General features: G+C 43.5%; 4 protein-coding genes and 1 long non-coding RNA gene across 7 annotated transcripts; 2 read left to right on the forward strand and 3 right to left on the reverse strand.

Annotated features, from left to right (window-relative positions):
- The first annotated feature begins 6698 nt into the window (after positions 1-6698).
- On the forward strand, positions 6699-7931 carry LOC4327172 (acidic endochitinase). Its single transcript, XM_015767190.3, has one exon. The coding sequence runs from the start codon at positions 6777-6779 to the stop codon at positions 7680-7682; it is 906 nt and encodes a 301-aa protein (XP_015622676.1). The 5' UTR covers positions 6699-6776; the 3' UTR covers positions 7683-7931.
- Positions 7932-9638: 1707 nt separating this feature from the next.
- On the reverse strand, positions 9639-16948 carry LOC4327173 (plastidial pyruvate kinase 2). The gene is made up of 12 exons (XM_015766856.3): positions 16569-16948; positions 14900-15187; positions 14372-14537; positions 13567-13701; positions 13385-13495; positions 13215-13303; positions 12961-13023; positions 12592-12767; positions 11898-12000; positions 11669-11817; positions 10773-10881; positions 9639-10085 (listed from the first exon to the last, which is right to left on the reverse strand). Exons 1-12 carry the CDS (start codon positions 16821-16823, stop codon positions 9978-9980), a joined length of 1752 nt encoding a protein of 583 aa, XP_015622342.1. The 5' UTR covers positions 16824-16948; the 3' UTR covers positions 9639-9977.
- A 16864-nt stretch (positions 16949-33812) lies between these two features.
- LOC107277940 (3'-5' exonuclease) lies at positions 33813-34484 on the reverse strand. Its single transcript, XM_015765816.2, has one exon. It carries the CDS (start codon positions 34482-34484, stop codon positions 33813-33815), a length of 672 nt encoding a protein of 223 aa, XP_015621302.2.
- Positions 34485-34599: 115 nt separating this feature from the next.
- Positions 34600-40858, forward strand: LOC136357218 (uncharacterized). 3 transcript variants are annotated; one of them, XR_010742410.1, is made up of 5 exons: positions 34600-35048; positions 35180-35301; positions 39802-39895; positions 39971-40044; positions 40120-40858. It is a non-coding gene; the product is annotated as an uncharacterized lncRNA (long non-coding RNA). The 3 variants fall into 3 exon arrangements; XR_010742412.1 differs by lacking the exon at positions 40120-40858 and having other exon boundaries at positions 39964-40086; XR_010742413.1 differs by lacking the exons at positions 34600-35048; positions 35180-35301 and having other exon boundaries at positions 37051-39895; positions 39964-40044.
- Positions 40859-44190: 3332 nt separating this feature from the next.
- On the reverse strand, positions 44191-45702 carry LOC4327175 (uncharacterized). The gene has a single exon (XM_015780401.3). It carries the CDS (start codon positions 45675-45677, stop codon positions 44448-44450), a length of 1230 nt encoding a protein of 409 aa, XP_015635887.1. The 5' UTR covers positions 45678-45702; the 3' UTR covers positions 44191-44447.
- Positions 45703-59213: the final 13511 nt, after the last annotated feature.

Genomic DNA, 59213 nt, shown 5'->3' on the forward strand with positions numbered 1-59213 from the left:
AAAAATGAATTCTGACGTATGATCAGTGTTCATTGGACCACTTAGAGCTCATTCAGAGTTTCAGGCTAATAATAAAACTAAGACTAACCGCTCCCCGCGTCGCTCTTGCACAGATTTCTCGGGGGCGAAACCCTAGCCGCCTGCGTCGCCACCTTCCATCCACCCTCAACGCCTCGCCGTCGCCGGAGCTCGCTGCTGCAAAGGCGAGCGGCCAACTGGGAAGGCGGTGGTGAGGACATCGTGAGTCGTGACCCAGCGAAGCTCGCCCTTGGCACGAGAGGACGGAGCGGCGCATGGCGTTGCAGGTCCACAGCGGCTAGAGTCGATCGGCAAGGGCGCAATGGATCCGACGCTCTCGGAAGTGGATTTGGCATTCCCAATGCAGGGGCGCAGACGGCGGTGGAGGTTGGCAGCTGGAGAGAAGGTGGTGGCGGCAGTGGCGGTGGTGCCGGATCTAGAGCTCCCAGATCCAGTTCGACAGTGGCGCTGTGACAGGAGGAAGCGCACGGCGCCGGCCGACACGACGACGTGTGGCCGGCGAAGCGCGTGGAGAGTGCGACACCTGTTGTGGGGCTCCAGAGGGAAGACCATGATGATGGCCCTGGCATGAAGGAGCACGATTAGTGGAACATGGCCGGCGTGGTGGCGAGCCTGCTATGGTGGAGCACGGCAAGGTGAGGTGGTGCGGTGACGAGACTGTCACAGTGGGAGGACGGAGGCGAAGGTGATGCGACCAGGCGGCCCGTAGGAGACACGGGCAGCCTGGTCGAGATGGCGGCAACAACGGTAGCATCATAAGAGGGGCGTTGAGGACTGCGACAAGCTCCTCTCTAGGTGTTGGTCCTCTTGCGGCGGCGATTTGCCATCGCAAGATGGCCACACTGGATGGACTAGTGCGGGGAGAGGGGATTCATCTTCTCTCTGACCCTCTTCCTCTCCAGCCCACCCATGTGGATGAATCTGGAGCACGCCAGAGGTCGAGATGCTTCTTCGATGGCCGGCCGGTGGTGAGGCGTCGACACGGTGGCTGCGTGTTGAAGAGGATTAGCTAGTAGTGTCTGTTGAACTTGACATGCACACATTGACATGAGAAAGTAGGAAACTACAGGCGAAAGCCTAGCCTTCGGGCCGATAACGGCGACGCCTGCGTCACCGCATTCCTCTCGGGACGTTGTTACATTTCTCCTATTCTAATGGTTTCTTTAAGTATTAACCATGTCCTGGTTCTTTAGGACGGGCGGCGGCGGCGCTCTTAGCGTTGTTCCCTTATTTTTAGACGTTGTTCAGAAGAACTATTCCTCTGGCGTGTCGTGTGCTTGTTTTGTTTTCAGTAGCAGGATTAGACGTTGATGCGTGGTGTGGCTATTTTTTTCTTTTTTTTTCTAGTCTTCTAGAACTACAGACTTATTCTTTTTTCCTGATATATCAACGCATTACCTTGTGCGGGTTGTTTCGGAAAAAAATAAAACTAAGAGCAGAGTATCACCAGTTGGAGACTGGCCAGTCAGTTTCTACTTAAGTAGACTCTCCAATCTCCATCATGTGACTATGTCTGGATCACTACAACTTCTTCGACGTATGGTTTGCTCCATGGCCTGAACAAGTTGACTGGGACGTGACCTACGTGTCCCGCCTAACATTTCTTAAGTTCAGACCAAGCATTTGCCTCGTACATACGTAATTACGTATTCCATAAAAAACTTCACCGCGTCCAAAGCAGATGCAGCCGCGTTGCTACTTAATTATCAACTGACATGAGCCAATGATACATTGATTCTATAGCTGAAAGCTAATGAAATCACTGATCAATGGATCATGTCAAAGTCATCCCTGATTAGCGGGTTGCGATTAACTGGTGGAGGAAAGTTTCTATCCACAAATTAGAAGTCGACATCTCTGCAGAACTGGACCTAATGGTCTACTTACACGTGAATTCTCGCATGCAGTTCGTGATGGTACAAGTTGTGGCCACACAAAAGGCTGGACCTGTTCTGTTCATCTCTTGCAGAGGATTTTCACCCGTTTTGTCTTGTGTGAAAATTGACATTGCGTAGTAGTAACCGGTAAGCCAGCGATGGAACTTCAGTCAACAGGTTGTTCTCATGGAGGGATTACTTAGCAGTGTAGGCAACAATGTATTGAGGCCGTGTTTTCTCCTTCGGAGAAAATGACGAATATGGCTTCTGTTCTTAATTAGAACTGTCCTTGTTGCTCATACATGGATTACTTAACTGAGTAGACAAGTTAATAAGAGATCATATAGAGGGATAGTGCACAGCTAGGAGCTTAGGACGTTCGAAAATAACTTCCAATCCAATCGATTGCTTGCAAAGATAAGACGATGAAACTAACACAATACGGACTTCGATGAGAAAAGGGAAAAGGGGCGAAAGTCATCGCTATCCAAAATTCTACAAAGTTCCTTTGAATTGGCTTAGGACATACTCCCTCTCTTTAATATTATACTCCGTAAGTCGTTTAACTTTTTTAGTCAAAGTTTTTAGGTTTGATCAAGTTTATAGGAAAAAATTAGCAATATTTATAACACCAAACTAGTTCATTAAATATACTATTGAATATATTTTAATAATATGTTTGTTTTATATTGAAAATATTATTATATTTTTCTATAAATTTATTTAAACTTAAAAGAAGCTTTACTCTAAAAAAAATCAAACGACTTATAATATAAAACGGAGAGAGAAGGAATTTCGGATGAATTTTAACATGAGATCTAGTCTCGTAAAAAATCATTTATCGATATATCTTCTTATTCATGTGTTCCTTATGTGCTTCCCTCAAACGGTCATTTCTACATCATTTCTGCCTTTTTTTTTTAATCCATGGAAGCCCTTTTACGTGGTGATCATCAGAATTTCGTATGCAAATAATCTTGATGATCTTTGTAAACATTTAGATGGTATGGTTTTACTTCCTTGAAGATGAGCTTCTGATTATATAGTGTAATAACATAAGACACTTATTATTTACATTGGATAAGTAAACTTCAAAAGTGTAAAATTTTGCCAAAATTGAAGTAACATAAATCATAAAAGCATAACTTTGTTAGATATTTTTGATAATATTAATTATATGTCAAAGTTACATTTAAATGATTGTGTTAATATGTCTGAAACACCAAATATGAGTAAGGAGGTTTACTTAAGAGTAAATTGTAATTTGAGCCATCTTTTATTGTCAAAATGTTACTTTACACACCCTTAAATCAACTTTTCTTTTTTCTACTTTGTACTAGGTAATTTTTGCTATTTTTTAAATATGGATCACCCAAATATTTTTTCTAACTATGTCTAGCCTCCACTCTAGCAAATATATAGACTGCACATAGATGGAGGAGTTCGGCGGTGTGCTGGAGCCGATTTGTTTGAGGTTGTTGATATATATACATAGAAAAGTTTATTTATGATGATCCAAACTACAATAATAAGGATGTGTTTAGTTCACACTAAAATTGGAAGTTTGGTTGAAATTGGAACAATGTGATGGAAAAGTTGGAAGTTTGTGTGTGTGGGAAAGTTTTGATGTGATGGAAAAGTTGGAAGTTTGAAGAATTATTTTGTAACTAAACACGGAGTAATATTATTATTCGATCCAAATAAAAAACAAATAGTTTAAATATAATTCAAAGCAAAACTTTAACGATAAAATAGGACTCAAATTACAACTCACTTTCTTAATCTATTAAATTATTAAAACAGCTTTGAAAGGAGGCACCACGTCCTACATTAATCGGAGAAAAAGTAAAAAAAAAGAAAGAAAAGGAGAGTCCAAGTAGAAGTACAATCTTAAAATAGCTGAAATTCGGAATTAAAAATAAGCAATATTGAAAGAAGTTTCCATATAAGAACCCAATACGAGATTAATTAAAATTCAAAATAAAAATAAAATAAAATCCAAAATTAGAAAAGGAAAGGAGAATCTAAGTAGAAATATAATTTAAAAATAGCTGAAATTCGGAATTAAAAATAAGCAATAGTGAAAAAAGTTTCCATATAAGAACCCAATACGAGATTAATCAAAATTTGAAATAAAAATAAACTAAAATCTAAAATTAGAAAAGAAAAGGATAGTCCTAGTAGGAATACAATTTTAAAATAGCTGAAATTCAGAATTAAAAATAAGAAATATTGAAAGAAGAATCCATATAACAACCCAATACGTGATTAATTAAAATTCAGAATAAAAAATAAAATAATATCCAAAATTAGAAAAATTAAAAGAGAGTTCAAGTAGGAATACAATTTTGAAACAACTGAAATCTGTACTATTATATAAATTGAATATGTTTTTACCGGTATTTTGTTACGTCATCCGTGTATAAGTTGGTTTTTAAGTTCTTTTGTTTTTGAAAAGACATATCCGTCATCCGGTGAAAAAAAAGTGAGAAAAAATTAAAAAAATAGAAAATAAAACTTCTATTGTAAAAAAAACGTCCGACTCCGACTCCTCCGGTGGAAAAAAAAAAGAGAGACGACGGGAAAAAAATCAAGAAAAAACAAAGAAAGGAGAAAAAACAACTTCTACCCAAAAAAAAAAACGACTGACTCCTCCGGTGGAAAAAAAACAGAAAAAAATAAGAGAAAAAAAAACTTCTACGTAAAAAAAACGTCCGACTCCATAAAAAAAGTCCGACTATCTGCGGAGAAAAAAAGGCAAGAAAAAATAAAAAAAGAGAAAAAAAACTTCTACCGTATAAAAAAAAATAAAAACGTCCAATTCCTTAAAAAAGTACGATTCCCTCAAAAAAAGGACTTTTTGTCCGTAATCTTCTCTTCTACTTCTACTATTTTTTTAAAAAAAATCTCTACTATTATAAAAAATTTAAGATATTTTTGCCGGTACGTCATCCGTGTATGAGTCGGTTTATAAATTTGTTCGCTTTTGAAAAAATATATATCCTTTGAGTTGGTTTTAAGTTCGTCCGCTTTTGGAAATATAGGAGTCGTATAAGAAAATTCGCATGCTAACTTTAGACGAACAGACTCCTAACCACAGCTTATGATTTTCTAGAAATATATAGATCCAAGCAAATTCTCACAGTGATGAATCATCATAACTAAGCCATATAACAATAATAAGACTAAAATAGTTGTCACCCGTTGTAGCGCATGGGCTTTTCTCTTGAAAATAAAAAATAAAAATATTAAAAGAACACAATACGATATTAATTAAAATTGAAAAAAAAATTCTGAAATTACAAAACGAAAAATAAGATTTCAATTTGGAATACAATTTATAAATAACTAAAATTTATGATAAAAATAAAGACTATTGAACGAAAAGACCATTTAAAACATATGACGAGATAAATTAAGTAACATGCCTATAATGGAGTAGAGTGGTGGCGGTTGATACGACATATAAAAACTGTTAATAAAACACAAAATAGAATCCTAATAACGATTAAAAGGAGAGACGATAGGAAGGCCGTGAAGCAAATGAACAAGACGATTGCCGGGACTTCTAAAAAGTAAAAAAAAATCCAATGATAATTATATTCGATTTTTAAAATCTCAATGACAATAAAAAGGAAAAGCAGCGGGCGGGGTGTATAGGAGTATAGTTGCAGAGCCGCCGACGGTTGACGGGACTTCTAGGAAATAAAAAAATGAATTCCAACGATAGTTATGTTCGATTTTTAGAACCACAATGACAATAAAAAGTAGGCGGCGTACGGGCCGTAGAGAAGCATAGTGGCATCGTTTGACAAGACTTCTAAAAATTATAAAAAATAAAACCCAACAAGACAATCAACTCTAAAAACTACAAGGTTCAATTTTTAAAGGTTCGGAATTTCTAAAAAGTAAAAGAAAATAATGATAATCATGTTCGATTTTAAAATCTCAATGACAATAAAGAAGGGAGGCAGCGGGCGAGGCGTAGAGAAGTACAATGGCAAAGCCGCTGACGGTTTGGCGGGACTTCTAGAAAGTAAAAATGAACCCAAACGATAATTATGTTCGATTTTTAAAATCTCAATGACAATAAAGAGAAGAGATAGTGGACGGACTATAGAGGAGTATAATGGCAATGTTTGACGGGACGCCTAGAAATTATAAAAACGAAACCCAACGTGACAAAAAAAACTCTAAAAACTATAAGATCCAATTTTTAAAGTTTCTAAGGAGAATGAATAAAAATAGTGGTAGATCGAGCAAGCAAATAAAGAAGGAGATGACATAAGGGGTAGCAACTGGTGTGACTTTTAAAAAACTATATAATTAAAAACACGGGGATGATAAGGTTTGGTCTTTCAAACTCTTAAGACAATGAGATAGCTATTTAATAAATTTTAAGTAAAATCATACTAAAAATATATGATTTTATTTAGGTGCTAGCCGGGAGCTAGTTATTACTATTGCGCACAAGTCTGAAACAACCACCCGGCCGTGTTTTAGAACCAAAGACAGAGAGAGAGGTAGTACAAAGTATATAAAGACTAAAGGAAATTAGAGTCCACTTCGAATAATTAATGCATGGTTTCTGCAAGCACAATTGAAATAGACAAGTCAATGCATGGTTTCAAGTCTTCGTTGTACTGTGCGCCAAACTTTCCTGGCTAGAAAGTACACTGCAAAAATTGCCATCTAGTTTTTCAAAGTTGGAACGGTTCAATTCAACCATGCATATATGCATCCACCCCCTATAAAATGGCCACCCCGCAAGCCACAAACTCCACCACCAAGCAAATCACGTAGTCCCTCCACACACCTCGTACCTCGATCTCGAAGCTTAATTACTAGTTAACATTAACAATGGCTGCTAATAAGCTCAAGTTCTCCCCTCTCCTTGCCCTCTTCCTCCTCGCCGGCATAGCCGTCACCTCCCGTGCCGGCGACATCGCCGTGTACTGGGGCCAGAACGGCGACGAGGGCAGCCTGGCCGACGCCTGCAACTCCGGCCTATACGCGTACGTCATGGTCGCCTTCCTCAGCACCTTCGGCAACGGCCAGACCCCTGTCCTCAACCTCGCCGGGCACTGCGAACCAAGCTCCGGCGGCTGCACCGGCCAGAGCTCGGACATCCAGACGTGCCAGTCGCTGGGCGTCAAGGTCATCCTGTCCATCGGCGGCGGCGCCGGCAGCTACGGGCTGTCGTCCACCCAGGACGCCCAGGACGTGGCCGACTACCTGTGGAACAACTTCCTCGGCGGCAGCTCGGGCTCCCGGCCGCTCGGCGACGCCGTGCTGGACGGCGTCGACTTCGACATCGAGACCGGCAACCCGGCGCACTACGACGAGCTCGCCACGTTCCTGTCGCGGTACAGCGCGCAGGGGGGCGGCAAGAAGGTGATCCTGACGGCGGCGCCGCAGTGCCCCTACCCGGACGCGTCGCTGGGGCCGGCGCTGCAGACGGGGCTGTTCGACAGCGTGTGGGTGCAATTCTACAACAACCCGCCGTGCCAGTACGCCAACGGCGACGCCAGCAACCTGGTGAGCGCGTGGAACACGTGGACCGGCGGCGTCAGCGCCGGGAGCTTCTACGTCGGCGTGCCGGCGGCGGAGGCCGCGGCGGGGAGCGGGTACGTGGCACCCGGCGACCTGACGTCGGCGGTGCTCCCCGCCGTGCAGGGCAACGCCAAGTACGGCGGCATCATGGTGTGGAACCGGTTCTACGACGTGCAGAACAACTTCAGCAACCAGGTGAAGAGCAGCGTCTGAGCTATAGCCTCAACCTCAAGCCCCCAAGCCTGAGTAATTAACTTACGTGACACGTATACTTATTACTTGCACAGTGGTTGAGTTGGACTATAAATAAGAGGAGATCCGTTCATACGCATCTGTAATATAGTAGTAGTAATAAGCAGTTATGTATGCACAACCCACATGGTGTACTTTGTGTAACTCTGTGTTTGATCATGGGAGTGTATTTGCCGATATAAATTAAATAAGGAGAATGATTTGCATTAAGCCAGTATGTTCGAGTTTGGAGAGCTGATCGGCTCTGATCCACGGGATAGCCCCAGTGAACCACCTCTTCGTCTTCGGTGTTAGGTCGCGTGACCTATCGCGACCAAAAATAAAAGAATTCTTGTACGAAGGACCGGACGCAAGATAGATGTCGTTAGGTGTTTTTTTTTTTTCAAATGAAACTCGTGATCAGAAAGTCACCAACGGAGCCATAAACGTATACGCGCAGGGCGTATCCAGTTGTACTATACGCCGGTGCCTAGCGTTAACTGATGATCGTGTACTACGTGCATGCATGGTGGAATAAGCGTAAAAGTTGACTAATCCAACAAAACTCAATCGGTCAATTCGCGAAGCGGCAGCTGTCTTTCTCCCCGTCAGCCCGCAGAGCACGCCCACCGGCGCACCGCGCACGCATGTGACGTGTGGTTCCGCTGGGGAAGGAGAAACGAGGGCACGCGAGCTCCGCGACTCCGGTCTCCGGCGCTCCTATGGCTAAGAATTGAAAGGCAAAAGCTACTCTCATGGTCATGGCGAAGCTTCCGCCCGTTGCCTGAGCAGATTGGACCTGTTTAAAAGATTTGTTACTTCACTGGGGAATACTAGGGATCAGTTGACCGATTCAGGAAATGAAAATCGGACGTACACGCGCATGAAGGAGACTCCACCCTAGTTTCTTCTCCCTCTCTCCTCTTTAAATATTTTTCCTACTGAATTACTTATCTAATCTAAGTATAATTTGATTATATTGTTATATTCGTTATTCGTTGTAATTAAATCTTTACAGCAAGATATCATATGATTATATTCTGATAAAAGAAAAACATATATTTCAAATCATTAAAACTCAATGTTCCATACGTGATAGCAACATGTTTTAACACGTGTCTTCTTTGTGTTTCATAAGCTACCTGTCCCTCTTTTTTCTCCACTTCATGCATGCATTTAGTGATATTCGGAATGATTTTTCTCCTAACTACATATCCGATCTATGATCCAATCACTACCATTCTATTCATTGTAATTAAATCTTTACAATAAAATATCACATGATTATATTATGATAAAAGAAAAACATATGTTTAAATCCATTAACACTCGATGTTTCATACATGATAGCGAGTTTCAACCTGTCTTTATTGTGTTTCACAAAACTTTTAAATGTTTAATGGCTGATTTTTTTCACCATATATAAATTAAAGTTTCATCTGCGGTCAATTGAAACATTTGACTGTCCGTTTTTTTACATGACATTGGACGTTGTCCTTTTTTTACATGACATCCGACGTTCGATCTAGAGCTCCCCCCTATTTCACCTACAACAAAATTTTTATTCAACTTGCAGTTGTACTTTTTAAGCACTATTTTACTTTTTCATCAGTAGGAAGTTACATCAAGATTCATGTTCTTTTATTTTTATATTCAGCTGGCAGTTAGCAGTTACACTCAGTTATATAGCACTTGTATTCAGCTACAATGCACTTACACTTGGTTATAGCGCACCAAAATTAGATTTTACTATAGTTTTTTCTTCTAGATTTATGATTTTTGACCTTTTTTTATTTCATTGAAAACAGACTACATCCATTGATTGAAAATTCTGCAAGATTCAAAACTAAAATCTATTGAAAGATTAATAAGTAGTAAAAAGAAAAGGTTGTGTTGCAAGTTCCACAACTTCAAACACAATTATTTGCCTCATGCAGATATCTATCAAGCCTTACAGTAATTCATATAATAAAATTGTTTCTGTTCATACAATCTCTGACAAGGAAACATATAGGCAGTAATACAAATCAAAGAACCCTGCGATACTCATGCTACGGATTGGGAACGATCGCTCACACCATTTTACATGCAAGGTAACATATTTAGCAACGAATATAGAATCACAACAATGGCTCTCTCATGTCTTGCACACAACTCACTAAGCTCACAGTTAAATGATGCCAGTAATGCCAGCGTGGTATTATCATCAGGCCTAAGGTTTTGCTGGAAGACCGTCAATTCATTCATGGGTTAATATCTGTGCCCGCAGTCTTCACATCAAACCTTCCTGACCTGAATATTATGGGTGGACTGCGACCGCCAGATAGGTTGCCTGCCACTTTGAACAAGTGCAACCTCCTCGCCTTCCTTCACCATACCATGTTTCTGTGGAATATATATAGCATCATATCAAATGGTGAGTATCGTATGTGGAATAGTGGATATTTGGGGCATGGCTATTTTATCAGTCTATTTTCAGCAACAATTGCTTTCAGTGGCTACAGCGCAAATAACAATTTTCTGCATTCTGCTAACCCCAAAAGTTCTGAAAATAAAACATTCTATTATTCTAAAGGCGAATAAGTCAGCTGCTTGTTTTTAATCCAATTTATGTTTTACAACAAAATAAATGGTATGAATATGCCATTCACAGCAAGACCATTATTTTGGTCATTTCAATGCCTTTTCTAGTTCTATACTTATTTGTACTGGAAAATAACTGTGCCTGTTGGTTCGTTGGCTCAAACATTAAGACTTGCCTCAATTACGGCGTAAATTTTTTTTACATCTTTTTCACACTTGAACAGCAAAGCCCCTAATGGTGCAAAATTATCTCACTAGAGAGAAGGCATAATACTACAATATTATTTGGCCTTTAATGATAATTGATCATGCCTTAAAATATCAAGATGCTTTTCAACATCGATTTTATTTCCCAGTTTACAGGCAAGCTGTAATAAATTTCAATTCTGAGGTCAGGTGTCAGGACATTCTCCTGATAAATGAGTTTAACTAATGCCTATTAAAGTGACGCAGAGAAAATCAGAAGGGGTAGAATATATTAGAAATTACCAGCAAGTATGACAAAGCGTCACCAAATGTCTTCTCAGCATCATCAGAAAATTCCATCTGGACTGGACATACACCTTGGTACAAAGCCAATCGTTGTCTAACTCTCTCCCTACAAACATACCATCAACACTAATTAGGTGCTTGAAGATACCATATTATAAAGGAAAAATGAACAAGAGAAACATCATACTTTTAGAGAGCCAAACATTTCAGATCAATTGTCTGTTATAACGTCAGAAGTACATACTGTAATTATATTATCTAAACTCAGTTGTCATTGATCACAATCTCATAGGAAATACTATCAGCTGATATTTAACCAATTACTAATAATGTATCAGGACATTTCCAAATAGAGCCAATGGCTGGTAAATTAAAAGGGCCTTCCATCTTGAGTTCATTTTGCTCCTAGACTAAAGCAAACCAATGCTAACTAAAACCATGAGATATCCATGTAACCATGTAGCATAACAGTTTTTTTCTTTACTAGGATGCAGGCCACAAAATACATATATCATTTGATACAAATGGATAGCTCATGTAATGAACACAATTGAGCATAATTTCTTTCTTGGTTCACAGAGGTTATCAACTAAGAGGCTTGGTTGGCCAAGGCAGCTCCTGCCAAAGTAGTACCGCTAGTCATTAGTATATGATGTTTTGGACAAGTAAATGAACTATCATTTGCCTAAAGTTGTTTGTTGTAACGACAAATATTATAGACCAGAGGAAGTAGTACAGATGGATTGGAAATTTGGATGTGCTAAATGGAAAACCATAACATAATCAGACAAAAAAAGTTAACATAATGTGTATTTTACTGTTAATTCAAGATTATACAACTAGAAAGAAATTGGGGTTTATCAAGCATCAGAACGAAAAAAATAGAATCTTACTGGTCCGTAAAGGCAAAAATGGTGCCAGAAGGGCGGTAATGACTAAGTAGGATAGCCATAAATCCTGTCCTGGTGAAAACCACAATTGATGTTCCAAGAGTGTTGGACATCATTGTTGAATGGTATGCAAACATTTCACTCATGTGATTCTACAGAAAGAAATGTAATTAGAAAAGGGAATTGAATGAGGAAAAGGCACAGGGGTATCATGGCAGTTCAGAGTTCAGACCTTGAACACCTGACCAAGGTTAGCCGGTGTTTCCCCACCAGACATAGTGGCTTCAGTTCTCAGGGCAACAGTATGCATGACCTTAACAGCTTTCAAAGGAAACCTGCCAGGAATCAAGCCATAAGCTTGGCAATGTATCTCTAAGTTGAATACATAACAGAATATTTGCAAGCATATGCTACAGAAACAAGTGCACCATACTTTGCAAGTAATAATACCAATGAAAAATTTTATCAATTCATGTAATGAATTTCACAGAGTTGGCAAACAATGATATAAAGTCCCATAATAATTTATTTATATAAATAATTTATATGGCATCAAACCAGGCGTTACTAGTAACTTCAATACCATGAGTCCATGACACATTTCCAAAGAGCAAACTTAGATGGAACTATGGAAGCCAAATCAACAGGAAACTAAGAACTCAATGCTGAAAAATTATAAATATTTACTTTCATGACAAATATAAGTAAATCAAAAGGCACCAGAATTTCATGACGTACAGGTCTTCTACTGGACATACCATATGTTCTAGCAATTCCAATAACTTCCAAGAGAACGCAATTGCAAAAACATGATATTGTATGGCAAAGTATGACTGAATAAAAAATAAAAAAAATCAGCCTACTTTAGTTATTAAATTTTGATCATGTGAGTGATCATCTATGCATAAGAAAAGGATATCACATACTTTCCGTGTGCAGTTTCCCCAGAAAGCATAATGCCATCAGAACCTTCTCGAACAGCTATAGCAATGTCTGAAACTTCTGCTCGGGTTGGAGTTGGATGAACAATCATACTTTCTAGCATATTAGTGGCAACAATAACAGCTTTTCCCATGCTCCTGCACATTCTAATAATTTCTTCCTGCATGAAGACACAGAAAATTCTAAGACTGCTGTTTGTATGTTAATGCATTCCAGCATGAAGACTATTTCCTGGACAAATTATAGATCTAGAAAGTACGGAAACAACCAAAGTAATGGCTTTTTCAAGCCTCAGGTTGTAATGGACATGTTAGCACAATGGAGTACGAGCAATATGATCGATTGCATCATACCTGCAGCAGCGGTACCTCCTCAATAGGGAGTTCAGCTCCCAAGTCACCTCTGGCAACCATAGCCTACATCATTCAACATTACATATGTCAGAGTTCACATATTGAAATAAAAAAAGTTTGTATACAAAATCAGAACAAGTAAAAAAGGAAGCCTTATTCAAGATTTTACATACAGCTCAACACAATCTAAAGCTAAGATGATGGGTTTAACGCGTCCTGCTAAACTGAAGTATAAGAAAATTCTGTCTCTTTACCCCATCCGATGCTGTGATGATTGAGTGTAGGTTTGGAATGGAATCTGCACTTTCAATCTTTACAATTACATGTATATCGGCATTGGAGCCTGAGAATCAAAACAAAACACACTATTAAGACAGTTGAATAAGTGCTGGATAATTTTCATAATGTAGGGGATAATTATTACTTCTGAGATAATCCTTCAATTCATGCACAACTTGAGCATCTTTGACAAAAGAAACGGCATAGTAGTCAACTTGATTCTCCACACCAAACTTAATATCATCCCAATCCTTGTCTGCAAGTTCAGAAAATGAGAATGAAACAAGAGTGTTTATAATATTCAGTGAAATGAATGTTGACTATTACCAGTTATTGATGGCAAGGTTGCGCTCTTTCCACGAACATTCAGGTGACGCCTGGATTTCAGTTCACCTCCATCAATAACTTCACATTTTACCGAATCTTCAGTTTTGGACTTGACCAACAACGACATCATTCCACCTAAATGGTATCAACATATCGATCAATAAAAGCACATCATGAAACCGTATAGAATCGAAGTTATATCAGAATACACAATCATCTCAAAGCAGAAAAGAAGATTTCTACAAATATCTGGTGGTCTAGAAGAAGTGTTAATCAGTTGTGCATGACTGAGCAATGTTAACAGCAAATCAAGACTAGCAGACTTCATCTAGGAAATGATGTCTAAAAAAAATGTCAGGTAACAGTGTTCTTAGAACTTGCCAGTTGCAGATAATTATGTTGTATACTGTGCCCACATACGCATACTCATACGACACATAATTCATGTGAATTGGCACTTCACAGTAGTCGCAAGAATGAGCTCTAGGGAAGCAGCAAAAGAATGGAAAAAAAGGAAATGTTAAATTCCATTAACTCTGGGCAGAAGGAAATGCATATACGATATTTGAAGAGCTTAGTAATTTAACCAAGAGCAGATCACTCATGGATCTATCTACTGCTCTACGTATGAGCACGTGCCATATATGAAATAAATAATTAATTCTAACCCTACAGCAAAATTTTAACACTTAACTGTTTTCGATAGAGTGAGTTGTTTTGCTTACAGTGAATACAATCATATGTGTGTCTATGCAAAGGAGACAAAAGTAAGTTAAAGATTAGAGGGGAAGGAATATCCACATACCATCTACGAGGAGCATGTCACCCACTTCTACATCATTAACAAAGTCATCATAGTTAACGCTAACACATGTCTCAGTCCCAACTCCTCTCTTAATTGTGAAAGTGAACTCCTGGCCAGTTTCCAACATTATTGGTTGAGGCAAATCTCCACTCCTAACTTCTGGTCCCTGATATGTAAAACACCATTATGATCCGAGAAACCCTCTATAGCATAAGAAAATGAAAAGGGCAGAGTCAGCCGCCAGCAAGTTTTTTTCCTGGTACTTGGTAAGTATTGAAAGGTATAGGTACCTCATAGTGTTAAGCAGGAGGTATATAGCTCTCAGTAGATGTATTATACCTCCTGATTAACACTAGAAATGCCTCTACCTCACAATACCTCCAGAGGAGGCGTAGACCGCAAAAAAACACTCTAGCATGAGCACATCATACTCTGTGTAAGACTAACACAAATATAGCAGGTTCTTAGGATGATTACTGTGAACCGCCCATACATTAGAGTACAAAAACTCAAAGAAATAATACTGACCTTCGTGTCAAGCATAATAGCAATCACGTTATCCTTTGTTTGAGCATTATATTCCTTTACTAAGTCAATAACTTTCTGGTGTGATGCATGGTCTCCATGTGACATATTAAGCCGAGCCACATTCATGCCAGCCTCAGCAAGTTTCCATATCATCTCCTTTGTGTTAGTTGAAGGACCAATGGTGCACACGATCTTTGTCTTGCGTCTCACATTTGGTTTAGACCACACACCATTGGCTGATGTTGCAAGTTGCTGAATGGCCTTGAGATGCTGGAAGTTTTCTTCTTCCTGTAAAAGAGATATTATTGCCAAAAAGTTTAACAAACTTTCAAGTCATAAGAGTATGTTTTAAAAGATTACAGCATTACATTCTACGTTACTGAAACTTTCAATGCACAGTAACTAACTACGGTGACAATCTGTGCATAATACTCCCTCCGTCCCATTTTACAAGGCGTAACTTTTTTTCGACGGAGTCCCAAATTACAGGGCGTATCATGTATTAAGTAGCTTTCTTCCCCATGATGCCCTTCTGCTTTGCATGCATCTAACGCTTGGATATCCGCATGCAACTAACCCGACAATTAATCGGCTTGTCAAGCCATACCCTTTGCGGGAGAGGGCAGACGTATCGGGCAGGGACATTTGGATCTAATCTACATGCATGCGTGAGTTATGGGAAGAGGAGCGATGGGAGTGATCTGCATGCTAGATTAATTAGTGTTTAATTAGGGGCACATGCAGAAGAAATCGTGACCTATTTTCACGTCTTGGTCTTTGCAAAAAAAAAGGTGCGCCATAAAAAATGGGACGGAGGGAGTATTCACCTCAAACCAAACCAGAACAAAAGGAATTGAGTCTTCTTGATGGTTGGGAGTTTTCATAGCTTAATGTGGCTTGAGAAATGACAACGTTCTTGAATGGTTTTAACCAAACTAATCACAGAAGTAGCACATTCTTGTTCGAAGTAGCCTACCCATGACGAGATAGTTTCATTATGCTCAAGTAGTTTAATATTTCACAGTGGCGGGAAATAAGATTAGCACATTTCAGACTCTGCAGAGAAATATTTCCAAAAGCACCTTTTTAGAAGACTGTTACAAGATAAGGAATTGCAAGTATGAAGTTTTTCCTTCCTTACAAGATAAGGTCCCTAACTAACTCAGAATTGTGCCAATGTCATTTTCCAAAATAGTACATCAACCCAGATCCACACAACCAGAAACTAAAAAACCAAATGAATCATGAGCTGAAAGAGAAGAGGGGAATGGCCACTTTTACTAAGGAAAAAAATATTTTCCAATGATCTATTCAATAAAACTACTGATTAACAGGTTAGCTACCAGCCTACGAGCTCCTAAGGATGCATGAAACGTATCAAAACCGAAAGTACACGAGAACGTATTCATGGAGAAAAGTGAAGAAAATGACATTTACAGCAACTCCGCCCTCTAAATTTCACCGCCACAGGCACGAAAACGATACCCCCAAATGTGACAAACTCGGTTTCACCGTCACAGGGTGCCAATTTCACGCCCTTTTCATCCCGAAAGCAACCGGACACCTCAAACACTCCATCCCATCCCAAATCCACCCGGGGGGATAAACCCAGCTAGCGACCTGCGAGATACCAGTCAAAAGAGTACGAGGAGAGAGAGATAGAGAGAACCTTCACGTCCGCGTCGTCGTCGGCCGACACCGGCAGCACCTCGGCGTCGAGACGCGGGGCGCGGCTAATCACGGACGTGACGGCGGACTCGCGGCGCGCCCTTGCTGCCCCCGCGCTCCCACCGCACCAGCGCGGCGCGAACGACAGCCTCGCCGCCGGGCGGAGCGCGTCGGCCCCAGATCCGCCGCCACCCAGCGGCCTCCCCACCGCCGCCACCGCCGCCGCCGTCCCTGCCGCAGCCACCACCTGCGCCATCCCGATGCGGAGGAGATTTGGGAATGGAGAGCGAGAGAGAGAGGGACAGAGGAAGAGGAGGAGGTTGGCGAGGAAGAGAAGAGAATAGGAGGTGAGGTGCGCGTGCGACGTGACCCGCGTGCAGCGGGAGGAGGAGATGGATGGGTTTGGGTTTAAGGAGAGGAAGAAAGCTTGGGCCGCTGCTGATGCGGAGCGGCGGCTTCGTTTGTATCGAAGGGGGCCCCCTCTGCCGAGCTGGCCTTGCAGAGCCCGCGTCGTGACGCTCTCCGCTCTCGCCTCGCGCCCCGCGGCCTCGGAGAATCCGTCGTTGAGTGGGACGCGAATATGCGGCTGGGGTTAGGCCTCCACGTTTGTTGGGGGGATCCGTGAATCCGTGATACGGGTGGCAAATGACACGATGAAACCCCTGTAAAATACTCCCTCCGTCTAAAAAAAGAAAAACTCTGATTTCCATATCTAACATTTGACCGTCTGTCTTATTTAAAAAAATTATGAAAAAAATTAAAAAGGCAAGTCACACATAAAATATTAATCATGTTTTATCATCTAACAACAATAAAAATACGAATTATAAAAAAATTTCATATAAGACGGACAGTTAAAGTTAGACACGGAAACCCAGGATTTGCCTTTTTTTTTAACGGAGGGAGTATGTGTTTTGAGCCTTGTCAATGAGATATGCGAGTGAAATATTTAACTGCTAATGATTATACTTCCTCTATCTCATAATATAGCAATCTAGTACCCGATGAGACTTTTCATAGTACAACGAATCTGAATAGAAGAGTGTATAGATTCATTGTAATATGAAATATCTCATCCGGTACTACATTGCTATATTATGAGACGGAGGAAGTAACTACTAGTAATTCTACTGCCGAATGGGGGCGTGAATCTCCTGTATTCTGTGATGGTGACGGCACCAGTAGATGGACTTTTGTTACGCTTCAAAACTCAAAAGTCCGGGGTAGGAAAACCATGCGGTGGACTTGGGATTGGATAGCCCGGCGCAGGCAGACGGTCGTGCCAAACGCAAGAACATGTGGAACGACCTCTCCCTCCGTCTTTTAACATGTGTGTTTACAGGGCGTGGAGTTGAGATAAAATCCAACCACCGGTTGTCGCTGTTAGTAATCCTGCGACAGTACATTCGTGGAATATGGTGGTATATACTCTCTCCGTCCTAAAATAAATGTAGTTTTGCACTATTCACGTTCAACGTTTAACCATTCGTCTTATTTGAAAATTTTTTATGATTAATGTTTTTATTGCTATTAGATGATAAAATATGAATAGTACTTTATGTGTTATTAAATATTTTCATTTTTTCATAAATTTTTCAAATAAGACAAGGTACACTTATTTTGGGACAGAGGTAGTCCTACTATGTACTCCGTATACGGTAGTACTCCGTAGTACGGTACCGTGCACCGGTGCGCGTGATTCTGGTCGGCGATGGAATTATACGAGATTACGTGGTGTTCTGCACGCCACGCGCCGAGCAGTGGACGGGGAGTCGGGGACAGCTTGGGCAGTTGGGCGCCGCGCTAGCTGATAGTGGATTCGTGGGAGCGGCCGCAGGCGCGGGCGCGCGGCTGAACCGCTGAAGCGACCCAGCAGTGGCCAGCACCAGCAGATGATCGCGTCGACGGGATGGCCAATTTATTTTGGCTAATGGCTACTGGTTCGATAGCGTGGGACGAGTCGACGGTCTGAGCGCGCAGGTGCAGACACAGGCCTCCTGTTTAGTTCTCATAAAGTTTTTTCTAGAAACATCACATTAAATCTTTGAACACATACATGAAACATTAAATATAGATTTTTTATAAAACTAATTATAAAATTAGGGAGGAAATCGCAAGACGAATCTTTTGAGTCTAATTAATCTATGATTAGCATAAGTACTATAGTAACTCACGTATACTAATGATAGATTAATTAGGCTCAAAAGATTTGTCTCGCGGTTTATAGGCGAGTTATGAAATTAGTTTTTTTATTCATATCTAAAAACTTCTTCCGACATCTGGTCAAAAACATCCGATGTGACACCCAGAAATTTTCTTTTCGTGAACTAAACAAGCCCACAGTCGTAATGAGTGTCGCGTGTGCACCAAGGCCGAGTTTAGTCCCAAACTTTTTCGGAGCGGTCGACCGATCTAAGTTGAAAAAAAATCGGACGCTGCTATTCTACATGTGCTCTATTTTTCTTGCAGCATAGTATGTGTCTCTATATGTACTCTTTCATTGCTATTTAAAGGATAAAGTTTTATTAGCAAGTTTTGAATACTTTTTTCTTTTAAATTACTCATCTGTTATTGAATCTAATTACACCATCGTACTCATTGCAATTAAATCTTCATAATAAGATCTCACATGATTATATTTTGATCAAAATAATATATATGTTTCAACCATTCAAATTTGATGTTTCACGTGTGAAAAGAAATTGTTTCAGTTGGAATCCAAATATGTTGCACGTTTTAAGTTTTCATGCTATAATCAATTTTTATTTAATGTTTGTACGTGGCGTTATGTGGATGTGACTTATTCTGATGTTTCGTTGATTCATTTGTAAATGTTGCACATTGTATTATTTGGATGTTTCAGTAGATATTATGTGATGTTTCAATCGTTGCACCCCGATGTTTCATGTAGTATATAAAAATGTTTCAGTAAATATTATGTAATATTTCAATCGTTACACCCCGATGCTTCATGTATTATATAAAAAATTATATAAATGTTTCAGTAGTATTATGTCATGTTTCAATCATTACACCTCGATGTTTCATATAGTATATAAAAATGTTTCAATAAAAAATATTATCAATTTTCTCATGATATGGTCATGCCGAATCTTATTATAAAGGTTTAATTAAAATAAATACAATGGTATAATCACATCATAAATTGGATCAATAGTTTAGAAGAAAAATCATTTAGAAAATTGATTAGAAAAAGTAGTATAGATGTGAGGTACACCAACCCATGAGAGAGAAGAAAGAAGAGAAAAGTACAAGGAGTACATGCATGCAGAGATTCCCACATCACATAGAGAAGATCAGAATATGGTGCGACAAATATACGGGCGTCCAATTTTTTTCAGTTTAATCGGACGTCCGATAGTAAAGCCAAAGACCCCCAAGACAAGGTACAATTGTTGGGAAGGGCCGTAGTTATCTCCAACTTTTTCTTCGAACTTCTAACTTTTCCATCACATCAAAACTTTTCTACACACACAAACTTTTAACTTTTCTGTCACATCATTTTAATTTCAACCAAACTTCTATTTTTATCGTGAACTAAACACATCCTAAGCTAACAATAGTTATGGCTTTGTTTAGATCCACCCCTTTAGATGTAGGGGTAAAATTTTTTACCGTGTCACATCGGATATATGGACACACATTTGAAGTATAAAACGTAGGCTAATAACAAAACAAATTAAAGAATCTGTCAGTAAACCGCGAGAATAATTTATTAAGCCTAATTAATTTATCATTAGCAAATATTTGCTGTAGAACCATATTGTTAAATCATGGAGCAATTAGGCTTAAAAGATTCGTCTTGTAAATTAGTTGCAATCTACGTAATTAGTTATTTTTTAGTATATAGTTAATACTTGATGCAGGTGTTCAAACATTGACATGGTGAAAAATTTTAGGGTGAGATTTAAACAGGACCTATAGTACAAAGCTTTAACACCTCTCCTTTCACATGTTCAGGTAGCTAGCGATGATAGTCCTACGTTATAACGGGCAGCATGTTGATACTGAAACCCGTACGCTCCGTTATACAATAAATCGTGTCCACCAGATACCGCATGACAAGATTTTTTTTACCACCTCACCTGAAAAGATATATTCACTCTGTTTTTTAATATATAACATCGTTAACTTTTTAAGATACGTTTGATTATTATCTTTTTTTTAATTATTACTCTCTCCGTCCCAAAATGTAAGTATTTTTTAATTATTTTGCGTGTCTAAATTCATAGCTAAAAATTGTAACACTCTGCTTTTCGTGAGACGTTAAAAACTAATTCGGCAAAAATCCTAATTGCGAAAATTTTTGTTCTTTGTGTGCGAGTCTAAGTTGTGCCAAGGATCCCAATTTAATCCCGTTGTTCCCTCTCATCGAAATCAAAATCCTCCACCTCGAAAATTCCTCTTCCGATTCGAGTCTCTGAAATCAAATTCCGAAAGTCAATCCCTTCCCTTGAATCCTCGCCAAATACATTTCCGAATCCCAAAAATATCCAAACTCCCGTTTTGTTTCCTTCTTAGACTCCTTGAACCCTTGTGTACAAAGTATCAAATTTAGATTCAAAACCCAAACTCCAAATCTCTCCAAATCAAAATCATTCAGAAAAAGTCTATTTTACCTCCCTCTGGCTCGGTGGGCCGACTCTTCTTCCCCGGCCCATCTCCTCTCAGCCCGCTTCTCCACCTCCCCGCACGTGCGCTGCATGTGCCGAGAGAGAGAGGCATCGCCTCTCTTCTTCCTCTCTCTTTCCTCGCTCTCTCTCTCTGCTTCCTTTCTCCCTCTCCTCGGCGCCGATTTCCCCGCCGCCGCCGTTCGAAATCCGGCCGCACCCCCGCGTCGCGCGCGCTCGCTCGCGAGGAGGTCGACCGGCCGGTCGCTGCCGCTGTCAGCCCTGCCGCGCCTGCGCCGCGCAGCCGCCCGGCCCCGCTGCCCTGCCGCGCTGCACCACACAGCTGCACGGCCCCGCGCGCGTGCCTGAGCCGCTCCACGCGCGTCCTGCTAAAACCCGGAGGCCGAGCTCTCCCTCTCCCTCCTACTCCCTTCCTGAATCGGCTTGGAGCGAGCCTCTCTTTTTCCCCCTTCTTTTTCCCTTTCCCCGACCACCATCGGCGTCACCGCCTGCCACCGCCTGGACCACGGGCGCGACCGCCAGCTCGCCGCCCCCACCTTGACCCAGCGCCAGCTCGCCCCGCGCCAGCCGGCGCTGCTCCTCCCGCTCCCGCGGTTCAATTTCCGCCGCACGATCCACCGCCTTCGCCGCCCAATGCATCCACGCCGTCGCCGCTTTCGCATCGCCCACGAAACCACCGCTGCCGCCAGCCGAGCGCTTGACCGCCAAGGTCGGTTCTCCCCTCCCAAACCGACATCACCTCACCCCGCGCCTATAAAACCCGAAGCCGAGCTCCCCTTCCCATCTCAATCCCTCCCGCTTCACACTCCTACTCCACCGCACCATTGTCGCCCTTCCTCTGCTCTCGCCGTCGCCGTCCGCCGCCGAGCACCGGGAAGACCGGTGCGTGCGAGGACGCGTGACGCGGGACTCCGGGCACCCATCTTCCTCCCCTTCCCCGGCCCGAGGCCGGAGAGCTCGCTCCCGCACTGTCGGCCGCTCGTCACAGCGCCCGTCTCGGCTCGGTAGTGCCTCCCTCCGTTCTCCCTTCCCGCTTGCCCCCTCCTTCCTTTAGCTCGCGCGGTAGCTCGGTAGTCCTCCCGAACGCGCGTGGACAAAGCCCCTAGCCTCGCCACCACCCGCCATAGGCTTGCCACCGTCGCCGCTCGCTCCCGGAGGCTGCCGCTCGTCGCCAGATCTCCACGACGTCGCTCTGCCCCATCCAACGCCGGAGATGAACTCCTTGAACCCCGGAGATACTCCCACCGCCTTGAATTGATCCCTCGTCGACCGCCGCCGTTTTCCCCCTTTGCTCGCCAGCGGCGCGCGTCGCCGCAATCCGCCGCCTCCGGCCTCTTTCCGGCGAATCCGAGCCGTCGGCTCGCTTCCTCTCGTCCATTCCCTCCCCCGGTGCGCTTTCTTTTTCCATTGAGGTAGCGCCTTGCTCCGGTGAACTCGGCCGCCGTCCGCCGTCCATTCGGCCGCGCCCCCTTCTTCCTCCTCCCACCGGCCCGCGTGGCTGCCACGTAGGCGCCACGTCGGCGCCACCTCGGCTTTGACCGAGCCGAGCCGGTCAGCCGCCTCCTTCCTTCCCCCCCTCGCGCGCACGGTCCACGGTGCACCAACTGGCTGCGCGTGGGCCCGCCACATCCTTGGTCCATCCGGTGCTCGCGCGTGAACCGCGCTCACCCGAAACCCTTGCGCCGCACCTCGCGTGCGCCCATCCCTCCGTGAACCATGTCGCAGACATGCGCGCCCCACCCGGGACCTCGCATGGTGGGTTCGGTCCACCCGGACCGCCCCCTCTCCCTTCCGCGCGCCCCTAATGGGCCGCCTCCTTGCGCCCGCGCCGGCCCAATGGCTCGGCCGAGCCTCCTTCAACCCATTGGGCCGCGCCTCACGCTCGGCCTAAAAGTCCATATTTCCTCCCTCCGTCCAAGTCAGTGTCCATCTCTCATGAGCTACAAGTCCAAATTTGCTCCCTCTCAATTTTATTCTCTCTCACCTTCTTGTTGACCCCACTAGTCAATGAGTCAAAGATATTCTTGAGAATGTCTTTTCCAATATTCCACAAATATTTCTCTTTTCTATAAATTCAATAAATCATTTCCCCCTCTTTCAGAAATCAATTCCTTATTCCAAAATTTCATGAATCATTTTCCTTGGTCAGTGACTGTCAATAATATTCTTGAGAATATTATTTCCATAAATTCCGACAAAACATTTCCTTGTCCAGAAAATCCACTTAGACCTCCAAATTCATATCCCTCGATCCGTAGCTCCGATCGCCTCCGTTCCACTTCCAGTAATTCCGTAAAATTGAGATCTATTTAATGGCACTATTAATTAGTCTAAATAGGATCCTTCTTTGGTCTTTTGTTTAGGTTTTCGATTGTTTGCGTATGGTTGCGGTTGCGGATTTTCGTCGATCGCGGGTTTTCTCGAAGATTCGTGAAGCTTCGTGAAGGCCTTGAGCAAGGCAAGTCACCCTTTGATCAATTGCCCCTATAATTGAAAAGTCATTATTATTTTGTTTGCAACTTGCATTATTAGAATCACACACTTAACTTGCTTGGCCTCGGTTTGCGTGCCAAACCGACGGACCTACCCAGTAGTCGCACTAATTTCCGTAGGTCGTACTACCCTGATTCCTTGTCGCTCCATCCTTGTGGTACCTCGGTATTCGTGCTCTCTGAGCGCATATACCAAATATCCCACATACACCGTTGTTTGTCGAAAACTTGGGAAATGGGTTTGTGAAGCCTTCAAAACCCGATATGTGGTGTCGGTGTGTTTAAAAATAAAATTAATTGTGAAAACTCGCGATGCGGGGGTTGTGCCTATGTGGCACTGTCCCGTATTCGCATATAAGGACCGATTCCTGTGGGAAACTCATCGAACATAATCAAAGTGCAACCACAAGGTGGAATGGGACACCCTGGCTAAGTAACTAGTCGGTTCAGGGAAACCTCGCATGCCAATAGTTGGGAACGCCGGGGCGGGGTCGGACAAACCGGGTTCCTGGTAATGCAAGAACGAGAAGCTTGCTGAATTACCGATCGAGGTGGTTGGAGTTTGAATTGTGAACACCTATAATGGCCTATGTTTATGTGAGGATTGATCCTTCTATGTGGCATGAGGTATCCCTGGGTCGGCTTGGGAAAGGCTTTGTCGCGAACCTCTGACACCGGCCAGTGTCTGGAGTAAGTTCGTGTCTTGTGGGTAAAGTGTACCCCTCTGCAGAGGTTAACTAACTGTTCGAACAGCCGTGCCCACGGTCATGGGCGGATGTAAGGTGGTTCCCGTTGCGTAGATTTGTTTGCCTGTGCTTTGTGAAAAGTTGTTGTGGTGTGGGAATCGTAACCAGAATCAGCCTATGTGGCAGATGGATGACCTGAGTGGTCAGAAACGAATCTGTGTGATTCGGGATGTCTGTGGGCATCATAGACTAGGCTTCCCGAGTGGAAGCGGATTGTTGTGCTGCTGGGCAGCTGGACTCTGGGAGTCCGAGAAAATGAAAAAGGCTCTGGGAGCCGATTAATCAAGTGGAATGGCTCTGGGAGCCGAGAAGTAATGATCTGACCCGGGAGGTCGGTACATTACCAAATGAGCTGTTGAAAAACATCTCTTAAAGTCGAAACGAGACGCAAGTCTCTTTTCGGCCCAAACTTAGAAAGAAATAAACCACTTAGTGTTTTCAAAATATCTTCAAATAAAAGATTTGCAAAACAACCTTGTCTCTCTTCCAAGCTTGCATTAAACACCTCAGTTCCCGTGACTTGCTGAGTACGAGAGTACTCACCCTTGCTCTATATAAATATATATATATAGTTCCTCCGCTCTGAAGAGAAGATAAAGTGAAGTGAAGATTAGGGTTTCGTCCTGGTTCCCAGCCGTCGCCTGTGGTGTTGGGTGTTAGTTCGTTGGTTCCGCTGCTGCTGTTGTTGTTGGTGTTTCCTCGTCCGTGTCGTCGGTTGCATTCTCGGGTTGTTCTGAGCTGCAACCTAAGTTAAGGTAAATAAGTCCTCTATCTATTTTAAGGATTTGCAATGATTCATATTTGTCACCGTGGGTACCAGCACTATGTCCTGGGACTGGTACCGAGATCGCGGTTTCGTAGGAAGCGGTTCGCGCCATTTTTCCTACGACACGCTCCTATCAGGTGCCGTTGTGCGGCGGTGCCGGATTGGGGTGTGACAAAAATGCTTACATTTTGGGACGGAGGTAGTATTTATTTTATTATGACTTGATTTTACTAAATGTTCTTTAAGCCTGACTTAAATATTTTTATATCTACACAAATTTTTTTATTAAAATTAATAGTCAAATGTTTGTTAAAAACTCAACGGCGCCATATACCCAAAAGAACAGTATATGTTTAACCGTCCCTTTGACTTCTATGTTCAACATGTTCCGTCACATATTCATACTTGAGTTCTTTTGGCCATTGTATTTACAGTCTTAGCACGTTTTTAGGCACTCAAATCGTGGACGGGCTCGTAGCTTTCTTTTTGGCTATGTTTTGTGGGGACACCCAATTTAGGCCTGGTGCCCCAAATATCCACTCGTGATCGTCTAGGATTTCGATCACGCACAGATTGATATACAAAACAGCTTTCAATTAATTATACAAATTTGTTTATACAACCTAATTATACAATTGTTAAAGGTTGAAGAGATCCACACTAATACATCCTTACTTGAAAATACAAGGAAAATCCAAACTCCTAAACTACTAAACTACAACTAATGAACTCCACAAGCAAAAGCTAGACTATCCTAGAAAAACTTGTTGTTGCTGTAGACCTCGCTATCTTCTGGTCTTCTTATTAGCACAATTCTCTATATGTTAAATTATGCAAGAGTGGGTACTTATGTACTCAGCAAGACATATTATAAATAATTAAAGGTGAAGAGATATGAATAAATGAAACAATGAGTAAATAAAGGAGTAATAAAATCATATATCATTCTTATCCTCAAAATTTATTTTTTAAAACTACTTATACTTCAGGAGTAGGAATCACCCTTATGACATATCTCCTTAATCGGGAGCATGGTGTATTCGAATACGGTACGACTATGTAGTGTTTGCCTAGCTTTACCCACACGATGAGAACAATTTGCAAAGGCTGTAAACACCATAGCCGTTCGAGAGTCCCACTTACTACTAGTTACTGCACAGTGGGGTCTTGGTTCATCATAGTGGTTGAACTCTTGCCAGGCCTAGGCAAGGTTACTATATCGTCACACTTTCATGAAGCCCACTGTTGTGAATCATGCCGCCCAAACACCTTACGCATGATTCACCCCAAAAAACTGCTCCTAATGAGCTACCCAACAGTCTTTCATATAGTGGGACAATACTAGGCTAAGTCCAATTACTTGGTCGTGTGGATGGGCGCAAACTATGTCATTTCCCATGGTATAAGGGGGTAATTATAATCCAGTTAAACCACCAAAAATTATGTCAACATCCAAAACTTCCATACCAACAAACTTCATCATAAATTCCAACATTCACAACTTTCAACAATCACAACCTCAACTCAAATGCCCATTTTAACCAGATTCCTAAGTTTGTAAAGATATTTGAATAATAAACCACATAAAATGATAACCATGTATCTTTCTATAACCTCATGTAATAATGCTTGAAGGCATTTAACATCTACCGATGAGATGCTAAATGAGTAATATATCATGCATAAAATTAAACTGAAGATTATATTGAGTTTTCTATATGATCAAAATTTTAGTTATGTCTTGCCTCACGCCTCGAGATTCTTGTGGTTTTAGCGTAGCCATCTGGGTCCACATAAGCTCCTTGGATGTCGATAGAATTTGCTGTACGGTCGAACGTACTAATACAAAAAGATAGCAAATAAACCCTATAAAAAAATGCTACAAAGAAATGATAAACCAAGGAATAAATAAAATTGGAGCAAAGCGAGGGAAAAAGGAATGGTTCAAAATAGATTTAAATTTGGAAAACAAAAGAGAGGTTTTGGTTTCTAAAGGTTGGGAATTAAATAAAATCGAAGAAAGGATAATTTGGATAGGTGGGGTTTATTTGGTGGATTTGGTTTCTAGTCGGTGCTATAGTTGGGCAGCACGACGGCTAGAAATTTGGGTTTGGTTAGCCGATGCTGAGGTTGGGTAGCATAACGCCTTAAATGGCTTGTCTAGTCGATGCTACAGTCAAGCAGCACAACGACTAGTGAGTTAGGAGATTTGTGTGGAGCGGAACAGTGTTACTCTATAGTCGTGAGTGACAATAGAGCGGCTAGGATTGCACATAGCCCAAGGACTTAGTGTGCAGCGTGTTATGGAGGTCGAGAGAGTAGTAAGGCTCCGACCGCTATATGCGTTGAGGCGTGGGGTGCAAAGACAAACACTTCAACCTTGGGATTAGGTTATGCCGGGTTTTACGACCAACGGTTTGATGTAGGAGTTTGAGACCACGCGAACGTCTCCACAGAAGGCGTAAAGTGTCCACAGTAGCTGTTTAGTGGCAATGAGATAGTATAGGAATGGTTTAGAAATAAAAAGGGTATTTAAATAAATCAAAGGAATTTGAATTCAAAAAGGGGTTTCAAATAGATTAAAGAAATAAAATTTAAAATGGTATTTTAAAATAAAGAAATGGGGTTTTAAAGAAATTAAAGGATAATTTAATTTTAAAAAGGTTTTTAAATAAAACAAGAAATTTAAAATTAAAGGGATATAAAGTATATCAAATAAATTTAAAATAATTTTTAAAGGTTAATTAAAATAATTTAAAATCAGAAAGTAAATAAATAAATAAGGAAAAGCTATTTAAATAAAGAAATTTAAATAAAATTTTAAAAATAGGAAATTTAGTATCAAAATAAAGGGTTTGAAACTAGATGAACTTAGGTCAAAAAAATTCTGGAATTGGATCAACGGTTGGAGAGATATGGATGTCTAAAGTTTGGAATTTGAAATAAATCAAATAAAGAAAAGGATTACTATTTAGAAGTGGGGCCCACTCGTCATAGCCTTCTTTTATCTCTTCTTCTTCCTTGAGCCACAGAGAAAGAGGGGGGAGGCAGAGAAGGGGCGGTGCGCACGGTCCGGTGGCTCGGCGCTTCCGGCGGCGGCTGGGGACGGCGCATGGGCTAGGACAACGGCCGACGGTGGAGGAGCGAAGGGAACACGACAGCCGGCGGTGGTGGATTTGAGGAAGAGAGAGAGAGAGAGAGAGAGAGAGAGAGAGAGAGAGAATTTGAGTTTTGGATGGGGAAAATGGGAGGGGTTCGCCGGTTTATATGGGAGGCAAAGGCGGTGGAGGGAGAGTTGGTCGACGACGGCACGGCGGCGTCAGCTCGGAATAGTGATGTGACGGCACCGAGTGTCAGCTTTCGATTGGCTGTCGATGACGGGTTGGTGGTTGGCGGCGGCTAGTGGCGACACGCAACCGAGGGGAATGGCTCGGCGTCGGGCGGCAGTGGCAAAAACAACGGCGATGGCGGCTTAGCAGCGGTGGTGGCGGAGTAGCGGCGGCGGCCGCGGATTGGCGATAGCGGCGGCAACCTAGGGGGTGCCGGGGGCCCCTGGTATGCGGTGGTGGCAGAACGGTGCCGGCGTGGCAATAGCGGATGGCGGGGACGGTGCGACAGGGCGGCGGCAGCGGCGCATGATTGGCTGGTGGCGGCGGCGCCCATGGTGATGCGGTGTCGGTGGCGGCGTGCCCACAGGGAGAGAAGGCAAGAGGCGGGCAGCTCGGCTGGGCTGGTAGCCCAAGAGGAAGAAAGAAAATTGAGTAAGGGGGAAAAGAATGAGCCAAATGAATTGGGAGTTTGGCCCAAATTAATAGGAAACAATGAGAATTTTTGTGGACTTTTGGATAAGATTTGGAGGAATTGAAAATTAAGGAAAGTTGTTGACTCTTTGAAATTTTAGAAAAGGAACTAAAAAAAGATTTCTAGGAATAAAAATAAGGAAAATTTATATGGAGGGTTTTAAATAAATTTTAAATGAGATAAAAACTAAAGAGGAAAGCTTGAGGGTCTTTTGAACTTTATAAAAAGAATTTAAAATAAAGTTTTTAAAGTAAAAGGAGTTTGAAATATTTTAAAATAAAATCAAAGATATTTATTTTTGAGATATAAATTGTGAAAAGGATTAAAATGCTCCAATTTTATAAAATTCAAAAAGAGCCAAATGTAAGAGTTGTCACAAAAGATTTTCTCTAATATTTTAAATTTTAAAAATTGAAAAGGGTTTAAAAGGAAGGGAAAGAAATACGAATGATTTATCTACTAACTTTGGATAAATTTTGGGAAGGTGGCAAAAATAAATGGAGGGAAATAAATAGGATATTAGCCAATTAATATGTGGTATGGATTTTTAATGGTTCATTTGTGGGCTAAAGGAAGTTGGAAATAAGTTTCCTAGCACAAAAGCAATCACTCAAATATTTGTGATAATATTATTCTTGTGCTACAAATGGGATCAAGCCATAGAAATCAAATGGGTGGTTCAATCAAAATAGGAACTTGGCCACGAAATATTTTGAATCGATGGAGAGGAAGTAAAGGTTTACTGGATTAGGTTTAGACAGTGGTTTGATCCAAAATAAATTCCAACAAAAATGGAATTATAGTGGTTTAGCCTCAAGGATAAAAATGGATCATTTGGGTGGAGAGGATTTCAAAGGAGAGAGTATTTACTGGAGGGTAAAACTGCATTTTGGAAATAAATGTAGGTAGGGAAATATAAGAATTTCTATAGGAACAGAATTGGTGGTAGAATGGTAAGCTCTAAAGGAAGAGTGTTGCCTCTAGGGAGATGGTATTTCATGTATTTTGGAGATGTTTGGAAAAGGATCCAAAGGAAATTTGTTCTGGAGCAACGCTTAGAGGCTAGAAAAATAAATGAAGGGGTTTTGTAAAAGTCGGAAGAAATAAAAAAGGAGGGTTTTATAAAATTTGAAATAAATAAAATAGAGAATAAATGACTTTTATAAATTCAAAAGAAATAAAACAGGGGATAAATAAAGGGTTTTATAAAAGTCGAAAGAAATAAGATGGAGGGTTTTTTTATAAAATAGAGAATAAAAGAAGGATTTTATAAAATTTAAAAGAGAGCTTTTAACTTTGCAAATAAAATTTAGATCCAAGATAAAAAGAAAAGATTAAAAGCAAGATCGCTCTAATGGAAAGATCGAGAAGAACACAACTAAAACTTTTCGTAAAAATTTTTCCCTAAAAATTTGAGTATTTACAGTTACCAAGTGTTAGGGTTACGGATAAGGCATACATTCTATCCTACGACTTATGGAATATACCGATAAGGTATACCTTCACGTACACGGATCGTTTCCATGTACATCGTTAGGAATTTGTTCCAAATTATGGAAAATATCTCTACGAGTGAAGCGATTTCCAAAGTCCTACTCGGAAGGGATAGAATTTTTGTTATACCGTACTAGATCAACTATCCTCATATCTTTATTGGGGGTCAAGATGATCCACGGTATAAAAGGGACTCCTAGGGAGGGGTGCAAGGCATCGAATTTCATCGCCAACACACCCACCATAGTTTACGAAGCCGGAGTATGCGGAGCCAAGTTGCCGGGAGGTCTCGTCGAACTCATCGACTACGATTTCGCCGGTATCATCTGTTTCGTCTACTCTCTTTGTAATCTGTTCTCGTCATCATCAATCTCATATAAACTGGACTAGGACTATTACCTGACAAGAGACCTGAACCAGTATAATCCTTGTCTTTTGTCTGCTTGATGTCGTACTACGTAGACCCTCGTTCCAACATACCCCGATACTCAACTCATCCGGTCCACGAGTATCACTCGTTGACACCAAGCTTGGACCAACTGAAGAGACTTTTCTGAAGCACTAGGTCATAAATAATGGTGGGTACTCAACATGACAAGTAGGACAAGGCCACACCAAAAAATCTCTTCTATGTAGCTTTAAGTGGCATCTTTAACTTTTTGTGCAGTCTCTAATATGTTCTATTTTAATCCTCGTGTTTTCTAAATTTAGATCAAAGTTCAAAATTTTACACTAAACACTCTAAAATCCAAAACTAATATAAAATCCCTTCATTATTTGATAGTCTATCCCCTTTCCCCTCCTTACTTTCCATACTCTACCCCAACCTCTGCTCTCCCCCCGACTGTGGCGACGGCTCTCCAGCGTTCTCCTAACGGTGACATTCGACTCCTCTTTGTGCGTCTGCTACAACTTATCCTGGCTTTGGCTGCTTCAATGGGACACACAGGACTCTGTCAGTGACCTCATGTGTCCATCGTCGTTGCTCCTTCGCGGAAAAGCAAAGGCGGGCACAACTGCTCCTCCAGATCCACCTCGCTTAGTTCCTTTGAATTCTATGTTCAATGTGTTCCGTCGCATATTCATACTAGTTCTTTAGGCCATTGTATTTACAGTCTTAGCACGGTTTTAGTCACTCAAATCGTGGACGGGCTCGTAGCTTTCTTTTCGGCTATGTTTCCAGCATGGCCCATTTACAATTACCAAGCTTGGACCAGCTGAAGAGACTTTTCGGAAGCATTAGGTCATAAATAATGGTGGGTGCACAACATGCAGAGTTGCAGACTAGGACAAGGCCACATCAAAAAAATCTCTTCCAGGTAGCTTTAAGTTGTGTCTTTAACTTTTTGTGCAGTCTCTAATATTTTCTATTTTAATCCTCGTGTTTTCTAAATTTAGATCAGGTTATGAATTAACAAATAAGACAGGAAAGAGTAAATATTCGCCGAAACATCAAGAAATTGTGCATATAGAAAACTCTAAAGAAAGAAAGTTCAAAATTTTACACTAAACACCCTAAAATCCAAAAACTAATATAAAATCCCTTCATTATTTGATTGTCTCTCCCCTTTCCCCTCCTTACTTTCCATACTCTACCCCAACCTCTGCTCTCCCCCCGACTGTGGCGACGGCTCTCCAGCGTTCTCCTAACGGTGACATTTGACTCCTCTTTGTGCGTCTGCTACAACTTATCCTGGTTTTGGCTGCTTCAATGGGACACACGGGACTCTGTCAGTGACCTCATGTGTCCATCGTCGTTGCTCCTTCGCGGAAGAGCAAAGACGGGCACAACTGCTCCTCCAGATCCACCTCGCTTAGCACAGATCAGGGGACGATGACCAACGGAGCTTCGGGCAGCATGGATTAGAGCATGTTGGGCCCGTAGAACTTTGGGCGGCACAGATTAGGGCCCCTAGGCCGATGAAGATTCCAACCAAGACGGCGAGTGGTGTCGAGGGCTGGTGGGCTTCATGGTTGCACGTGGTGGTGGGGCTTCTAGGCAGCATGGATCGGGGCGTTGGGGGTCGGCGAAGCTTCCCCGGTGAGGCAACGACCATCCCAGTGACACTCTAGTCTGGTACGTCGCTCCGAAGTTTTCAATGGTCGTATTTGTGCATGCTTTGGGGGTGTGGGGGGGGGGGGGTTGGACCTCGTGCAGATACTTTTTTTCTAGCGTGAGGAAACCTTGTCTTGCATAATACACGCAATTCACAAGCTTGTAGAGGCCACCCCTTTTCTTCCATCTCTCCTCCACCCTGGCTTGAATCTAACGTGGATTCTTTGACCACATGTTAGAGTGGAGCATTCATATCTCTCCTCCACCTTGGCTCGAATATGACGTTGATTTTTTGACCACACGTTAGAGTGGATCATTTATATCTCTCCTCCGCATTTGCTCGAATCTAACGTGGATTCTTTGACCGCACCTTAGACCGGAGCATTCATGGCCAAGTGGTCCAAACATCAAAAGGTGAAAGATCACACGGCCCTTTGTGGAATGTACTACAGTACAAACTAGCTAGCTCACTTTAGTAGTAGCACACTAGCACCCATGTCTCTCAACCCGCACTCCCTATCAAACTCAACTCGATTAGTTAAATTTGAGATTAGGGACAGCAGAAGGTGAATTGATGAGTACCGAGCGTCAAAAAAACATAGACACTGCAATTCAATGCAACCCGATTATAGAAGTGAAGAAGAGGGGGGACATTGCGAATTTTCTTTGTGGTAAATAGACAGTGCACGGCCTATATAATATCAGATGATAAATTTGTATATGCCCACAAGCTAAAAGAAGGAGAGACACTTGAACCACGTAGTGTGCTCACCACGTAGTCACCACTGTACCCGACGGGAGTTCTCACACAATATTGGTATATATACATACCTGGATTGAGAATTTGAGATTTATTCCAAATCAATATGTTATACTCGTGTGCTCAAAACTGCGTTGATGAAAAAGGAAGCAACACGGATACATCTCCGAATAGAGAAGAGTCGAGGGTTGGCTAAAAAGGAAATTGATCTATTGATAAACATCACTAAAAATAATCTAAGATAGGTTGGTAGCAAATTGATATGACACTCAGGAAGATTATAGGATTGATATTACATTACAGGGCACACGTGAAAGGTGTCGACAGACCAAGAATGGATAAGTTATAGTTGATTTATCTCTAGAATTTGGGACTCTATTTTACTTTTAGAATTCCATCTCTAAATCGTACTTATCTCTATAATTTATATTCGAACTAAACATTGCACCGGTGGCAAGTTCGCCCTGCGTGTATGTACCTACAACGGAGCGGCCAGTATAGGTTCACCAGAGAGCAGCCGCCGGCCAATCTCATAGGACACGTATGCGTCGATGCAGGCGTAGTTGACCTGCTCCCACGTCAGCGTCGGCTCACCCCATCTGCTCTTCGTAATGTTTTTCTCCTTCTCCATGTGGGCGCCCATCACCGTGAGCGCCAGTCTCTTCAGCCCCGCCCTCGCAAGCTCCGGCTGACCGAGCACGGCCGCCGCAGCATATCTCAGATCCACCGCACAGGCGACCCTCAGGTTGCAATCATTGGCCAGACGTTGCATGTCGTTGTTGACTGCAACGCCGACGAAGCGAACGCTCGGGTCGGCGAGGAACTCCGCGAGCTCATGTGGGACCATGTTGCCGGCTTGGTAGATCTGGAACAAGAGGCATCGGCGGCCGACACAGAGCTGGAGCACCGCGACCTTGTAACATGTTTTGCCGTTGGGCAGATGGTCAGTGCGCCACTCCGTGTCGATGCCGACGATGAGCCCCCCCTGGGGACGTTCGCGGGCTATCTCGTTGATAAATTGGGCAGCGAGGGAGTGCGACGACGTGATGGTGGTGTGGATCGGTATGGTGTCGCCATCCATGAAGACGTCGAGCGTGTTCTCGGGTGGAGGAGGAGGATGAGTTTGGGGAGTGTAATATCTGCCTGCCATTGGTGTAGGGGACAATTTTGGACTTGACAAATTTGGAATTTGCGGTGAGAAAAGAAGGCCTCTGCTGTGTCCTTTTAAAGCGGGCATACCGGTAGAAACCGAACCGGACAAGCATGCTACTTGGAATCGTAATCGGACTTCGGAATTCGCGGGGACAACCGAGTCGTTGACTTCGGAATTCGCGGCAAGTTGCGAGCCCACTCCGCCTGGGATCTCCACTCCTCCCACACGCCCGCATCGCCGCCGCCTCTCCCCTCCCGTCCTCACCGCCGCCGCCGCCTCACCAGCGCCACCTCCACCTCCACCTACGTCTCCTCTTGCTCCTCCCCTCCCCGTCACTTCAGCCGCTGCTGCCGCCTCCGCCTCCGCCTCTTCATCCCCAACTCCACTGCCCCCTCCCATCTTTGCTCGGTCCAGCGAATGCGGGGATCTAATTTGGGGGCCATGGCTCGATCCGACGACGAATTTGGAGGCCATGGATCGCCGCCGCCTGGTCTTCTGCATCTCCACCTGAGCTTCCCCCAAAATCTCCTTTGATTGGAGAAGTTAACATCGAAAGCTATGGTGCGTATGATCTTTTAGGTTCTAGCTCCTGATAGTGGATCTGTCAATTGATTTAGTTCAGATAAGAAACAAGGTATCCATCTAATATGCAGTTCACGCTTGCACTGAAATAATGAATTGATGATTACTAGATTTTGAAAAATGGCAAAGACGTCAAGACTGTCAGTCCTTATTGAGGTGTTTAGGTTGGCAAAAAAAAAAGATGGAGCAAATGGTAGTGACCAACCTCTGCAAAAGTGTTCCTGAGGATAAGGTGAGAATTTCTTTTAAAGTTTCAACCTTGCCACTTTGGATTCTTTACTGGATGACCTGAATCATGAGAGAAAATCAACGCTCAAGATACCTGTACTGATTACTAAGCTTATTGTCAACACTAGGGAGCTAGGTACCTGAAGAGAGAGACCATATATGTTGCACACTTGCACATACCAATATGAGCCCAACTACAAGTTTGGCCTACTGGTTTGGGAAAATTAAATCACATTTTAGAAATAACAATCGTTAATTCTTGGTACGATATTGTGTACATCTCTCTTGATGGTACTATCATTGATATACTAGTTAAATAAGTCGGGCATTCGCACGACTATAACCTCTTTCTCTGCTAGATGCTTTCACTTATCATATACAGAAAATGATGATCAACCTTTTACTTTTGGTTCCCAAAGTACGACAATAAAAACACGGCCCCTTGTATATGATTATTCAAGCACCTCTGTTGGTGAAAAAAATCACGTTTACAATCCAACCAGGCAAGGACCAAAGCATTGACTCCGAGTATGGGATCATTCATAAATCCTTGAAAAAAATTTAAGCTTAATTGGAACAGAACTTGGGATTTTTTTTCTTTGCAAATGCTTTTATTTACCAAGACGTAAGAGAAAAAATATTGATTGGGGCGGAAGTAAAAAAAAGGGCAGGAACACAGACATGAGAAAGAATACTGATAGGGGCTGAAGTACCAAATGCTTTTATTGCAAATTTGGATGTCTTGATACTCTGAATATGTGCTGTCACAGCCGCATATCGGAACTGTGTGCGCCTAAACAGAATTAGTTTATTGCATTACGAAATATCAACAACATAAGTCGAAGATTCATAAGGAGCACTTCCTTTCCTAGTGGCCTTATAATCTTAACTTGTGCTTCTTAATATGCTTTGCATTCATCAACCATCAACAAAATGGGAATCTTCTTTCTGATGATCTAATCGATGAACCGACATTTGTTCAGGATCAAAGAAACTTGCTAGGCCAAAATCGGCTATTTTCAATATGCCTCGGTTGTCACTCAAAAGATTGGAAGCATTAATATTGCGGTGAATAATGTGATGACTATGGCAATGATCAATGCCACAAAGTAGCTGTGGCATGTAACATTTCACCTAAAAATCAGTATGATTATTGCCTGCATGTTCGAACCATATTTTAAGTAAATAATGATTTCTTTTAGGACTTCTATAGATTACAGTATATTCGATATGGATTTTTTTTATGGTGCTCCAAGTTTACTTGATCTTTCTTTAAAACCAATAAGGCAATAAGATTTCAATAACTGGAGATCTACCATGGCTTATTACAACTGAAGTGCAACTGCAACTTGACTTCAGTTGTAGACCTTTTGGGTTGTCTACCAGTTACAGTAGCACTACTTGTCAAAGAGTTAACTTAGTATAAGCATTAAGTGGTAGCGTGGAGCAGTATAAGTGCAACTACGAATATATGATGTTTAAGACTAAGTTAATACTTTCTCAGGCCATCAATAATTAAATTGGTAGCTCTTTTGGCACTCTGCGAAAACAAATTAATGTTACTCACTTTCTCTGGTACTTTGACCCAATATCACGAAGACATAAATTTTCTACTATATTCTGATATGTTATTGTTTCAGTTTTATAAATCTGTCTGCATTCCACCCAATCTCGTCCTATAATGCTCCACACAATCATGGTGATTTCAGTTTGTTTTTATGTTTTGTAGTTGAAAGCAATTCGAAAGTAAATTTCAAGCTTTGGTCAGCCAGCTGAGATTATTTATATAATATTTCCTAAAAAAAAGGGTAAATGATGAGAATGTTTCAGCACCCTGAAAAGTTGAAGAACAACATGCTAAGCAGTAGTTATGTCAGTAAGAAAATAGAAACTCGTGGTGTTGATTTGCACTATCATATTCAGCAATGTATTTATATGTATTATAGGGTTCCTTGAAACTTTTCATCTACCGGTCACGATCTATAAAATGTAGAGAATGAAGGCCCAAGTATTAAGAAGTAAATACCTCAGCTTAATTTCACTCCAGAAAAAGAATTTAGTCTAGCTAGAGAAGGTAGTGCAGGATTGATGGATCTGGGTAGATGGATGTGGTGGCTCCGGTGATGGGCATTGGAAGTGAGGAGATGGCAGTAGGGATGCGGATGAGGAGGCGATTCACTCCCATCGTTTGGGATCCGAGAGGATCTCGCCACTGGACATTGGGAGGAGGAGATTCTAGCGGCGCATTGCATGGGAGGAAGATGGTCCAGTGGTGGCGCTCGGTATGGGGAGGAGGACGACCCGATGGTGGCAGCAAGGTGGAGGGAGGTGGCGGCAGATGCGGAGTCCATGAGGTGACAGGCAGGAGAGGCGCTTGGCTTGGCTTGGGGTCCCTGCCTCCCACGGACATGGAAGGATTCTTTTTACAAAGAAGGTTCTTGAAGTACCGGGAAGAGATTTCTCTGATTAAAGGATCCGATGGCTCTTGACATTCTGAGCAAAAAATTGGACGGTCCATATTTCCTGCATGACATGGCGCTGTAATTTTGCATTTTGGGGGTTCAACTTTCATATATTAAGATATATTGCTATTAGGTGCTTGAAGTCTTGAATGCATTGGCATAAACTACCCAAAAAGCCTGTGCTTCGCATCTATGAATGGACAGTCCTATCATTTATTCGCCCAATTCTTGCAGATGCACAAGGCCTCCACTTTTCAGTTATATTTGTTTCTTCTGTCTCAATGGGACAAATTTACCATTTTAACAGTTCTTATCGGTTCTCTGTGCATGTCATATATGATAACTATGTATAGTCTATATATAATTTCTTAAGAACATATGGCCTAGCTGCAAGATTGGATTTAACAGTACATGTTTATCCATTTATGTAATAATGTAATTATGCCTCAAAAGCTGGAAAACCTTAATCTGTTGTGAGTATGGACTAAAATGTGATCAACATGTTCTATAATGGAGTGTTTAAAGCCTCTTATGTATTTTTCAGTTTTTGAGTGTGCATTTTTTTTTTCAATTTAAGAGCACATAGAAAAGAATACATCCTACCAAAATGTAAAAATTTAAGCATTAAATATCCCAGTTGTACAGCAACAAAAATATGTTGATGGTTCAGGTTCATTAATAATAAATAGTTACATGCAAAATTGAATTGCGTGTCATTTTATACTCATTTTCAGAAAGATATAAAAAAATATGTATGATAACAAATGGGTTCCAAACTAGCAACAAAATATGCATATATGCCAACCATGTGAATAATTATGTACATATCATGATTAACAGATGAAATGATCAGTGCTAGCTTACTAGCTTTCTATTGCTGCAGTACCAGATAGAAGACGTACCATTCCTTACTCTAAACTGAAACACTGCTACTTCATTTTTTTTTTGCAATTAGCCGGTTTACATTAGCATCGCATCAGTCATGTTTGGTTTCGATAAAATTAACTTGATCTTTGGCGAACTATTTTGGTGGTTTGCTTTCTTTTCTAAATTTAATATCGTTGTAGAACTGAGAACTCTGGTGAAAAACACTTCTGATGTATGTCACATTGCCATTCAGCGTAAAGTCCGATCTGGTATTATCTGAATACGGTGGTAAAAAAAGTACTTCCAAATATATGGATCCATGAATATATATTATCTAATATTGTTTCCTCTGTGTGCATCTCCTGTTTGAAATTTATGTATGTTGTTTTCATGTAAAAGTCTAAGGCTTTCAGTTCAAATAAATAATTTCTTATGGTTTGCTATTAAATGCTTCATTCTTGCAAGCTTGTTACTGAGTTACATTGATATATAATTTGGGTTAAAATGCTTTAGGCTCATATATTTTTTAATTTGCAATACCTCTCTACCCTCTAAATAGATAACTGAAAATAGATGTCTTAGCAGTGTCTTTTCAATTATCAGAAGTTTTGCTAATTTTCAGAAGTTCAGCAGACCATTATTTTACTCTTATTCTAAATTGTAGCGAGCGAAGTCTATAGAAAAGCTGATCTTGGACTTGTCCAAGCTCAAGGTTGGCTGAAGGTGTAATCTGAAACTAATTTAGGTCACCACCAGAAACACAACATATACATAACCCATGCATAGGGTGTACCTCTAAGCATTCATGAGTTTTGGAGTGGAGGGTTTTACTGATTTCATGGTCTAACTAAGAGGTGATCAGGTTGTCTTCATTAACTTTGATTACTATTTGAAAGATCCAATCGACACAAAAAAATAAACCTTTAATGTGCCAAGTATGATTGCAATTGTAATATCTGTACACATTTAAAAAGATACCAATCATTTAGCCTGTATTGCCTGAGTGTTTCATGAATGTATGAAGTCGACATAATATTTAATATTTACTTAGAAGTTCCATTTGTAATATGGATGGTTCTCGGAGCTGTACAGTGAAACTAGATGGCATATTGCTCTAGGTTGTCTACATAAAGATGATCATGATGCCTAAATATTTACTAACCTTTTGAGTGTAGTTGTTCAAAGAGCTGCTACTGTTTTGGAGGACATACATTTAAACAAGCATATCAGGCGCATGGTCTGGGAGAAGTTAGCAGCAAAGGATACTAGGTAAAATTGTTGCTGTTAAAGGCATATAAATGTGATGTTCTGTTCTTTTAGCGTGTGAATAAATTCAGGATGCAGTTGGCCTTCGACCAGTGATCAACACTACTTCCGGGAAAATTTCCCCTCCTAGCGTTGCATTAGTAGTGTTTTATGTGAGTTGCTCTATTGGCTGTTCAAGTTGCTCCTTATTTTGCGCACCAGCTTATGCAAAATATTGTTTTCTTAAGGTCTATCCCAGATTCGGCCGGAGAAGGGGAGCTGGTTGGCGACACCGGACGGAGTAGGAGCCGACGGCAGTGGTGGAGGCGGCGCCCCACCCCTCCCTCTCCCTCCCTCCTAGATCTAGCCGGGGGAAGGGAGCTGGCTGCGGCGGCGGTGGATGGAGGAGGAGAGCCGGTGGCTCGCTCTCTCCCCTCCCTCCCTCCAGATCCGGCCGGAGGAGGGGAGCCGGTTGGCGGCGGAGGCGGCGCTCCCCTTCCTCCCTCCCACCCAGATTCGGTCGAAGAAGGGGAGCCAACCGACGGCAGCGACGGACGGAGGAGGAAGAGGAGAACCGACGAAGTTGCTTTTTATTTTGCGCACCAGCTTATGCAAAATATTGTTTTCTTAAGATCTATTAAGTGATAGTTTTGATAAATGTTCTCATATACATTACCAACTAGCGGTTAAGAGTGGTCAGGTCTGGTGGAGGTTGCTGGTTTCGGTTGAATTTGATGGATGCTCTGATATCGCAAGCTGGGGGAGGAGAGCGGAAGGAGAAGCGTGCTGCATGAGAAAGATAATGGGTGTTATTTTTTTTAATAGGGGGTAGGCCCTACATAAGTTGTAAACAAAAGTCTAAACACGAGAGAAATTTTGGACAAATTAAACTTAAACTCTATGTATCAGAATGAGGAAAAATAACATTTACCTTCCTCGCATTGTATACATACTAATTCATGCTATTAGTCATGTTTAGATTGTAAAGTTTGTTGTTTTTACATCATTCTTTGCTTGATTGTCAAAACATGTATTGTCTTTTAAAGTCAAATGTCATTGTAGCGTTAGCACGTGCATATTACTATTTAAGCCTAAAGCATCGAAGTGTCATCGTGGCGAGCCGATCGAGGACGATGCCGCTGCGGGGTTTATTGTGCTCACTGGGTAAATTAAAGAGTAAAGTCCATCACCGGTCCCTAAACTTGTTCAGTTGTGTCACCCCGGTCCCTAGACAGGATGGTCTAAAAACTTTATATCAAAAAATAATTCATAAATTTTTCATGTGAACTCTAATGAAGACAAACTTTATATCAAAATTGTAGCCTTCGACGTGAACTCTAATGAAGACAAACTTTATATCAAAATTGTAGCCTTCGACGCGACCTACAACTCTGTAGTTGAAAAGTTTTTGAATTAAAACTGTTTAGGGTCCTAAAATATTGTTGCATGTTTATAGATTTTAAAATTTTAATTTTAAAATTACATTTTGGGACAAAAAATGACTTAAAATAAAAAAAAATTCAACTACAAAGTTGTAGATCGCGTCGAGTGCTACAAGTTTGATATAAAGTTTGTCTTCATTAGAGTTCACATGAAAAAGTTATGAATTATTTTTAAATATAAAGTCTTTAGACCGTCCTATTTGACCCAGATGATATTCAAATCCAAGTTTAGGGATCGTGGTGCCACAACCGAACAAGTTGGAGGACCTAAACGAGTGATCTACAAGTTTAGGGACCGGGATGACACAGTCGAACAAGTTTGAGGACCTGAACGATCGATTTGCGAGTTTAGGGATCGGGATGACACAACGGTACAAGTTTAGGGACCAGTGATGGACTTTACTCTAAATTAAACAAGTTGTGCGCGCGAAGCTGTGTGAGACAGAGCTAACTCGCGCAGGAATTAGTACATGCACCTGGGTAAAAAATTGATTTTTTTTGGCAATGTTACGATTTTATTTTTTCAGACGGATTATAAAATCATCATTTGTAAAAGTAGTTCATGATACCATAAAGCTAGTCCCGCCTATTTCGCAGGCGGGGACCTTAAGTCCTCCGCCTGCAAAAATCCGCCATCCACGCGCTACCCACTTCCTATCCTTCACCCACTAAGTCCTCGCTCCTCCACCCATAACCCTCCACCTCTCCCTTCACTCCCTCACCTTTCCCCTCCTCCCCCCTCACTTGCTCTCCTCTCCCAGCCGGTGGTGCGGAGGGCGGAGGCGGGGGCCATTGTAGCCGACGACGCTTACCTCTCCCCTCCCTCCTAGATCTGGCCAGATGAGGGGAGTCGGCGGCGCCGGCGAACGAAGGAGGAGCCGGCGGCAGCGGTGGAGGCGGTCCCTCCCTCCCTCCTAGATTCAGCCGGAGGAGGGGAGCTGGCTGGCGGTGGCGGACGGAGGAGGAGCCGGCGGTAGCAGTAGAGGCGGCGCCCCTCCCCTCCCTCCCTCCCTCCCAAATCTAGCCGGAGGAAGGGAGCCGGATGGCAGCGGCGGTGGATGGAGAAGGAGAGCCAGCAGCTCGCTCTCTCTCCTCCCTCTCACCAGATTCGGCCGGAGGAGGGGAGTCGGCTAGCGGCGGAGGCGGCACTCCCCTTCCTCCCTCCCTCCCAGATTCGGTCGAAGGAGGGGAGCCAGCCGACGGTGGCGGCGGACGAAGGAGGAGAGGGAGGAGAGCCGACGATTGGAGGGGGAGGGGGCAGCGGGTGGGAGTGGTAGCAAGCGATTTTCTTTTATTCGGTAGGATTGTTTTTGCAGGCGGGTGAATGTAATGCCTATGAAGATTTAGAGGCTCACCTGCGAATGTGATTTTAGCGGGCGGGGCCAATGTCCGCATGTAAAAAAAATCGTATATTTTTGTATGCCTTAAAGTACCGGCGGCGTGGAGCTCCGCCTAGAAAAATATTTTTAGCCCATTTGCAAAAGCAATTTTTCTACTAGTGCGATGTGCCAAAAACGCCTCGTATTTTTATAATAGTAGGATTTGTAAGATGACATGTTCACCAATTAAAGCAGCCATCGATATTTTTATGGGACCTAATTTGAACGTTTTGTTAAAATGGAGGATGAACCCATTTCCGAAAAGGTTATTCGGCAAACGTTCGCCACTAATACATCAGGCAAATAGATTAGGATAGGGGAGGATGAGAGACGTAGCGATGCGATATTGGTGCGTCGCGTCGTTGCAGTATCTTTCTCCCGTTTTTAATTTCCCATTTTTCCTTTTTTATGTGATTCTTTTCGATTTTCCGCTATTTTCCTTTGCGTGATTCTCTAGTACATTATGTATCAGTCTTTCTATTTTTCTCAATCCTTTTCTTTTCCGAATTTATTTTTTTCGTTATAGTATTTCTCTGTAGCCTTTTTAGTGGAAACATTTTTATATGAGTTATTTTCATGGAAACTTTCTACATATATTCTTTTTTATATATAAACTTTTTATATAGACTTTATGCTACAAACTTTACATAAATATGTTTTTTATTTATAAACTTTATAGTATGAATTATATTTGCAGTTAAAAAATTTAGTGTAAAATTTTTAGTACAAATCAAAAACAAATCTAATCATCACCAGACTCCGGGTTTTTTTAGGAAATAAAAAAAGCATTCAGCGATTTGTTTTTGTAACTAGAAAAGTCTATAAAGTACTGGGAGATGAACGTATCTGACTGTGAACGCGAGACGCAAACATTCGTGGGCTAGACCCACCGACTCCCGTGGGCGCGGCGCGGCCGCCTCTCTGGCCTGGTGATCACGACGGCTTTGGCTTGGCCGTTTCCTCTTTCTATCTCATGCAGCCGTAGCCGTTCATGCGCTTTACCTGGGTTCAGTTTCGGCTGCTAGTGGGGACTGCAGTCACCAGCTGGTGGTTTATGAGCAGGGACGTCAGACATGAGCGTCTGCATCTTGCATGCCTCTTACCTTTCGCTAGCATAGTAGTGGCATTATGCATGACGTGTGTGTCAAAGTATGCGTATACAAGTACACGCCATGCTTCACCTTGTTCTCTGTCACTTGTGTGTATGTTTGCTGTTAATCCTCCGTGCACCTTGCTGTAATTGCTTGAACATGTTCTACTTGGAACATTGAATCCCATTACCTGGAAGTCTAAATCTAAAAGCTGAACAAATTCTTGACAAGTATAATATCTGAAGGGACAACAAAATTGAGCATCAATGACACGACGAGGATTTCATTGGTGATTACAACCAGGGTTGCATTTACCGCGGTAAACCGCGCGGTTACCGCGGTTACCGCGCTTACCGCGGGGGTACGGTAAGGGGTAAACCGCGGTAACCGCGTCAAATTCAAATAAATTTGAAAAATAATTTGAATTTTTGATAAATTTTGTACGGTTTGTCGCGGTTTGTCACGGTTACCGCGGTTACCGTGCGGTAACCGTGCTTACCGCCGGGGCGCGGTAACCGCGGCCCCGGCGGTAAATGAAACCCTGATTACAACATGTCAAGATACATTTTTCATTTTTCTGAAACCCTACAGAACTGCCAGCGATTTATTAATGGAGTAAATCCCAAACGACAGGCAGTAACACGCTGGAATACCCACTGAATAATCAGGGGACGAGCCAGATCGGAGGCGAGCAGTCTGCAGTGAATTCACGGGGGAATTGGCGAGCGCCAGGCCTGATCTTCTCGCCCTTCCTGTACATGCCCATGTCGACGTTGCAGTACGTGCTCCCGTTGTTGAGCACCATGGACAGGTCGAGGTTCGCGTCGTCGAGGAAGTAGATGGTGTCCTCCTGGAGCATGGGGAACTGCGCCACATCGACGGACCTGGAGCAGCTGCGGCCGAGGAAGAGCGCGCGGCCGGTCAGCTCGGGGATCTCCACCCACCAGCACGGGGTGGCGGCGCGCCTGGGCTCCGCCGGCTCGCCGAACGTCAGCTCGAAGATCCGGAACATGCGGGTGCGGCGCCGCACGACGGGGTTGCCGGTGTAGTGGCGCAGCACCATGAGCAGCTTCCCGCGGGACTCGGCGAGGTAGCGGGTCGCGATGAACGTCGGCGGCAGGGCGTCGTCGGGCTGGTAGTCGTCGCGGGGCCGCAGCGAGTAGCGGGTGCAGGCGAGCTTCAGCGGCGCGCCGGGGCGGTGGGGCGCCGTGGGCGCGTACACCAGGACCTCCTCCTTGTTGGTGAGGACGTGGAAGCCCTGCAGCAGCGCTCCCCTGTGGAAGATGAGGTCCTGGATGATGTCCATGTCGCGCCGGTACGCGGTCCAGCTGGTGGACAGCGACGCCGGCTGGCAGAAGGCGATGTTGGAGGCGCTGGACACGTGCGCGGCGGCGATGCAGTACGGCGAGGTGGGAGGGCAGGAGAAGACGACGGTGCGGATGAGCATGTGGTGGCGGGTGAAGCCGGCGGCCAACGCGAACTGGTCGTGGTTGCCGCCGGGGGGGACCTCGACCCTCAGCTTCTCCGGGAGGGGGAGCCTCACGCCGGTGAAGAGGTTGACGACCGCGAAGCCTCGCCACGTATCGGCGGCGACCGCGGCCCAGCCACCGTCGTGGACGCCGCAGAAGCGCGTGCCGCGGACGCCATCGGGGAGGCGCATGCGGCGCGTGGCGCCAGAGTGGAGGCTGAAGAAGGACGGCGCGTCGCGGGCCGGGAGGAGGAGCCACGGGACACCGCGCTGCGGGGCGTCGGCGTAGGGCGCCGCGTCACGCCACGCGCGGCAGACGGCCGAGAAGCAGGCGCGGTCGGCAAGGCAGTTGAGCTGCAGGACGATTATGGCGAGTAGCTCGGGCGGGAGGCCATCCGACCACGCGCGGCGAGACGGACAAGCCATGAGATGAGATGGAACCGGTGGAGGTGAGAAACCTCGAGGCGTACCTTCCTATTTAAACCTCGACGAAACGGTGGAACCCAGCTGGCAGAGAGTGCCGTTAGTCTCAAGTGCGATGCGCTGGTGTTCTGCCCAAACTCTCCACGCCGGAGAATCCGAGAGAGTTGTTACCACTTACCACAAGTGCGTCTGGGCCCACAAATCACACGTTCTTCGATGTCTTCGAGGGCGTGGGGCGTGGGAAAGGAGTGATGCGACCGCGCTGTGGATGTCGTGTCCTCTAGTCGTTCCTCTGCATCGGCGACTGCACGCATCGGCCACACCGCTCTCTGATTCACGCCCGTCGGAACTCGCCGCCTTGCCACCTCTTGATCTGCGCGCACCAGAGCTCGCCGTCCGTGCCGCTATCCGATCCACGCTAGCCGAAGCTCGCCAGCCACGCCACCCCTCGATACGCACCCCGCGGAGCTCGATGACGATATGCAAAACTTTCCAAGTTTAGTCACATACTAAACTGACTGGTGGAACCTAGCTAGCAGACGTTGATGGTAGTCACGTTTCTTGGGCCGGTGGGTTGGTTAGCTTATTGACGTTGTGTCCCATACGTAACGGAACAACCGACGGTGTGTGCCACATTTAACGGAGTAATCGATGATGTGTCTTACACATAACTGAGCAACTGATAGTGTGTCTTAGCTTATTGACGTTGTGTCCCACACATAATGGAACAATCGACGGTGTGTGCCACATTTAACGGAATAATCGACGGTGTGTCTTACACAAAATGGAGCAACTAACAGTGTGCCCGCGTATAACGGAGCAACTGACGGTGTGTCCCACACACAACGGAGCAACTCTCGGTACATCTCCCACACATACCGGAGCAAAAAAGAAAAGAGATAGAGCATTATGACGCAAAGACGCTCGTAGTATCACGCCGAAATATTTTCACGTTCTAAATAGGGAAAAGGAAGAGAAAAGGTAATACGTTATGCATGACTTTTTAAGTTTTAGTGAGATATCTTAGGCCAGTTAGCTAATTGACGGTGCGCCCTACGCATACCAGAGTGAGAGACAAGAGAAACGGTGTTACAAGGCACAAAGGCAGTCATTGTACTACATCGAAGTACGCTCACATTTTACAAAAGGAAAAAGGGGAAGAGAAAAGGTAGGACGATGTGCAGAACTTTCCAAGTTTAGTCACATACTGGGTCAGTTGGCTCATTGACGGTGTGTCCCACGCGAGATAAAGCGTTGTAAAGCATAAAGACACTCAATGTACTACATTGGAAACCCCGAGGTGTAGCTTCCTATTTAAGCCTCGACTGACTGGTGGAACCTAGCTGGCAGACGGTGATGGTAGTCACGTTTCTTGGGCCGGTGGGCTGGTTAGCTTATTGACGTTGTGTGCTACACATAATGGAACAACCGACGGTGTGTGCCACATTTAACAGAGTAATCGACGATGTGTCTTACACATAACGGAGCAAATAGCAGTGTGTCTTAGCTTATTGACGTTGTGTCCCACACATAATGGAACAAACGACGATGTGTGCCACATTTAACGGAGTAATCGATGTTGTGTCTTACACATAACGGAGCAACTGACAGTGTGTCCGCGTATAACGGAGCAACTGACGGTGTGTCCCACACACAACGGAGCAACTCACGGTACGTCTCCCACACATACTGGAGCAAAAAGACAAGAGCTAGAGCGTTATGACGCAAAAACGCTTGTAGTATCATGCCGAAATATTTTCACGTTCTAAATAGGAAAAAGGAGAGAAAAGGTAATACATTATGCATGACAAGAGCTCATTGATGGTGTGCCCCACGCATGCCAGAGCAAGAGATAAGAGATAACTCATTGACGGTGCGCCCTACGCATACCAGAGCAAGAGACAAGAGAAACGGTGTTACAAGGCACAATGGTAGTCATAGTACTACATCGAAGTACGTTCATGTTTTACAAAAGGAAAAAGGAGAAGCAGGCGCGGTCGGCAAGGCAGTTGAGCTGCATGACAATTATGGCGAGTAGCTCGGGTGGGAGGCCATCCGACCACGCGCGGCGAGATGGACGAGCCATTAGATGAGATGGAAATGGTGGAGGTGAGGAACCCCGACGCGTAGCTGCCTATTTAAACCTCCACTGACCGGTGGAACCCACCTGGCAGAGAGTGATGTTAGTCACGAGTGCGATGTGCTGGCGTTCTGCCCAAACGCTCCACGCCGGAGAATCCGAGAGAGTTGTTACCACTTACCACGAGTGTGTCTGGGCCCACAAATCTGAAGCCCGAGTGGCCAAAGAAAGTCACGCGTTCTTCGACGGGATCGAGGGTGTGGGGCATGGGGAAAGAGCGTCGCGACCGTGCCGTGGAGGTCGTGTCCTCTACGCCGTTCCTCTGCGTCGGCATACGTCCTCGCTCTTCTTGTTCCTTCCTGCAGCTGGTCAGAGACTCGGAGCTCACTGCTCACTGCACGCATCGGCCACACTGCCCTCCGATTCACGCCCGTCTGAACTCGCCGCCACGCCCTCGATCCGCGCCCACCAGTGCTCGCCGTCCGTGCCGCCATTCGATCCATGCCAGCCGAAGCTCGCCAGCCGCGCCACCCCTCAATGCGCGCCCCGCGGAGCTCGCCGACTGCAGCTCGTGGGCCGGCCGGCTGCAGCTCGCGGGCCGCGCGCCCCTCGCGGGAGGCCATCCGACCACACGCGGCAAGACGGATAAGCCATGAGATGAGATGGAACTGATGGAGGTGAGAAACCCAAGGTATAGCTTCCTATTTAAGCCTCGACTGACCGGTGGAAACCAGCTGGTAGACTGTGCTGTTAGTCACGTTTCTTGGGCTGGTGGTGCCAGTTAGCTTATTGACGTTGTTTCCCACACATAACGGAACAACCGACGGTGTGTGCCACATTTAACAGAGTAATTGATTGTGTGTCTTACACATAACGGAGCAATTCACGGTACGTCTCCCACACATACCGGAGCAAAAAGACAAGAGATGGAGCGTTATGATGCAAAGATGCCCGTAGTATCACGCCTAAATATTTTCACGTTCTAAATTGGAAAAAAGAAGAGAAAAGGTAATATGTTACGCATGACTTTTTAAGTTTTAGTCAGATATCTTAGGCCAGTTAGCTCATTGACGGTGTGCCCCACGCATGCTAGAGCAAGAGACAATAGATAGCTCATTGACGATTTGCCCTACGCATACCATAGTAAGAGACAAGAGAAACGACATTACAAGGCACAAAGGCGGTCATAGTACTACATCGAAGTACGTTTACATTTTACAAAAGGAAAAAGGGGAAGACAAAAGGTTTTGGACGATGTGCAGAACTTTCCAAGTTTTAGTCACATACTGGGTCAGTTGGCTCATTGACGATGTGTCCCATGCGAGATAGAGCGTTTTACTACATTGGAAACCCCGAGGTATAGCTTCTGATTTAAGCCTCGACTTACCAGTGGAACCTATCTGGTAGACAATGATGTTAGTCACGTTACTTGGGCCGATGGGCTGGTTAGCTTATTGATGTTGTGTCCCACACGTAACGGAACAACTAACGGTGTGTGCCACATTTAACGGTGTAATCGACTGTGTGTCTTACACATAACGGAGCAACTAACAGTATGTCTTAGCTTATTGACGCTATGTCCTACACATAACGGAACAACCGACGGTGTGTGCCACATTTAATGGAGTAATTAACTGTGTGTCCTACACATAACGGAGCAATCGACGGTGTGTGTCACATTTAACAGAGTAATTGACGGTGTGTCTTACACATAACGGAGCAACTCACGGTGCGCCTCACGCATGCCAGAGCAAGAGACAAGACATAGCTCATTGACGGTGCGCCCTACATATACCAGAGTAAGAATCAAGAGAAATGGTGTTACAAGTCACAAAGACAGTCATAGTACTACATCTAAGTACATTCATGTTTTACAAAAGGGAAAAGAGGAAAATAAAAGGTATGACGATGTGCAAAACTTTCCAAGTTTAGTCACATACTGTGTCAATTGGCTCATTGTCGGTGTGTCCCACGCGAGATAAAGCGTTACAAGGCATAAAGACATTCATTGTACTACATTGAAAACCCCGAGGTGTAGCTTCCTATTTAAGCCTCGACTGACTGGTGGAACCTAGCTGGCAGACAGTGATGGTAGTCACGTTTCTTGGGCCGGTGGGCTGGTTAGCTTATTGACGTTGTGTCCCACACGTAACGGAACAACCGATGGTGTGTGCCACATTTAATGGAGTAATCGACGATGTGTCTTACATATAACAGAGAAACTGAAAGTGTGTCTTAGCTTATTGACGTTGTGTCCCACACACTTATTGACATTGTGTCCCACACATAATGTAACAACCGACGGTGTGTGCCACATTTAACGGAGTAATCGACGGTGTGTCTTACACAAAACGGAGCAACTAACAATGTGTCCGCGTATAATAGATCAACTGACGGTGTGTCCCACACACAACAGAGCAACTCTCGGTACATCACCCACACATACCGGAGCAAAAAGACAAGAGATAGAGCGTTATGACGCAAAGACGCTCGTAGTATCACGCCGAAATATTTTCACGTTCTAAATAGGAAAAAGGAAGAGAAAAGGTAATACGTTATGCATGACTTTTTAAGTTTTAGTGAGATATCTTAGGCCAGTTAGCTCATTGACGGTGCGCCCTACGCATACCAGAGTAAGAGACAAGAGAAACGGTGTTACAAGGCACGAAGTCAGTCATTGTACTACATCGAAGTACGTTCAACGTTTTACAAAAGGAAAAATGGGAAGAGAAAAGGTAGGACGATGTGCAGAACTTTCCAAGTTTAGTCACATACTGGGTCAGTTGGCTCATTGACGGTGTGTCCCACGCGAGATAAAGCGTTGTAAAGCATAAAGACACTCAATGTACTTCATTGGAAACCCCGAGGTGTAGCTTCCTATTTAAGCCTCGACTGATTGGTGGAACCTAGCTAGCAGACAGTGATGGTAGTCACGTTTCTTGGGCCAGTGGGCTGGTTAGCTTATTGACGTTGTATTCTACACGTAACGGAACAACCGACGGTGTGTGCCACACCTAGTGCAAAAAACCGGACCAAGTCGGCGGTTCGATCGTGAAAAATCGGAACCAGCGATGTGGCCGGTCTATTCGTGCAAAAAGACTGGAGGGGAAAATAACCGGCATGCCCAGCCTGGTAACACAAAATTATGGGCCAAATCAAGGCCCAATCCAGTAATTTGCGGCCCAACAGCCAAAAATAGCACTTAATCTAGTGCGCATGGGATTCGAACGTGGATCTCTGGGGAGATCGCAAACTTTTCTAGCCAAAAGAGCAACGCATATATTGTGTTTGAAATGAGTACATGAGTAAATAACGGTTTTTCACCTGCACTTGAACCGGTTGACCCGGCGGTCCAACCGTTCGACCCGTGACCTAGACGTCCGGACGGTTCGGTGACCAGTCCGGTTTTTTCTACTATGGTGCAACATTTAACGAAGTAATCGACGGTGTGTCTTACACATAACAGAGCAACTAGCAGTGTGTCTTAGCTTATTGATGTTGTGTCCCACACATAATGGAACAACCGACGGTGTGTGCCACATTTAACGGAGTAATCGATGGTGTGTCTTACACATAACGGAGCAACTAACAATGTGTCCGCGTATAACGGAGCAACTGACGGTGTGTCCCACACACAACGGAGCAACTCACGGTATGTCTCCCACACATACTGGAGCAAAAAGACAAGTGTAGAGCGTTATGACGCAAAGACGCTCGTAGTATCACGCCGAAATATTTTCACGTTCTAAATAGGAAAAAGAAAGAGAAAAGATAATAGTTATGCATGAATTTTTAAGTTTTAGTGAGATATCTTAGGCCAGTTAGCTCATTGACGGTGCGCCCCACGCATGCCAGAGCAAGAGACAAGAGATAGCTCATTGACGGTGCGCCCTACGCATACTAGAGCAAGAGACAAGAGAAACGGTGTTACAAGGCACAAAGGTAGTCATAGTACTACATCGAAGTACGTTCATGTTTTACAAAAGGAAAAAGGGGAAGAGAAAAGGTAGAACAATGTGTAGAACTTTCTAAGTTTTAGTCACATACTAGGTCAGTTGGCTCATTGACGGTGTGTTCCACGCGAGACAGAGCGTTACAAGGCATAAATGCACTCGTTGTACTACATTGGAAACCGTGAGATGTAGCTTCCTATTTAAGCCTCGACTGACCGGTGGAACCTAGCTGGCAGATAGTGATGTTAGTCACGTTTCTTGGGCCAGTGTCCTGGTTAGCTTATTGACGTTGTGTCCCACACGTAACGGAACAACCGATGGTGTGTGCCACACATAACAGAGTAATCGACGGTGTCTTACACATAATAGAGCAACTCATAGTGTTTCTGCATATAACGGAGCAACTGAGGGTGTGTCCTACGCATAACAGAGCAACTAACGGTGTGTCCCACACACAACGGAGCAGCTCATGGTATGTCTCACGCATACCAAAGCAACTGACGGCATGCCCCACACATACCAGAGCAAAGGGACAAGAGATAGAGCGTTATGATGCAAAGACGCTCGTAGTATCACGTCGGAATATTTTCACGTTCTAAATAGGAAAAGGGAAGAGAAAAGGTAATACGTTATGCAGAACTTTTAAGTTTTAATCACATATCTCGGGCCAGTTAGCTCATTAACGGTACGCCCCACGCATGCCAGAGCAAGAGGCAAGTGTAGGATCAAGGAGGCCGACTAGAGGGGGGTGAATAGGCGGTTTTAAAACTTAATGGCACTTAAACAAAACTAACCTAAGTTGCTAGGCAAGGTGAGGTGCAAGGTTAACTAAGCAACTAAGTTAAGTTTTGCAAACCTAAGTGATATGGGCTCAAATATGTCTCTATGAATGTAAATAGCACAAATGTAAATGCAACAAATAAATGAGACAAGAGACAAGGAATTTTTTCACCGAGGTTCGGAAATTCGCCGGTTTCCTAATCCCCGTTGAGACGAGCCCAATTCCACTGCTCAACCACGAAGCCACCGCACGCCCCCTTCGTCAAGGGGTGGGCAAGGCGGGAGCTGGCCCACGGAGAGGACTACCCAAGCCTCGATCACTCGAGGTAGTTCTTCCTTCACTCCGAAGGTGGTGAACTCCAAACCACTCACAAACGGTGCCGGGCCTCCTCCACAATCTCCTCGGAGAGGTCACTGGGCAACACCTCCACAAGCCGTCTAGGAGGTGGCAACCTCCAAGAGTAACAAGTCTAGGATGCTTGCCGAGGATGATCAAGTGCCACACTAGCTATAACAATGAAGCAATGCACTTGGATTGGCTTAACTCACTCTCTAACACCTCACTAGATAAACTAAGTGCACAAGGGTGTGAGAGCTCTTGCAAGGGTTCAAGATAATGCAATGGAGTGCCAAAACCTTACCCTTGCTGCTGGGGAGTGGGTATATATACCCCCAACCACCAAAACTAGCCGTTGGAACCGAAATCCCCAACTTTGTGCTCTACCGGTCAGACCGCCGTTGTGAGGCCGGTCAGACCGGACTACTTTGTAACGGTTAGAAAACTAGCCGTTACAGGGCAATCATTGAGCCCACTCAACCTGGCTGTCACATCCTGATTTTCGTTTTAGGATTTATAAATTATTTAATAAATTATTATTGGAATTTATATTAAATGATCTTTAATTTACAAGTGAAGTAAAATGTGGGAAATAAAATTTTCTTAAATCTAAAGCATGGATGGATTTAATTTTTATTAAATTCTCCATGGTTAAGTCAACTCTCTGAAATTTTCTCGGATTTTTCAGAGCTCAATTCTTAAATAATACAAAGAACAGTTCAGTAATTATTTGATCATTAATGATCTAAGTATAATTGTTAAGAGCTTTTCTTGTTTAAAAATCCTTAACTTATAAATTGTTGTTTAAAAGGAATTATTAGAAATGATTTTAAAAGCCTAAAAGAGAAGATCTAATTTTAATTTGCTAAATCTCAATATAAAAAGGGGCCAGATAAAATTTCATTAAATACTTTGCTTAATTCTATAATTCCTAGATTTTTCTGGGAATTATTTGAGCTAAGGAAGTATTTTTAATAAATGGAATTGCATTTAAGAAATAATTTAATTGAAAAAGGTTTTAAAAAGTCTTCTTTTGGCTTTGGGCCGAAAGTCGGCCCAAAACCTCTTTCTCTCTTTCCCTCGGCCCAGCCGGCCCAGTCCGCCGAGCCGCCGCTCTCCTCTCTCTCTCAGCCGCTGACAGGTGGGCCCCGCTTGTCAGGTTCGTCTTCCTCGAGCCGCCGCTGCCGCCTGAAACCCTAGCGCGCCGCCGTCGCCGTTTTCTTCCAAATCCGGCCGCTCCTTTCCTTCTCCGGCCGAATTGATTGAGGGGAAACAATCTCCGGGATCTCCTCTACCTTTTCTCCTTTGGAAACATCGGCTAAATCGTTTTGGAAGTTCGTGGAATAGAGTTCGATTCGGATCGGCCTCTTTCCTTCAAGCCGCGAGCTTTCCTTCTCGTCGCCGGCCGCCGTGGGCCTTTGCCGCCGCCTCCTTGCACCTATATAAGGACCCCCGAGCTCCCCTCTACCCGTCGCCTCCTTTGCCTTAGCCTGCCGTCGCGTCTAGCGCCGCCTCCGCGTAGCCCTAGTCGCCGCCGTCGTTGCCGTCGGTTCAGCCGCGCCGCGCCGCCGTTGCAGTCGCCGTCGTCGGTCGCCGTTGCCACCATCGGGTTCGCCAAGTCGTCGCCGTCCCCGTCCACCGCTTCGCCGCCGCCGAAGACCGTCGGAGCGCCGTCGCCGTCGTCGACCCGAAGAGCTTCGCCGCTTCCTCCTCGTCGCCGCCGCCGTTTTGGTCACCGGTGAGTTCGCCGCGTCGTCCTCTACGTGCTGGTGCCCTCCGTTTGTGCCGAAGTGCCGCCGTTCGCCGGCGAGCGTGCGCCGCCCGAGCTGTCCGCTCCGCCGAGCCGCCGCCGCTGTCGGTGACGTCATCGCTGGCGTTATCGTCCCTTCTCCCGTGAGCCGGTCGTGGACCGATCGATCTCAGCCGTCCGTTTTGGATAGGGTTGATCTCGGCCGTCCGTTCCCGTGAACCGTCGCCCGTGCGCCCGGTCCACCGAAACCCTAGCCGCTGACGCAATAATCCTTCTTTTCCTTTTCAAAAATAATTCATTATTGCGTCATAATTCAATTAAAATCCATATAAAGGTTTTAATCCGATTTAATCTTTAAAAATTCATAACTAATTCATCTTAACTCAGTTTAATGTGGTTCAAGTTGCAAAAGTTGTATAAAATAAAGATCTACATATTAAAATTGTCCATAAATTGAATTAAATTTATTTAATTCTTTTTAAATGGGCTTTAAATAGATTTAATCTTGTAAAATTCATAATAAATTCATTTGAAGTCAGAATGAGGCCGTTCAAGTCTCATAATTCATCTAAAAATATGATCTACATGTTTGTTTACTTTTCATGTATTGTTTATTTGGTTTTTATTAGTCTTTTTCTTCGTTTTGCGTGTTAGCTTGTCGTTTCCGTCGTTGCGAAGGTTCGCGAGTGCGCCGGAAGTGTTCAAGAAGATTAATTGAAGACCGATTATTGCAAGGCAAGTCACACAGATCCTAAACACAATCCTTTGAGCATGTTGATCCTATATTTAAATTCTCTATTTATTTCAACTGTGCATTTATTTTCGAATGTCATTGGGTGGAATTAACCTACTCTTTGTTATGGCCCTTTTGTTCTCGATTACTTTATTCCTTGATACCTTGGGTGATTATAATTGGACTAGTTGAGCTTTATATATATTGGTTCAACTAGATATTAGATGTGATTGCTTAGCCATGCTTAGAAACATTAGCACACTATTGGGATAACTTATGACTCACTATTTTTTTAATGATGGCTTAATGATAGTTCACGATGGTCAATCGTGATTGATTAATTAATTACTTGCCAACTAAAACTTGATAATGGTGGGTTGTGAGCACATGGTTTTGAGAGTCGTGCTCATGGCAATTAAGGACCGGTTCGCGAGCTACTGTTGTGAAACATTAACCGTACCAACCACAAGCCAGCGTGGGCAACGGCTTTACCTTTTGTATAACATGATTCATTGCGGAGCACCAGACTGAGAAGTGGCGGAGATAAGCCCACGGGGGTCGCTGGGGAGTCCATGCCTTGTTTTATAAGGGGGTGATTATGATCCAGGAATGGTGCACTGTGGTGAGTTGTGTTATGCAGAGGGTATTGTCACAGCCTCTATTTAGGTACTTTCCAGTATCGCGACGCATGGTAGACATGATGTTGAGGCTGTGTCTTGTGGGTACAGTGGTACACCTCTGGCCAGAGTAAAACTATTCGAATAGCCGTGCCCGCGGTTATGGGCGAGTTGAGCAATGTTTTTCGTGATTAGTCTCACACCTCTCACAATAGTTATGGATGTTATACCTGATAATAATTTGCTTAGCTCCTGGTTTGGAGATTAGATCTGTACAGCCGGGTATGGTTGTTCAGGATGGTTGGGCCTGTGCAGCATGGGTGTGCTGTTCAGTGTTGATTAAAATTCCTGATTAATTACTCCACTGTTTTACTTCTCTTAAATGTTTTGCTAAATGCTGCTTTTGCAAATGAGCCAATATTATGCCATCCTTTGGTATCCTTGTGCACTTGCATATTTGCTGTGTGGCTTGCTGAGTATGTCATATGCTCACCTTGCAATAATCAATCAACCTCAGTTGAAGAAAAAGGATCCAGGAGGAGAAGACGTTTGGCTTATACCCCAGTTGAGCTGCCTGTGGGAGTGGAGCCGGAGCTTCGCTAGATTTTATTTTTCCGCTGCAGTTTTCTTCATGTTGAGGACTAAGTGCCTCTTAAGTAAGTATTTATTCGCTTTAGTTATTGATGAATCTGTATATTAAATTGTCAGTTTGTGTACCTCGGCTGATTCCTGGAGGAGGATTTTATGCACAAATAAGTTCGGAAATTACTAGTGAATTTCCGGGCGTGACACTGGCCGGTCTGACCGCAGTGTAGTGGCCGGTCAGACCGTCCACGGCTCGGTCAGACCGCCGTCGGCTCGGTCTGACCGGTTGCGGCTCTGGCGGCTCTGTATCGCCACCAAAAACCAGACCAGTGCAACAGACCAGTGGGGCCGGTCAGACCGGCCTTACCACGCCGGTCAGACCGGCTAACAGACCCGGTCAGACCGGCCTAAGGCCCACGGTCAGACCGCAGGTCACTTTTCAGCTCAACCGACCGTTAGTAAAACGGCGATATCTCTTGACTCGGGTCTCGGAATTTGGTGTTCTTGGACTCTATGGAAAGATTATTCAAAAGGCCATCCAACCCATGAAAAATCCATCCAATAAACACAACTTAAGTCAAGGATAAAGGGCTCACACTCCAAAGGATATCCACCGGACATACGCACAAGATGTCACTCACTCCTATTGGACATGCCCACTTCTCTCTTGGTTTAAGACTTGAGAAAACTCATCACACTTGGTTAGACAAGCCCACAAAATGCACCTACATGCGTATGAACTAATATGGCACAAGATCATCCACAAGCTCGCTTCATAGACCCCTCTTGATAGTACGGCGCCTATCTAGCAAATCTGGTCTACACCAAACACCAAGACCGGGAAAATACTAAGAAAACATTCTTAGCTACATTATACCTTTGCCTTGCGCCATCCATCTTGGGGTCAAGCTTGAGCCGAGATCAACACTTGTGACCATCCGGTTGAACCATGTTTATGCTGAGGTCTTGTCCATCCTTTGTCAAGACTTTATTCTCATCACAAGTTTGACTTCATTCTTGCCAACATGACGATGTCCTTGGCTTGGTGACCACTAACCCATGGTGTCATTCATTAGCCTCATCGTAGTGGGACCTATTCCTTTTCACACCTCAAAGGAGAACATTAGTCTCAACAAATCGGTTGTCATCCTTCACTTGATGACCAACCGGTTGCATATGAAAGATATGGATATGTTTGTTGAGTATTCATTAACATCACAAGTGTCATATACTCGTATGCAAGCTCAAGTGCAAAGATTCGATATAAATAATAGGTGAACAACATGGATCTAGAACATGCACAATAAATGTATAGGATTTGCTCCCCCTAAATATATGCATACAAATAAATATACAAGAGATGCAAGTGTATGCATAATTAGAGAATGACCAATGGGGGTTTATCCTATACATATAGAGAAGGCATATGTAGTAATGCTGTAGACCAACATAAAACATATACATTCATGATCTCCTTGTTCTCAATGTAAATGAGACTAAATAAGATAACATTCGAGTAAACATTAGTCTCACACTTATATATCAATAACATGAAAATCATATATATGAACCAATCAAAAAGTAGGAGATAAGAAGTGGTACATATCGTTTTATCTCCATGCATTTCATCCTTGTCATGATTAAGGTCCATCACAAAAGAATGCATATCTTCCACATCTCATTATCGGGAAATAACCTAGTAGACAACTTATGCAAAAGAGAGGTTAATCCCATAAACATCGGTTTATCATCTATCACCAAAGTAACAATTACACAAATTGTTTAATCCAAGATCTTTCAATCTTTTCTCTCTTTGGTGATGGATAATAACCCGATATAAACAATATAGAGAGATGAGATGAAAAATGATTTCAAATCAAGATAGAAATCTTATAATAAACAAAATATAGAATAAGCTCCCCCTCAAGATGTGCATACATATGGATATGAAGGAACGCATATGCACATAATCAATAAAGATCAAATAGGAAGCTCACACTATATTTTGGATCTACAAGAGAGACCAAGTTAGAATATGTGAAGTTTAATACATACCTCTCATCATTTTTACTTCCATATCCAAATGAGACTAGTCAAAGAAAGGCTCATAAAAACGTTAGTCTCATATAATTAGATTTGTCATTAATCACCGAAACCAAATTAAGGCACTTGAACTTACAGCAAGAGATATCGCATTGATGATGCATCCCGCGCATGCCGGAGCAAGAGACAAGAGATAGGGTGTTACAAGGACAAAGACAATCATAGTATTATGTCGGAATACGTTCATGTTTTACAAAAGGAAAAAAGGGAAGAGAAAAGGTAGGACGATGTGTAGAACTTTCCAAGTTTTAGTCATACATTGGGTCGGTTGGCTCATTGACGGTGTGTCCCACGCAAGATAGAGTGTTACAAGGCACAAAGACACCCTTTGTACTACATAGGAATACGTTCACATTTTACAATAGGAAAAAATGAAGAAAAAAGATAAGCCAATGCGCATATCTTTTCAATTTTTTTAGTCACATGTCTTTGGTCGGTCGGCTCATTGATGGTGTGTCCCACGCATGCCAGAGCAAGAGACTAGAGATAGAGCTTTACGAGGCACAAAGACACTCATTTTATTACGTCGGAATACGTTCAGGTTCTACAAAATAGGGAAAATGAAAGAGAAAAGGTAAGACAATGTGCAGGGGTTTCCAAG

This window comes from Oryza sativa, chromosome 1 (genome assembly GCF_034140825.1).
Source record: "Oryza sativa Japonica Group chromosome 1, ASM3414082v1".
NCBI lineage: Eukaryota > Viridiplantae > Streptophyta > Magnoliopsida > Poales > Poaceae > Oryza > Oryza sativa.

What these genes read in the sequence shown, in the direction of transcription:
- LOC107277940 (XM_015765816.2), bottom strand. Translation starts at nt 34,484, where the DNA reads ATGGCAGGCAGATATTACACTCCCCAAACTCATCCTCCTCCTCCACCC.
- LOC4327172 (XM_015767190.3), top strand. Translation starts at nt 6,777, where the DNA reads ATGGCTGCTAATAAGCTCAAGTTCTCCCCTCTCCTTGCCCTCTTCCTC.
- LOC4327173 (XM_015766856.3), bottom strand. Translation starts at nt 16,823, where the DNA reads ATGGCGCAGGTGGTGGCTGCGGCAGGGACGGCGGCGGCGGTGGCGGCG. An exon ending in ATTGAAGGATTATCTCAGAA is followed by an intron (nt 13,304 to 13,384) that starts GTAATAATTATC and finishes TTTGATTCTCAG; the next exon opens with GCTCCAATGCCGATATACAT. An exon ending in TCATCACAGCATCGGATGGG is followed by an intron (nt 13,024 to 13,214) that starts GTAAAGAGACAG and finishes TGAATGATGTAG; the next exon opens with GCTATGGTTGCCAGAGGTGA.
- LOC4327175 (XM_015780401.3), bottom strand. Translation starts at nt 45,677, where the DNA reads ATGGCTTGTCCGTCTCGCCGCGCGTGGTCGGATGGCCTCCCGCCCGAG.